This window comes from Harpegnathos saltator, unplaced genomic scaffold (genome assembly GCF_003227715.2).
Source record: "Harpegnathos saltator strain DR-91 unplaced genomic scaffold, Hsal_v8.6 scaffold599, whole genome shotgun sequence".
Classification (NCBI taxonomy): Eukaryota; Metazoa; Arthropoda; class Insecta; order Hymenoptera; family Formicidae; genus Harpegnathos; species Harpegnathos saltator.
This window is the reverse complement of record NW_020230425.1, coordinates 966,970-1,030,414: the sequence shown is the minus strand read 5'-3', so window position 1 is coordinate 1,030,414 and position 63,445 is coordinate 966,970. Positions and strand designations below refer to the sequence as shown.

Sequence of the window (63,445 nt, the reverse complement as noted above, 5' to 3'; positions counted from 1 at the left end):
AGCCATATTGAACAACTATCTCTAATAATTCGATTTGCTGACTTGTCAGATGACAATATAAGCATAAAGGAACATTTCCTAGAATTAATTCCTGTCGATGACTCTAGTGACGCAGGGCTTACGGAAATGATTCTAAATGTGCTAAATAAACACGGACTTAAAATGCACAATTGTAGAGGTCAGGGATATGATAACGGAACAAACATAAAAGGAAAAATATTGGTGTACAAAAAAAAATCTTAGATCTAAACCCCTTTGCTTTCTTTGTACCGTGTGGCTACCATAACTACAATCTCATATTGTATATGTTATAATTATAAAACATAATATCACATAATAAAAACATAATAAAACATAAATTATAGATATTTACCTTTCCACCCAAGCGTGGAAATAATACGTGAGATATCGTTTTAAGATATGACTTCTGCTTTAAAGTCTTCTGAAAGAGATGGACGAGATGAATCATCAGCTGCAACAAATGCACAAGTCAATAGCTGCGTTCAGAAAACACAACGGTTACACAACGGTTGAGTAATTCGTCAACGTTATTGATCTGAATGTAAGGATCTAACAGTAAGGACTAATAGTTACTGAGCGCTCAGTGAGCGCTTTGTTTTCTGAACGCAACCAATGGCTGCATTCAGCAGACTCAACAGTTGGACAACATTACTAGATTTTCCACTGAATCTCGCTTCTGATTGGTAAATACTTCTGGGTCTATGAAGAATCTAAAAGAATGCTCCAAGCACAGACAATAATCACTAAGCGCTCTCTGATCACTTTGTTCTACTGAACGCGGCCAATGAAACTTAGACTGCGTTCAGAAAACACAACGGTTACACAACGGTTGAGTAATTTGTCAACGTTATTGGTCTGAATGTAAGGATCTAACAGTAAGGACCAATAGTTACTAAGCGCTTAGTGAGCGCTTTGTTTTCTGAATGCAACCTTAGGCATAGTCGCCCCCCGCATTTCAGCATAACTCCCCTCGCCTATTTTACGGGCTTATGCTCTGTCCCTATATTTCTATGGGCCAGAGCACAGACTTCTGCATAACGCATAATACACAATGCATAAGAGAATCAACCAATTAGAGTTCTTCATTTCTGTCCTGAGGAGGGAAATGAAGAAACCTAATTGGTTTATTCTCTTATGCGTTATGTATTATGCGTTATGCAAAAGCCTGTGCTCTTGCTCATAAAGTTTATATTTAAAGTAAACTTTATATCTAAAAACATATTTAGGAACTAAAGACCGCGATTTTGGAATGATCTTATTGCCATAATTTTTGTCAAGTCACACGATGTTGAATTTTACTTCTTTCGTGATCAAGAGAAGCGATTCTTCAATGTGTAATATTTCTCTACGTATATATGTGTGCGTGTATTCATTTATTATTTTACTTTTGCATTTTTATCAATATTTCTGATTACCATTTTTCTAATGCTCCATGTTTGTTGACAATTTAGAAGACAGTTGACCGTTTAAGAATGGTGGTAAATGATAATATTTGAGGTATTATATTTCAACCTCTGTTGATCATTATTTTTTCATCTTTCAATTGTAGTATCTTTTGAAGAAAATTAGATACGATTATGTAGTTCAAAACGTGTGTTTTATGTACATAGTTGTCGTTTCTTACACATGAGTCGTTGCGAACGCAACACGGCCATCTCAGGCTTCTCTCCGCTAAGGCATGAGCGAGGTTAAGGACAATATTTATCGGCGAAGTTATCAAATTTAATCGGTACCCTTGGCTCATCTCTCAGGGGAGTAGCGATGAGGATCAATCGTCAGGGCATGATCAGCCGCGTCATGTAATGGTAACGTGCTGTTTTTAAGACTGCTCCTCGTACATGCGTGCGCGCGCGCGCGCGCGTTGTTTGACAGCTACATCGACAGCTACAACGACGACGACGACGACGACGACGACGACGACGACGCATTGACAACGGAGAACATGTTCGTGCACATCTGGTCCTTAATATGTTGGTACCTGAGGCCCTTCGTCAAGTGGTTCCTGCGTCAGACTACGCAGATGTGCGAGCTTCAAAGGATTTGTTATGGTCAGCCTTCCGGAGCACCGCGTGCTTTTGCCGTCGAGGAGTCTCTCAGGCGGTCGCGCGATGCAAATATCCGGACTTTAGTCACATATTTGAACGATATCGCCGATCAACGCGGGATTAGCACGAAAACGGAGCGCAAGATCCTCGAGGAGGCTATCAGAACTGTGCTGGTGACGAAGAGGATCAATCCAACCGCTCACCCGGACTTCGCCAAGTCGTTCGGCAAGTGCGTGGAGTTGATCTGGGGTTACCGTCAGCTGTGCGTGGAATGTGAGGAGCTAAGGAGGATGCCGTACAGTACGGACAATCCTGAACACGAGCAGTTGTTACTGAAGCTGTGGAATCTGCTGATGCCGTACGAACCGTTGGACGCGAGGGTGACGAAGCAGTGGCAGGAGATCGGCTTCCAAGGGGATGATCCGAAGACGGACTTTCGCGGGATGGGCATCCTCGGGCTCGAGAATCTCGTTTATTTTGCTCAAGAATACCCGAGTGCGGCCACGCACGTGCTGTCGCACTCTGCTCATCCGCGTTATGGCTATGCATTCGCCATCGTCGGCATAAACCTCACTAGCATGGCGCTCAAGCTGCTGAGGGACGGCAGTGCTAAAACCCACATATACAATTCCTCGAAAACGCTGCCGACAATCCGTGCCTTTCATCAGTTTTATTGTTACCTGTTCTATGAATTCGATGGCTTTTGGATTGAGTCGAAGCCTAGTAATATGATGGAGTTCTCGTCTATACAGGAGAAGTTCGAGAACAGCATCAGAATTGCATTAGCTAATCCATCGACTGTTTTTAGGATAAACGTGGCAGTTGACAATATTTAATACATTAATACAAATGCCTTTTACATGTAAGACAAGACCAAAATAACTGCGTACAGGATGAGTACAATGTTTGAGCTCTCATATACACATACACACACGAAAATTTATTTTTTATTATATATTTTTCACATTGTCGGCTTGATTGTGATATTAAGATGGCATTTGAATGGATAGCGAGTAGGTTTCTCTGTTGTAGAGATTTCTGCTTTTCCTTTAGCTATGTAATATAGTTATTAACATGTCGATGTTATATATCCTATAGCAATTGTATTAGAAAATTACAAGTTTTGTTTCTCGTTTTTATCTTAAGAGAATTCATATAAATTTCTATACAGATAAATCCTATTTGTGAAAATAGGATATGAAATTCGTTGCTTTGTGTTTAGTTCAATTATTTAATATTATATGTATTATATATTATATAATATTACAAATTATATGATATAAATACATATATAATATATTATAAAAAGTTAAAGATATATACATGGTACATATGTAGTTCATGCTCATGTGTATATGTATAATATATTTGTATTTATTCATGTAATTTCGTCAACTTTGAAATTTCTAAATGTCTTTGTTTGTGATTTTATGGACACTTTGTTCATTGTATGTCTCATACATTTTGTTATTTAATTCTTCGAAAGTGTATTTATATTCAGGGTATTTAGTGCAAAGAAAAAAAAACATTAAGCTAGAATATTAATATAACGTAATCACGCTGTTAGTTTTAACGAGATCGAGACGAAAATTTATTACGTGAATACATGTGCATATGGCACGGATAAATAACATAATAAATAACATAATAATTTGAATTAATTATGAAAGTGCAAACCGTTGTCGGATGTGAAACTACATGCTCATTTATCCGATAAAGAAAATTATATTATCGGATGTTAAGGAGGAATTAATGAATTCAGTTACTTAAAGTAGTCTGACAGCCTGAAATCGAAAATTTTTACATATCCAAAGTGTGTACAATTGAGCACATATTTTTGTAAAAAGATTATATATACTTTATTATACTCTATTGTTTAACATTACATATTACACAATGATTTTTTTTTATGATATAATTTATTTACAAGTTCATACGTTGCAATCATACAAAAATTACTTGGATTAGAAAGCTATAACTAATAATAATATCTGAAGCAATAGAAGTAACACACTATTACATATGCAATCGATGGAATGCATTGTGCACAATAGCTCAACAATAAAAATCTTTTTCTTTTCTCGGCGAAACAGACCTAGTAGCTTGTCTAATATTAATTAATTAATTAACTCCAATAATATCGCTTTTCCTTTTTTAAATTCCGATGTCGCTACACGAGTTTCCTATGCAACTACTCAAATACCCGATATATCTTGAGTAAAAAATATATCTATTTTATCATGCCGAGATTAATACAAATATTTGTGCATTAGATTGTTACACATAAAATGCGTCGGCGTTCCTCGCTCACTATTATTCGAGTAACTTCAAGTTACGAGAAAATGTTATATGCACTTAATCTTTAAGTTTCACTCGCCACACTTCGGTTGAAATAACTTTCTGATTATCTAAAATATAGGGCTTGAGAAGCTTGTTCCAAGAATAGAAATATAGATTTGTAAAAATATTATTATTATTATTAGCACATTAGCTGCCAATGTGTCACCAGTGAGTACATTTGGCATAAATATATATATGTATATATAACTCGGAGGCTAGTACATACGCCGGTGATACATAGATACAATCTACGTAAAGCAAGTATAAAATTACGTATTTAACGAATGAACATGATGCCGATTCGTGTAGCCTGTACAAGATACAATTTTTTGTATTTATACAACTAGATAAATTTTGTCTTTGAATTTGAATCAAGCAACCAACGTGTCAAATTGAGAATTTTCTTCGCAATTTTACATGCAATAATCTAACGTACAATCGAAAATATTATCTTTTACCACCGTTAGATAGTAACTGGAATATAGAGAAACGATCATGTATCTTTGGCAAATCAAATGCAGTAGATCTACTTCTCCTTTTTCTGCGCAGCCTCGGGCTTTTGCCTGCATTTTGATGCAACTGTAATAACAACTAATACTCCGATACAAATACTGCCTAGTTTAAGTACCCATGGATTATCAAGAAGAAAGTTTGCAATAATTTGTACAAGATTATCGCTGAAAAGGAGGAAAATAATAATAATACATTGATGCGTGTAATCGATATAAGCAAATGAGGATAAATCTTTAAACTTACAAGGGACTTTGAGGCACAGGGACTTTGTCTGCTTTCACATTTTTGTACCATTCTTTGGCAAATGACACAAGGGAATTGATATCATGCCTTCCTGTTTCGTATCGGTACATCTTGCCATGTCTGAAACTATATAAATACATGGCGAAAGGCATTAATATAATATGTATCAAGCCGTTAACTTTTATTTATATCTCACGTATGCATTTGTAATGTTAAGTATCGTGCATAAGATATTACACACGCCGATTTATATCTATGTATGCTTACAATATAAATTGTGGAGTATCATAAATATTAAATCTCCTGGCTGTGGAAGCTCCAGTTGTGGATTTATTGATAAGTGCTACATTTACTCTCTGCTTGAGCTTTGCAGCAACTGTTTCCCATCTTGCAATCATACGCAAGCATTGTACACAGTCTGTGCTGTAACTGATGTTGCGATGTCGTTAGTACTGCCGTTAATTATAAGAAGGTTAATCGATTGCTATAGATTGTATCTAAATATAAGACTTACAACATGACAAACCAATCGCCTGTTGTAGCGCCGCTACTCGCTTGAGTTAAATGCTCAAATGTATCATCTGTGAGTTCCTTCACTGCAGGTACTTTATTTTCCGTAAACATAGTCAATATATCGTCGTCATTCAAACGTCCTAGGGAAGAGAATGTAACATAAGAATCTATAGTACAATTATTATGCACATTTATATTGCACATATGAAAGTATAAAGTACATATTTAGCAATATATCATATTTATATAGGATGATAACGAACAAAATGTATCATCACAGAGTAATTAAATGATTAAAACATATTCTAATGTAATTCTTATTGCTGGCTGAATTTATATTGTACCGTCATATAACAAAGGAAGCCCGTGTCTGAAGAAAAGTAGAATTGGTTCTTTGTCGGTGCTATACAGTTGTAATAATTGACTATCGACTGCCTTTACAATCCATGCTGACAAGGAATCTACCAAGTCTTCGCGCAAGTGGATCAACTGATTTTCATAGTTTTCACATTCTGGACAATCTTTCTTTGCTGTGAATATAAGATTGTTATTATCAGTGACGGTAAAAGATATTCTTAAGGATATTCTCTGTTGTCTTAGTAATTAGTAGGAAGAAAAAAAGATTGGGAAGAAAATGAAAATTTATGTAACATTTTATGGCTCATATAATATTCATTGAGAGATCATTTTCAAGTTGCTTACACAAGTTACATTACAAAGTTCAATTTAAAACTGAAAAATATCTTGGAGATTGTAATTAAATGTTTTTTATTAATTTATGAAGATAGAAAAAAATAATATTAGTGTATAATCTTGTTATTTTCTCTTTATATATAGTAGTATTTTCATTGATAACTAATCAAGTTTTAGCATTTCTCTAAAGGAACATCAGACAAGATTCAGAGAACAAAACAAACTTACTAAATAAGACGACTACATATTTTTCGGTCTTTATGAGATTGAGAAGTTCTTCATCGTGCACCGTCTCGAGACTTGCAGCATACGCGCCGGAAGAAATACATACTGCGATTAAAAACGCTATTTGTAACATTATTAACTTGCTCGAGACAAATAACGATACACAGAGTTCATTCGCCGGCGAATTGGTACACGTCAAACTTGGTTCGTATATGACCATAAAATAAGCGAGAAGCACTGAGAAGGAATACGTGTCAGGTTTGTAACGTCATGCTGCGAGTAGTCGCCATTTTTCCAATGGCGGGTACAGTTTGAGATGTGCTATGGGATATTTTGATTAAAATCAAGCATATATTTTTTAATTGATTGATATAATTGTGTTTACTTTTAGATGCATTAATTGTGAATTTTGATGTGAATATTTAACAAGAACTGTGTCTAATAAAGTATTGATTCGTCGGCCACTTTTATACTTTGTAACAAAAACGCAACAAAAAGTAAAAGAAAACAGTAAGTTTTTATATGGAAATATGTTTTTATATTTAATATATGCCTTATAACATGTAATTTATAACCCATATAGTACAGAAAGGTGCAGCGATATTGTTATAACGTTACGATAATGATGCAATATATGAAGCGATGTTGCAGTAATGTTGCTGCAACTTTTGTGTATGGGAATATTTTCAATAGAGTTTTATAGTAGTTACGATTCATTGTATAGCAAATTTAATCTGAAAGATTTTATCGTAATTTATAATATTCTCAATAGTATTTTATAGTTTTATTTATCCCCTAGCGAATCTATTCTAAAAAATTCTAGTGTGAATAAGAGGTTCCATGTTTATCGCGTAAGCGTGGGCTTTAATTAATCACAATACTTGTCTCTTCCAACATCAGCAAAAAAGGAGCGACATAAACGCTTACAAGAACACATACTAAGAGAGAAACTCATACAGCACACAAAATTGAAAAACGTTGTTGCAACGTTGCTGTAATATTGCAACATTGCTGTAATATTGCAATATTGCTGCAACTTCTGTGCTATATAGGTAAGATATTTTCTTATGGAGAAAACTGTGGTCCAACTTTAAAAAAGACATATTTTGTGCTACATATGCATGTTTCTCTGTACATATCCGAAAGAACCAAATATGTCGCGTCAAGCGGTTGCTAAGTATACAGGGTGTCTCAGACTACTTGAACAATCTCTCGTGGAGATATAAAACGGGGTGCGCTCGTTCATTAGATTTTTGTTATTAATAACTCGATAATTATTGCGAATATCGCAAAACGGTGTGGAACTTTTATGATCGTCTTAATCTGTTCTATATCTTCACAAGTTCCTAGTGCTGAGTTATATGAGACAATCTTATACAATACAAAATTGGTACGTCGAATAACCAAACATGTTAGGTGATATGCTATACCAATAAACCAAAATAAAATATAGAACCGCGACCGTCAGTTGCTGGATCCGTCGCGCGGTAAGGGGAGATAGGAAGCATAGCTCCCGAAAATCGGCCGAAAGTTGTAAACTTTGCCGAGCTCTGCACTAAACGATCCAGAGTGCGGATCGATGTAAACGCCGATATCTCTATTTCGAGATGTCGTAGTGATTTGAAACAAAAACTGTTGTAAAAAAGGAATTACTACGATTCGATAGACACGAAATCGTTGTTCGGTGAATTCAAAATCAATTAGCACCACATTATGTAAATGCGAAAGACACCGAGCTTTATGTTTATGTTTTCGAAGTGAAAACTAATCTATGTTAAAAACCTATAAGATATCTAAATTTCGACTTTTAATGTAAAGTGTGTAATGTAAATTAAAGTTTATTTAAATTACAGTAAATTACAGTTTTATTTTAAATAAATATAGAGTACAATTTGAAAGGAAGGAAAAATAATGATAATGAGGAATTTATTCTATTTTGGTATATTTAAGAATTGATTTACCAATAAATTTTGAATGTTAATTTGTTTTATAAAATTATATAGAAAAAAATAATATACAAACCCTAATAGCACAGATGTCCAGAGGACGTCCAGAGTACGTCTTGAGGGCGTCCTGGGGACGTCAGGTCATCCTTAGGACGTCCCCAGGAGAACATGTGCTATCAGGGAAAATTATAGACAAAATGTGGATATATATAATATATTTTATCAAGATGCTGTCATATTTAAGTATTATAGAATTTATGCTTCATATGATATATTCAATGAGTGTAAGTCGTCCGTGTCCGATTTTTCATTAAAACTCAAGCAATAATTTGGCATGTAAGATTTTTTTTAATTAATAATGTAACCGACTCTGTTTTCTACAATCTTTTCTCAATGTTCTGGTAGCCTCGATCATAAAACGATGTCGGTTTTAACTTGAAGAAGGAAGAAAGGTGGTTTTTGATGGTTTCAAAAGAATTCTTTTCCTATTTAAATTATTTTACAATGATCGAAAACAAGTGATGGTCTGATGATGCGATATCAAAAGAATACGGTGGATACAATATGATATTCTATTTTAATTCCTTTAGTTTGTGCAGGATTTGTTTTGTAGTGTATAGCTTTGCGTTGCCGTGGTGAAAGACGATTCCCTTACGATTGATTAGAATTGAATGCTTCTCCTAGATTGCTGTCTTTAAATGGTCTAATTGTTAACAGCACTTGTCAGAATTAATTGTTTAGCCGACATGGAGCAGCTCGGAATAAATTATTCCTTTATAATCCTATGAAATAGAAAGCATCATCTTCTCAGGATGCAATTTGGCTTTTGCAAATGTGTTTTGCACTCATTTACTTGTTTCCAAGTTGGACATTAAGGTATAGAATCCATTTTTTATCACCAGTCACCGGTCGACCCAAAAACGAATCTTCATTCAGTTGGCCAAGCAAGGAAACAGCTGCAGAAACTCGATTCAATTTGTTCGCTTCAGTTAGCAAACGCGGCACATACATATTGAGCTTCAAAATGTACCCAATCTTTTTCAAATATCGAAATGCGGTCGATCTGTTCATGAGTCTTTCAGCAACCTCTCCTGTTGAAATTTGTGAATTATTTTGCATTCAATTGCGTGCAATGTCATTATCTATGCCAGAAGATCGACATAGATAATGACAGGATGTAGCTGGTCATCAAGGTGAAAATCACCATGTTTAAATTTCTCAAACTATTTTTTAACAGTTCGAATTGCTGGTGTACGGATTTAATGGATATCTTAAATGTTTTTTTACGACGGTTCCAATTTTTCGAAACTTATAAAGCATAACATGTCGCAAATGCACTTTTTTTCGCTCATTTAAAAAATTTGTTTTCATAACGTAACGTTCGATCAAAAAATAAGTTTTTCGCTCAAATGACTCAAATTGAATATGTTACTTTTCCAACGATATACGATACATATATATAACAATCACTGGCGCTATCATACAACTCTTCCAATAACATCTATTGGAATCGGAAACAAACTTTTGTACTCGTCCAATAACATGTACGTTTGAAAAATAAGTATACACACATAAAAATAGAATATTGCATATCTTCTTCTATATATTAGAGTATTATAAGAAATTCACATGTAGAATTTGTACGCAATCTTTTACAGATTAAAAAAATTAGTAAACTTAAAGATAGATGTTCAACATAACATGTTCAACATAACGACATATAACGTTTTTTATGCTGATGAATCAATAATTAATTGAACTTCTGATTGAAAAAAGCGGTGTACAATGATATATAGTCAATAGATTTTGATAACTATCTCGTTTGTGCAGAATTTCGTGAACTGCCGGGGGATGTAAAAATGTAAAAAAATTATTTTATCTCTAGTAGTAATATTTTTACTTTTTCCAATAGTGAAACAATAAGAGAAAAAATATGTACGAAATGTTTCTGGATAATATTAAAAGTTTTTCTGTATGGAATTTAACATTTTCGTATGGTAAATATTATATCAATAATTCATATATACACAATATATATATTTATACATACCTAAGTGATGTGTGTACGTATATATCTTGGAGGTAAAATATTTCGCTAATTAATTTTCCAAAATAAAAACACAAAGTTTAAGTTAGTTAGTTTGTTTAACTTTAAGCTAATTTTCCTCTAATAAAATCTAACATTCTGATATTAAAACATAAGAAACTAACAAATGAAATTATGAAAGAAGAAATGATACAATCAACTGAGGTTTTGTTGAAAGAAAACTTAGCCTTCAATGGGATAAAAGTCTTAATAGATACATAGAATAAAGTTGACCAATATTAAAATTATACTCTACCAAATCTAAAACAAACAAAAGTGGAACAGCGAGCGACTCGTTAATTACAACAATATAAAACACGTCAGTACAGAATATTCTGGAAATAACTAGAAACAATCGCCAATAATTATACAGACGCTGTTGCAACTTTTTCCCTTGTATATTAAGAAACATTTGAGAATACTCATCAAGTCGATGATCACGTCGATCTGAAACTTTTTACTATCCTTTATTTCAATATTCTACCTACACTGATCTTTATTCTCAATTCCTATAAACAATATATTAATTAACTGCAAATAGAATATGAAGGGCAAACAAATATTGTATAATTAATATGGGTGTAATTAGAGTTAATAGAAAATAAAAGAACACATTCATAAAATTAAAGAAACCAAATAACAATCAAAGAATAAATGTTCTTCTTTTAGAATCTGTTATTATCTTTTATTAAATAATAATCGAAAATTTCAATAGAATTTGATTTTTGTGACTTTTTCGAGCAATATTCTTTCTCGAATCAAAAATATGCATCGTTCATTGATAGGCGACGACGTTAGATAATTGTTGAGCGATGATTTTGTTCCTCTTGAAAAAGTCAATTGTTCTTTCGTAAGCTGTAATATTACGTTTCAAGCTGACAAGTGATGCACATATTGCGACGCGAAATATGTAAATATATCGTTGCGTTAGTTATAATTCCCATCGACTTGTAAAATATTTAATCAGCTTCTCGTCAGTATCGCGTTAATTTAACACGTGTTTTACAGATTAAATCGTATTTACGCGAGTATCGGTTTAAGTGAATAAATGAGTGAATATCCGGAGTTCCGCAACGAAACAATCGGAAGCAGAACTGAATCGAGAATTCGAAACGAAGAATGTAGGATGCCGGGCAGCGATACATTATATATATCTTCAAATTATTTATTATATGAGATATTTTCATTTTTAACGGACATTTGACGAAGTTTCGGAGAATAAAGAGATAAACGAGTTAACATTCATAATGTGTTATCATTTAAGAAGTAATTATAGCTTCATGAATCTCTGATTATTCGTTAACTTGTATTTATTTTATCTAACAAGAAATATTGATTCAAATGTTGTCCATAAATACAAATTTGTAATTAATTTTGCTTTTAATGCTATCAATCGAAGATTATGAATATAGAAGGTTTACTTGTACTTACAGGGTGTTTCAGAAATAAGTGGCTAAATTTTAAGATCATATTCTATTCCCTGTAAAGATGAAAGAGATCATATAAATATATCAGATCCAGAAACGTTTCTTTTTCAAGTTATAAACACTTTTTATCGAGCACATATACATTTGTTTAATCGCATTCCTCAAGAGTTTCTAAATAATAATTACAACAATAGATGAATTGGCAGAAAGGACCCATTGCTTGGCCTGTGCAGGATCTCCCTATTTGAATCCCTTGGATTTTTATTTATGGAAACATCTTAAGATTTTCGTTTATGAGACTCCTGTTACTATTGTGGAATCACTTCGAAATCGTATTATCGCTTCATGTGACAAAAATACAAAATACGAAAATATTCCAGGAATTTTTGAACGCTTTCGATAATCAATGAGACGTCTATGTGTCTAATGTTCTAATTAAAGTCTGTTGTAAATAAAAAGTATTCATAACTTAAAAAAAAATTTTTGAACCCATGTTCGTATGACCTTTTTCATCCTTAGTAAATAAAGTATGTTCTTAAAGTTTGGCCGTCTATTTCTGCAACACTATATATATTTCTCCAATCATCGATAATGATTTTATTATTTCATAGATGAGTTATTTTATGACGCAAAATCAGAGAATTATCTGAAAAGGAAGAGAAATTAGTGGACAACAAATACTTTTATTGAATATAGCATATATCCTATTTCACACATTATTATTAATAAAATAAATATGGTTAAATATCTGACAAAATGCAAATATTTAATAACATACAGCTGCGAATGCTAGTCGTGGAATTTAATGTTAATTTTACAGGTACTGATTAATGCGTTTAATAACGACTTTTGGATCGTAAGGAATCCCGTTTTGGATCTACCAACGCTTCTTGTGTTTATTCTTATTATTGTACCAGATCGAAACTTAAATCTCTATGACGTGTATAGCGCATACTTTTCTCTTCCTCCCTCTTGCATTTTCTAATTCCATGAAGATTTATAACAATCAGAATAAGATTTAAAATAATCAGAAAGAAATCAATAAAGAAATTATAAAAAAAGAAAATCTCATTATTTATTTATATCTTATATTTTATTTGCTTATATATATTTCTCATATTAATTATTGATACTTTGCGCTTAAATAAGATACTCAGTTAATACAATTCTTACTGCAAATAACAATAAAAATTAAACGCAGGGATGGAATATTAAAATAATTGTATATTAAATAGTTAAAAAAAAACAATACCTCTTAAATCTCAACATGAAAGAAAACGGCAACAAGTAACTTTTGAATAGCCTATATGGTGTTACATTTCAAGCTGCTCCACTGGTTCTTCAAGTTTGACGAAATTTGTAGAGTTAACGCAGAAACGAGGTTTCGATTCGAGTTATCGAGGGATGCTTCAGCGATTCACCCGACACTAACTAAAATCGTTGTTACGCTCCTGACGAGGGGCCGGGGGCGAGGGGGGGGGGCTGGTAGGAAGTCGAAGGTTGAAGGGTATAGCGATAGATAACAACGATGGGCACACAATCATGCATGTACGTGGCTGTTCACGTAGCGAAAATTGTGTGCTGGCATGTCGGCGAACGCCGGGACGTCGGCGACTACCGCAACCCCCGTTGTAGCCCTAACGAAGGCACGAGGGTAGGCAGTCGCGTGTTCCCGTCGTCACGATGCGGTCAGTCAGTCGCGCACCGTAAGAATGTAATCGGCTCACCGAATATTTCTCGCTCGCACGTCCGTCGCCGTTCTCACCGTGATGTCACGCGAAATACCGTAACGTCATCGTGAGTATATTTCGCAAGTCCCCATCCCTGCACCCCCGCACGAGCCCTATGACACCCGGTAACACTCCGCACATCCGCCTTTAACCGATGTAAGCGATCACCATCACGCTGTCGGAACGGACGAGGCGATTGTTCGCATCCCGCGATAATATTCCACCCCAACCACGTTACAGCCGGCGATCGTGCCATCCGTTCAGTTATTGACCGTAAGACGAGAAGTATTGATCGAGCGTTTTCTTCGAGCGACATGCACCGCGCTATCGAGTTGCTCTCAGGAGCCAATCCGCTGTAATCGATAGTCCACGCGATAGTCCTCCTGTCGTCTCTTCTGTCGTTCCGCCGCCGGTTAGCTGATTTCTTCGAGTCGACGTGGAATTTATACTTGATCGTTATTACGCGACTCGCTGATGAGAATTCTACGCCGGGACTCTCGGCCGCTCGTCCGGGATTGATTATTATTATCAGCTTAGCGGCCTCAATTCGAGCTCGAGCCATTCGAAGGGACGAAAGTAGCGTACCTCTCGGCGAGGAAGAAAAGGGGAAGGTGAGGAAGTCGCTCCATCCTCGATTTTAGCAACCCCGTCGTTCCTCCGCGTCGCGCACTTACCCGTTTTACGATTTCACCCTGCGTTTTCGTACGCGAGCAACAAGCGAATGGCAATCGAGAGAGACTCGAGCGAAATCTCATCGACTGCACCTCGCTATCGCCGCGATCTCGTCGAACTCGACCCACGCATTACGCGATGAATTATTGAAGGAAAATCATTCTCTTTTTCCTTCCCTTTTTTTTTTCGTAAACCACTGTCGAAAAGATCACCGCGTGCTGACGTTTCGTACGATAACGGATGAAACGGGCGTTTTCACTTACGACACGCCGATTAACGCGACGCGATAAGCGACGCGATAAGCCGCGAAGCTGTGTGACGGCGTGGTGCGGTTTGCGCGATGCAACCCGGGATAATATTAACGGCGGGCACAATACGCCGGAGGAGGTGTCGTATCGTCGCTATAATAGCGCTGTTTGCAGCGAGACAAGCCACCGTTTTTTTCGATCATATAATCTTGCCCTTCGTTTTGTTCTTTCTTGGTCTTTTTTCGTTGCAATTCTCTTCTCTCGTTTTCGCGCGATAATCTCGCATACAACCGACGGCACTCGGCAGTTCACATCTAGGACTCGGTTTTATGGTCAATTGCACCGTTGAGCACGTTCACAGCTTATTTATGGACAAGTGAGGAGCGCGCGTGGTAACGCGGGCTCGTTCGTAAACCTCGCCGCGCTCACCACGATCTGAATATACGGATCAGAAAATAGAGGGCGATCGTTCTGTTCAGCAGCGAACTGTGTGTGCTTATTCCGATTTCGCGTGTGCACTCGTCATCGTCGCCGTTACTATACTATTCCGTTTTATCTTGAAATGCCTTTTCTAAATATTGGACGCGTTACATTTCAAGATAATAATCATTGAGTAGAATAATATGACTTGTATTCGTAAAACAACAGAATAATATAGACAGTTGTAGTCATTTTTTATATCACCGGTAGACTGTTAGACCCGATTCACATTATCAGTTCGCTCACGATTATTGTAAAATATTCTTCCGCTATTTGTACTATATCGGTAACGCTCAAGTTTCGGTCTGATCTTGCTGTGTACGTTATAAACAACGGAAGAATATTTGATCGGGCTGAGAGCGTAGCCGGATCGTGGGCGGATCGATATTGTGGATCGGGCCTTAGAAGAAGGCAATCAATTGTTAACTTCACGGTCATTGTATATTATTCAATTTTAGCTTGAAATAACGCGTTTTATAAATATATGGCGTATAGCATTTCAAGATAATAATTATTAAAATAATATGTCCCGTACTTATAAAACAACGGAATAATATAGATGGTTGTAATCATTTTTTATATCACTGATATCACTGAAGATCTATTATATCTAATCTAAATCTAAAGATCTAGTATTATATCATATTATATTTTATTAATTATTATATTAATTATCATTAGTTTAAATTAAATGCCTGATAAAAGGATTATTTCATTTCATAGAATAAATAAAATATAATTTAAATTATATTTTCACTTATTTATATATAATAAAAATAATTTATTTCATGTAATTTCAAAAATGATGATTTTTACGTTAATACATAATTTATTTATTATTAAATGAATATTAATAATTATGTAATATTTGTCGTAATTTTATAATAAATATTTTTTAATTAACAATTATTAATTAATTTATTTCTCATATATTAATGAGTTATAATTATTTATAATATATTTATATATAAAATCTTATCAATTAGTAAATTATACTTAATAATTATTAAGTTATTATATTATTCTTCATTTATTTTTATATAAAAATGATTTGTACTTTTCTTATATCAGTGATACTTATATTAATAATGATTTATAATAATGATTTAAAATAAGTATCTTTATATTATTAAATATCTAATTATTAAATATATATTTATGTAAAATTTATCTATTTTATTATTAGATAAATAATTATTAAATTATATTAATGATTATTTAAAAGAAAAAGATTAGAAAATAAAGGAATTTCTCCCGATCTGATAGAATTTCTCCCAAAGAGGACGATCGATTGTTAATCTTATGCTCATTAACCCTTATGACTGCTTATAGTTATATATCTCTCCACTGGTTTAATAAAACATGAATGATATTATTGATAGTTTGCTATCGAGCGTTAAGTATTTTAGAAAGTGGGTTTTGTTGCGTAGAGTCATTTGTAATTTATCAGCCGGGAGCTATATAATGGCTGTGTACGGACTAAGTACCAGTTTCGGTATTGGTGTCATTCGATATTTCAAGCTCGAGGATAGAACTGGCCTTTCGTAAGAAATACAATGTAAATCAAGGCGCACGGTAGTCGTTTCGTCGTTTCGCTGCTAACGTACATGCAAATATGATACTCGACAAAATAACAGAATATACAGTAGAAGTCACGTCACGATTGTTTTCGGGCGACCGGTGGAAGTGATCTATATTAAACATGATTCGAATATAAATTATTTATATGGTCTCTATTTTTATTCTAATATAAACGTGTATTCTTATTAATCGCGCGTCGCGTTTTTATCTTCATTTTCTGCCTTCCAAATAAAATGGAAAACCTCGGAATATAAATCACTCACACAAACAAACACATACGCGAGCGCGAATACGCACAAATAGACGTGGTACTTTTTTCATGCGGGAGGTGCGAAGAGAGAGAGAGAGAGAGAGAGAGGGGGGGGGGGAGAAAGCGATGCGCTAAGAGCACTCAGGCTCTAAACGCGATATTCGCGCGATTCTCGTGATTCTCGTGAGCATCGACAATCTAATTCGCGATTGCATTTTTACGCGGGCGTGTAACTGCGCCTGAAACGCGACACGTGAAATTAAAGCATAACTTAAGCGTCGAACGCGAATCGGCCGACAGAGCCCCGGGGTTTTATAAAGGCGGAATGGAGCCGCCCGGCTCAGGCAGGGACCGAGAGTGAAGGGGCGAGGGTGAGCGCGAGCGACTCGTTTTTATATCGGGAAACGATATATAAAACCGGATGTCTCGATTACAGCGCGCGCGCATGGTGTGTCGTAGCATTGGCACTCCCATTACACCGTCGACTACATACGGTAAACCGGCGGGTATAACCGGCGGCGTGTGTCTCCCGAGGGAAGAGTAATATCCTGTTAAATCGATAACGAATGATGACAGAAGCACGTGGCTGGCGGCATGCCGCCGTTTGCCGTCTTGTCGTCCCGTATTGAGAGTCGCACTCGCCCCCGGCATTCCATATTGCCGCACTCTCGATCCAAATGCATCCGGTGCATCGTGTTCGGGAGTTTGATAGTCGTTTTGCGCCCGTGATTATGGTTATCATCATCATCATCGTCATCACCATCATCATCAGCATCATCATCATCATCATCATCATCATCATCATCAACATCATCATCAGCATAATCATTATCATCATCGTCGTCATTATCATTGTCATGTTTATCTCACCCTGATCTCACGACTTTCGATACGCTTGTTGTCTCTCTTTCTCTCTTTCTCCCTATCGCGTGCACTTTTTTCTCTTTCTTTTTCTTCCTTTTCTTCCACGTTATCAGAGCCTGCGGTGGGCACCGGCGCGCAAATGGCGCAGGGGATCCTCGAAACGGCATATGAGCCAGGCATCGAGGAGGAAGCGAGAAGAAAACGCGAGCGTCGGGTCGTTCAGGAGGGCACGGTGCTGTGGAGACGTCGGAAGGAGGAGCTGCAACGTCAGAAGCATCGTGAACAACGTGAAGTATGTGTAACATAAATAGGCGGTCCGGCTGTCCGCGTCGCTGCCACTTGCCCTTCGTTGTGGGTTGCTAGTCGTCCTTAACGTCATTGTCCTTGCTACCATTGTTGCTGATCGGATAAAGCTCGACTGTAGAGAGAGGGAGAGGGAGAGGGAGAGGGAGAGGGAGAGGGAGAGGGAGAGGGGGAGGGAGAGGGAGAAGGAGAGGGAGGGAGAGAGAGAGAGGGGGGATGGGCCTCGGAATACGGAGGGTCCGTCAGTCTTGGTGAAGCGAGATCGGTTTATCGAAGCAAAAGCGTCCCTTGATTTTCAGATTAATCTGCGGAGTACGAGTTTCTCGAATACATCGCGTTTGCTCGCTTCAAATGTTCAAGTGATTCTCGATCTCGTATAAGTATTCCAGTCTAATATTGCGTCAAGCTTCGAAAATAGTCGCGATTCACGGAATAAAAATATCCAGTCCATCCATTTCTCTCTCATATGACCAGAGTTGCACTCTCTCTTTGTAGGACAAGAGCGAATATTTAACTGCGTGTAGTAGCTATGCGAGTACGCGTGCGAGATACAGAATAAGAGTATTGAATGAGAATACGTATATATTTTTCTTCAACAGGAACAAAGTGCGTGCTCCGCACACATACGAGGGTTGTTTGATAAGTTTCAAGCCTGACAATGAAGCATTTATATTTTTGGGCAAAATGAGTTTTAATTTCAATATAGTTTTCTTTTAGCTTGATATATTTTATTCATCTCTTTTTTAGTCCCCTCATTCCGTCAACAAAGTAGGTTGGGTCAAGCCCTGCAAAATTCTCGTTGGCGGCAATCACTTTTTCATTGGTCGTGAACTTTTTTCTCCCAACCATTTCTTCAGTTCGGAAATAAAAAAAATCGCAGGCGGCTAGATCAAACGAATAGGAAAGGGGACCAATTCGTAGCATAATTCATGCAGTTTGGCCATGCCAAACGATTGCAGATGTGTGAGCTGGTGCGTTGTCCTGGTGAAAAAGCACCTTTTTCTTCTTCAAATGCCGTCGTTTTTTTTTGCAATTTCTTCTCTCAAACGTTCTAATAATGATGTATAATATATACCAGTAACAGTTTTTCCTTCCTGAAGATAATCAATGAATAATATGTCATGGCTATCTCAGAGAAAGTCGCCATAACTTTTCTGGCCGAGCGAAATTTCTTCGTTTTCTCGGAGCAGATTTCGCCAATAATCACGACGCAAAAAATCCTTTGAATCCCTTTTGAACCGGTCCAAATATTCCTTTGAAATATTATGTCGAAAGCGTTTTTGATCCACTGTTACCGAACGCTACCCATTGCGCAGACAGTTTTCTCATATCCAAATCTTCATGTAATATTTTGAACGCACGTTCAGAAGATATGCCTGCGGCATCTGCTATCTCTCTGATCTTTAGTCTTTGATTATCCAGTACTATTTGATGCGCTTTGTCGACTATTTCCTCTGTCGTTACAGTTTTTGGGCGATCCGGGCGCTCATCATCAAATATACTTATATAGCCATGTTTAAACTCGGCAACTTAAACTTTTACCGTTGAAAACAAAGGAATAGAACCATCGTGAGCAGAATCCAACTCGGTTTTAATTTCCGTTTTTTCCTTTTAGATTCAAGTATTTAATCATGGAACAATATATGATTTTTCCCATTGTTGTTGAAAAATATACCTTAGTTGGCTGGATCAGTGATCGGTCTTGTCTTAACTTTCAAGCCTCATAACTCGGAAAGTATAAGATGGTACAATGGAATTAAAATAAAAACGTTTCTGAATGACTTCCAATTGTACCAGATAGCAGCAGGTTGCTTTGTTTTCAAATGTGGTCTGTTCTTTCTAGCTACACTGCTAAACTGGTGCAGCTGAAAAGAACAGATCACTATACAGGTGTGGGCTCAACATGGAAAGCATGAAGAGGTAATGTTTGCGCTTCTTTCTTAATCTAAGGTTTTACTTATAAGTTTCTAACCAGTAACATCATCTTCACGCTCAAAACTTATTAAAGAAGCCATCTATAAAACATAAGACAAGAGCAGAGATTTAGCAAATATAGCAAATAATAAAAAAAGATAGTTAAAAATGAACTCGACACGAATATTTGAGATGAACTTAAATCAGTCGAGACAAATATGAAAGAGGATTCATCAATAGCATGCCTGAATTAGTTTCCGTGATCTTAAAATATATTGTGCTCTTTCAGATAGAAGAGACAGAAGATTTAAGAACACATGATCTTATCGATTATGAAGGCAAAGGAGATAATTTACATGATACTTATTGGTTTTTTATATAGTACTTTTTTAGATAGTAACTTCGTCAATCTGAGTTATCAAGCTCATAAATGTAACTATTTTTGCAACTATATTGTCGAATTCGGAACGGGGAATTACGTGCGCGCGAACGATAATAAAGCAACGAGTATCCCGTAAAAATGAATTTGCATAATTTCCGCTTAATTATTTCGCAAGAAACGCGCCGCGAAAGATAACACAATAATCTATCATGGTCTCTCGTTGCGCTTTATATACATATAAACTATACGCCTCGCGCTCGTTACGAGAACTCGCAGTAACGAAGTTGTCCGCTGTCCCTTTAAAAGCGCGTTGAGCTCGCATCAGCGAACTGATCATTCCCGGAAGTGATTGCGTAAGGTGAATCACGATCAGAAGAAAAAGTCGACGTCACCGTCGAATGATGAAAGAGCCGAACTTGCGCGAACTTTCGGAAACTTTCGGTGTACTTCAGCGCGAATATCAAATTTCGAAGTGATTTATTAAGATATTATACTCGAATTATAGCCACACGCTGTTCTCTAACAGAATTTCTTCCCATTAACTGTGTATTAGTTTTGTCTACTCTTGAGATTGTGTAAATTTAATTTCAATTTAATTAATCTGAACTTTTTAAGGGAGAACAGGGAGAAAGATTTTTTTTGCGTCGCTTTTCGCCGAATTTTCCGCGTGGTTCCCGCACATCACTTTTATCTCTGCATACAGCATTTACACTTTTATTATTTTTATGTTTTATATATCGCTATATAGCGATGCGACATGACGATGATGCTCGATCATCAGCAGCTTGTTTCTACATATTTGCGCTGCACATATGCTCGTTACATTCATTTCCATTCTCTGTGAAAATAACAATCTGCATGGAATATATTATAAAAACACACGCGTGAGGTATTCCGTTCCTCCAGTCTCTCTCTCTCTCTTTCTCTCTCTCTCTCTCTCTCTCTCTCTCTCTCTCTCTCTCTCTCTCTTCTGCTACCGATGTGCGTAACGCGTCTGCATGTATACTTCACTTGCCATCACGCTGTCCCAATCACTCAAAATACATGCCGAAATTATGAAAATTCAAGCACGTAATTACTGCTTCGCTGATTATTTCGTATCGCTAATTTGCGCGTCAGTCGTATTAAATCGTATTTACCGTATTGTATTTACTGCGCGCGTGCTTCAGAGTTTATCGTTACCGGTATGCTAATCAAAGGGCGATGACATGTACTCGTACCCCTTCTTCTCGTCATTCGACACTTTTCTAGTGCGCAAGACTCCCGTTTTATGGCAGATATAGTCAGACAGAGAATTGGATCGAACGCACGATTCGTTTTAACACTTCCACCGCCGAGTGTATTGGAATCGACTTTCTGTTTACGCCGATTGTTCCAACAGGATAACGTGCATGTAATCATTTCGAAAATTTTAATAAATAGAAATGTTCAAATCTGCTTATCCCAATGCACCTTCTCTGTTTTATATATGTTTCTTCGTTATTGTTAAATATAATTACAATGTAAGTAATTGCGTGCTACATGTATCTTAACATATGACGAATGACGAGATATCTCGCACTTCATATTGCGTTAGGGCGGATTCACACCTTGGCAGAAAAGCAGAAAGCAGAGCAGCAGAAGCCAAAAGAGAGACAAAAAGAAAAAGTGACAGACTGATAACATCTCTCTTGCAAGAGAGAAACAGACTCTCAGCGCGAATTCTGACTGGATGCTTTCTGCTTTCTGCTTCTTTGCCAAGGTATGAATCCGCCTTTAGAGGTCGCATACACACGCACACACGCATATACATATATATAGGGTGCCATCGAAAAAGGTGGCCAAATTCGGTACCGTATTCTACTCTTCTTAAGCATGAAAAAAGGTCCTGTGAACATAGGTTCCGGAAACTCTTCCTTTCTAAGATATAAACACTTTTTTGTTTATGATTGAGTATTGTAGGAATGTTTGAAACTTGGTTAACACGCGTGTTATTAATCAATCTCGACATCAATACCAGTTTTTATCTGGTTCTTATCAGATTTATCATCAATACAATTTTTATGCAACGTGTGGGCTGGAATTATGGGGGACTTGCTTATTGGACCAGTTTTTCTTCCATTTATACTCAACGGTAGAAATTATATACAATTTTTGGAAACTGAATTTTCGACACTATTACAAGATGTACCATTGGCAACACGCACTCGAATGTGGTTTATGCATGATGGAGCTCTAACCCATTTTAGTCGAACTGCTAGAGGAATATCTTAATAAAAATTGCACCAATCGGTGGATTGGTAAAAGAGGACCAATTGCCTGACCTGCACGTTCTCCTGATTTAATTTCTTTGGATTTTTATTTGTGGGGACATCTTAAAAGTTTAGTCTATGATACTAATACTATTGATAGTCTGGAAACACTGAAAAACCGAATTATTGCCGTATGTGACAAAATTCGGAATTCACCAGGAATTTTTGAAACGTCTTTGATAGGCTTTGCAACGTCGATATGATGCGTGTATTATCACAAAAGGAAATCATTTCCATCAATTTCTTGAAGTAAGCTTTAAACATTCCTGCAATACTCAATTATAAACAAAAAAGTATTTATATCTCGAAAAAGAAGAATTTCCAAACCTATTTTTATATGATCTTTTTTCATTCTTAGGAAGAGTAAAATACGGTACCGAAGTTTGGCCATTTTTTTCGGTGTCACCCTATATATCAATGAAGAGCGGATACAATGCAGTGGCAATAGTTAAAAGTTTTTTGACAACTTGTAATGTGAATTAATTTTCTAAACCGCTTAAATATGGATAGTGACGAAGCAATTAACGATTTTGCAGAAATATTTGCGGACAATTTATCGGAAATACAAAGTGATGATGAGAATATAGATATTTTTAAGTATGATTATGAGTAAGTTCACGAAGTAAGACTGAGGTTGTAATAACTGTAAAAGAACAAAATAGAATTTCAAACAAGTGGAGTTTTGCTAAAAATAAATGCTTAGCATGACAATGACTTTTAACTACTAACAAATCAAAAGTAATCTGAAAATACTTGAAGCAAAGAAATAATTGGCTACTGGGTATAGTCAGTGATAAAATGTCTAGTCCTCGATGTGTTAACGCATGCATCATATGACAGTCATCGATGACCGTCGTGACGGGGAACACGTCGAGAGAGAGAGAGAGAGAGAGAGAGAGAGAGCGCCGGCGACTGATTATTAATCTGCGATTAAGATGCACCAGTTCGGCAGCGGCGCGTAATTCGCGTGAAGTGTGACTGCGCCGTACTTTACACGTTCCTCTTCATTTTTCCTCACAGCTGCAGGAAATTCTGGCCAGTTACTCGCCGTGGGGAAAGCCAGGTGGCGGTGCACCCTGTGCGGCCACTTTAAGGAAGAAAAACGTACCTCTGGAGCCGCTCGAGCCGTCCGCACCACCAAGGCCGAGGTGTTACAGTTTCGGTCAGGTAAAACTTAGAAGGCTTGTGAACGAGGGGGGAGGGGGAGAGATATTGTTATCGCAGTCGTCATTTTTCCTCTCATCCGCGCCATCGGCGGCGGCGCGCTGCATTTAACTTTACCTCACCTCGCCTCACTTCGCTTCGCAGCGTCTCACTTTGCTTCCCGCTTAATAGCGAAACTTCGCCCCGATCGAGCGTGCGAAACGCGCGAGATATGCGTCGACCGCGCGCGAAAAGTTTTGCGCTTGCTTACGCACGTCGAGCTAACACGAAGCGGCGCGCGTAACGTCGTGAGATTTGTTATTATCATGTTTTTAAACGTATCCGACCGCCGTTGAGCGGACCGCCGTGTCCTATTGTCCGCCGTTTAGCGGACAGTTTTCTGAAAACAAATGACAGTTAAATGCTCCACGGCGAGGAAACTCGCGGTCGAAGTCGCGTCTCGTGTTGCGGCGGACGAATAATTTCGTTTCCCTATTCGTGGATGATTTCTTTTTTTTCTTTCTTCAGCGCCCGTAGTGAGTTATGATTGCTATCGCGAGAAGAGTGCGATATAATTGTGAAAAATCGCATCGTTATACGGTTACGTCGTGCCGCAATTCTCGCGGATAGCTGTTCGCGTATCCAAAGAATCGTGGGAAACGGATCTGTCGTGTCTCGCGGGAAAATTACATCGCAAAGATATCATATCGCGCGTCCGTTCCTCGCGCGACGATTTTATTGGATGAGTGCGAAAGTTCGCGCTCGAATCCAACAGATGTCATTAGGAGAGTTATATGGTAGCGCCATTGATTGTTACGTGTACGTATTGCACATTGTTGGAAAAATGACATATTCACTTGTCATTTGAGCAAAAGACTTGCATGTTTTATTTGAATTTACGCTGTGACAAGAAATGTTGTGACAAGAAATTTTGGAAATGAGCGAGGAAGAGATATTAGGTGTTCCGGTTAGTTTTGAGGTTTTAATATAGATGGCTATAGTTACAAATCTGCTAGAAATATTTTGAAAGTTGGTACGTGTGCAAAGGAACTGAAGCGGGATGTGTCATATCGCCACCATATTCTTCTAATATCGCACCATATCGCAGCTATTGTTATACGTGTCTCGATCATTGCAAAACAATTTAAATGGGAAAAAATTCTCATCTTTGGAAACGGTCAGGAATCAGCTTTCTTCCTTTTTCAACCCAAATTGTTTCATGATTGACGTATTCGTATGCTACCAGAACGTTGAGAGAAGATTATAGAAAACGACGGCGATTACATCATTGCTTAATAAACAGATTTTACATGCTAACTTACTGCTTCAGTTTTAATGAGCAGCCGGACACATGAACTTTTGCAGTCATCCAATACATTTATAATTCCTGCGTACTCTCGCTTGCACCTAGATCGTGAACGGTACGCGTGAGGTTCGCGAAACGAGTTATTAAATTCGTGCGTGGTGCGCGTGCATAAATATGCGAGACGGCGTATGCACGAGACACGGCAGTCGGGAAACAACGTCACGCGACGATGTGTGCCCTGGCTTCAATCTTCTTCAAACAACGTTACACAGCTCGTTGTGATACGACGTTGCGTTGGAACACGCGTTACAGTATCCGCTATCTGACATTAGCAGCCCTACACGAGTAATCGCGAAATAGCGGCAATAGCATCCGTTCTTTCTCCCTCGACTCGTTTTTGCGTTATTTTTTATTGATATTAGGTGCTTGCAAAAATTCGTGTACGACATTAAAGCCATTTTATTTTTAATAACAATGAGATGAGACATATAATACTTTAATCGGTATTGGTCGTTGCTGTCGATAACCTTTTGTCATCTTTCGGCCGATAGTTTGATCCCGCCCCAATAAATGCGACTCATATTTTGAGGCAATCCATTCATCGACCCACTTTCACACTTTCTCAGCTCTTTGGAACCGTGTGCCAGATAGACCGCGTCGCTGCATCGATTTGAATAGATGAAAATTAGATGGAGCGATGTCTAGGGAATATCGCTGGAGAATGCCACAGAGTGCCGTAGAGTTCCGATCTAACTCGAGCAACGTCTCTTTAGTCGCCATAGTGACACGCAACTTGGCGTTGTCGTAAAGCAAGATGACTTTGCATCGATTCACTGTTATGAGAGGGCGTTTTTCCTTTATGGCTTGGTTCAAATACCTTGATTGTTGACTGTAGCGACTTCCTGGGATTGTCTGCCTATATAGTAATATTAGGTGTTCCAATTAGTTTTGAGGGATTTTTTGTAAAAGAAACAGGTTTATTTTTGAGAGACGTTAAATTACATTTTATTCAAAATATTCTCCATCGCTAGCTATAACTTTTTCTCATTTTTCCGGCAACAAGTGAATTCCGCGATAAGAGAAATGTTCGTCCTTCGAAGCAATATATTCATCGAGCCATTTTTATATTTTTTCATATAATTTGAAGTGCTAGTCAGCAAGGCTGTGCTGCAAGTGGTAATTGGAAGGAGCACAGTCTAATGAATATGTGACGTATGGTAGGACTTCCCATTCGTTTTCTTCAAATCGAAACAATAAAGCAGTAAATGTCGAAAATGCTCTTTATCACGCTCCATTTTCAATTGTGCAGAAAGTATGATTATGTTCGCGAATACACATGCCATGCACATGTCAAATTATTTGTAAAAATACCCAAGCTTTAAAACGGCGTACCAACTTTCAGAATATTTCCAGTGGATTTGTAGCTATAGCCATCTATATTAAGCCCTCAAAACTAACCGGAACAGTTATAGCTCATAATAAAGCTGCTACTTTCTTCCCACCACATGTACAGGAAAACCTGATGACCGTAAAAATTGCATTTGGTTATGGATATCGATGATTGGTTGGGATCAATCCATGACTTTTGTATTTAGGATTGTCAAAGTAGATCCATTTTTTAATCACTCTTAACTATTCGCTGCAAGAATATTTTTTGTGCTTGGTATGCAATGAGAGACACGACGGTAAGTCGTTTTGCAATCGCGTTTGCAGAAAGCTCATAAAGAATTCATCTTCTTTTTTTCCGGATATTTCCCATTGCTTTCAAATGGCGGAATATTGTCGATTCATCAACTTCAGCTACCTTGCAAGCTCTGTTGACGTTTGGACCGAGTTGTTGTCGAACAATATTTCTATTTCGTTGTTCTTCATTTTGTTTGAACGACTTGAAAGGCTTGTCGTTGGCATCGTAATTACCATTTCTAAACCACTTTCCGTAAACTGCAGCGAAGACAATATTCTCTCCATAAGTCTCACAAGTCAGTCTTTCAATTGTTTTAGCGGTAGTTTCACCTTGATTAAAGTAGTAAAGCAAGACAGTGAAGATGAACTTTATCTGGCATTATCTTCAATTGCGTTAAATGCGACGTTTTACTCGGAACTATGAATCGTCAACCATAATTTCCGGTCGCGAATATAACCAACATTTAAAAATTGAAAAGCAACTCAAAGGGTAACAATTATCAAGTTGCTGCTGCAGTCATTTATCTGTGATCTTACGCACTTTTGCAAGCACTTAATATTAATAATTATTATTATAGATATCCCTGATTTTCATTCGGAATGGTATTTAATGACACATTAAATTCGCACATGCATCGTGTATTTTAATGATTTTCATCGGCGTGAGTTATTTTCATCATCGCGACTAACGTATAGTTAATTGTCTAATCTTCGCTAATTTCATTCTTTAATTCCTTGGGTCAGCCAAAACATTTGCGATTTGATTTTCAATGCCTCCTTCAACGTCAAATTGATCGCTTTCTGCCAACAGAGGTGTTGGAGAGCGTTATTGAAAGATCAACAAAGCATTATAGACATCGAGTTAGAAGTACTAATGACGATGATGACTTAACTAACCGATGAATAATTTGATAATCGCATCGTTACCTTGCGATTCTTTAAGAGAATAATGAAATTTTCAACGACGGATAAGAGGTAGAAGAAGGGATTAGCAATCTGTGTCATTTCCATCGATTGTACACGCTCGCTTTCACAGGACTCCGCTTAAGCATGTCTCTTGCGTGGAAGTTTGAAGGAAACTTGCTTTGCTGACGTCAATTAGATTTCCAGCAAACAATGACATTACTGCAATATAATAAAATGTAACGTGTAATATAGCGTGGACGTTGCAGCAACATACATGCAAGTTACAATTTCCCATCCACACAAAGTTGCAGTTATGTGACATAAACATAATGAACTACTAAAATGTTATATAACCGTTGTATTAGTTAAAGCAATATAAAGCAATATAAAGCAATATAAAGCAATATAACAGTTATATAATTTGCTAAATGGTTCTATAACTGCAATATATAATTAATAATGTAACTGTATTATATAACTATTTCAGTCGTAATGAAATTGTAATATAAACACGTTATGAAAATATTTTTTAACAAACGCGAAACTTTGAAATAACTAATTCCTAAATTAATTCTAAACAAAAAACTACGTGAAATTTAGTGATATATCAATATATAGTTTTGACCATATATTTAGTAATACGATTTTTTTTTATAGAAAGAAAGGTAGTACTATAACCCTCCACTCACATTTTGTACAATAATTTTGTCAATAATCAATATTTTAGATGAAAACTGAATGGTTACGTTTGTCACAGTTTTGTTTAATTGACTATAGACTCAAATTTATGTAATATTTATTACTTAGAATGTTGTTTAAAAAAATGTGGCAATACAGCATGATGGTTCGGCGAGAAAATGGGGCGGTAATGTAGCTTCCTACTAAAACTGATATAAAAAATTGATTTTGTTTAAAATAACGCAAAAGCATGTTTAGTCACAAAATTATATATTTATTCAAATTAAATTTTTAGAAGGAAAATAATAATGAATATAACTGCGAATTTTTAATGTGGATATTGACTTGCTTGTTAAGAAATACAATCTGCCAGAAAGACAGCAGTGTTCCATTCCAGAAAAAATAATTAAAACATATTTTTAAAAATATTAGAAAAACATTTGAAAAACATTTTTGCGACCTTTGTAGGTATTACGGCCACTCTCAATATCTCCGTTATTAAGTAGTAAATTTCAGTTATTACTTTAAAAACGTTAAAAATAATTATATGAGTTATTAATATAAAATAAATATTAAATAAACATTAAATAAATGTTAAATAAATATTTTTTTAAAACATTTTAAATAAAAAATTAATATAAAATATACATTAAATAAACGTTAAATAAATATTTTTTATATAATGAATGGAAGAAATGTAAAAAAAATGTAAAATAAATATTTGAAAAACGTTAAGAAAATTTTGTTTGTTAATTGGAGTGCAAACATAAGTGCAACAGTGAATTACAGATTAAAATCGACTTATTACCAATTACTTTGGTATAAAAATCTCGAAAAAGAGATCTCGAAAAAGAGAGACAGTATTTTTACCAGCTTTTTTATGGGGTCACATTAGCAAAATGTCATGCTATTTCATTTAACTTTGCATAACTTGAAAAATGTACGACCGAATAAAATGTCAAGTAACAAATATTCAATTGTACATATATTCTTATGATAATACGCTCAAATTTAAACATAATGAGGAAACATGTCTAATTAAATGCTAAAATGTATCTTGAAAAACATTTCGAAATTAAAAATGCGTTATAAAAAATCTTAGCTATTGTGCATTGATATATTAGCGTCACTGCACTAACGGCTATTAAACAAATGATTCCATAAGTAATAATTGGAATTCGCTACTTAATGGCGGAGATATTTATTGAGAATGGTCATAATACCTACAAGGGCCATAATATTACCTTCTCTTCTACTTATGAAATATAACGCCATAAATGTAATATTATAAAATACCAAATAATTTTACTTAGAATTCATGAATCAGTTGTTTCAGAAATTCGCGTTGGTGAATTATTATAAATTAAATGAAATGAAAAGTATTGTTACTGTACAAGTTCTGCTGTATTGTGATGATCGTTCTTGTATGCGTCATATTTTACGAGAAACAGACGCCGTTTAAAGGACGAACTGACATCTGTATAGTGTAAAATGTTACATAACATAAACGTAACGGGAATGCTACACTTGTTACATGACGTCTTATGTTCAAATCACATTGCTGTTATACTTTTATAACCGGTACATAATAAATTAACATATGACATATGAGTTTCATAATGTAGTTATATTGCAGTTATAATTGGAAATTATGCTATCTCAACATTAATAATGTGAAACAGCCGTTATATTGCGTGTTACTTCTGTGTTGTATGACAGAGAAAGTTATGTTCTGTGTTTGCTGAGTTCGCATTCCCGTGTGCTCGCACAATCGTATGACCGCGCGGAGTGCCGTGGATATATGAATTCTCGTTGCTGCGAGAGACGGTGTTCCACTGCAAAAAACCCCGTATGAAAAATGTACAAATTATGACACGTTGTTATCCTCGATCGCCGACTGTACGATCCGCTCGTCACAACACGGAAGAAGTTGCCTCCTATTATCGCATTGAATATTGCAAAGGTGAGGCGTGCGCGCGCGCGCGTATGGCGGATTTGATTTCTTCGGCGAAGAAATAAAGCGAAGGGATATTGAACAACAGGCCCGGTGTTGACTCGACATGGTCGCAATGGTGTCGTTCGCGCGATCCAATCAATGTTAAGGGTTACTTGCATCGATACGGCTTAGTCGATGTAGCTGGTCGGTGAGATTCGCGAGCCAGATACGGTGGATAAGATAGATTCTCTTTTCCTGTCCATGCATTTGCAGACATAGACTTCGATCTTAGGGAAGAAACCGTGAGAAGTCCCTGACGTGACTAATCCTGGGCTGACAGTCGATCTCAAGTCGCGAACGATTGTTCGCGAGAACTCTTTGTGAAAAATCGCGAGGAAAGTTATTGATGAGTGAAGGGGAATCGTTTGAATTGAATTAGGAACGCGATTGTAAGACCTTCGTGGCGCAATCTTTGTTACACGATTAATGGATTAACGCGAGTTTGAACCCTTTCGTCCCTGAATATAACTTTTTTCCCCCAAATTGAAAATAAGACAAGGTCAGCTGTTTATCAAAGTCAAATTGGAGATTTTCGGTGAAAGAAATGAAATGATTTGTTGAGGGTGGGTGTGGGAGGATGATACATATGTGTACCGATAGAACTTTTTTTTTAATTTAGTACTTTTACCTGCCAACAGATAAGAAATGACAAACAAAAACTTGTTTTTAAACTTTCCATTTCCTGTTGGCTTTTTCTTGCAAGAAAATACAGGTAAGTGTCCTATTTCGATAGATGAAATATATTGAAATTCAGACCAAAATAAGGGACACATATTTTTTTATACGTTCCCAATCGAATTCTTAAGGGATGAAACACCCCTTTAAAATAATCGGTATTTTTCTTTCGGAGCATGTATCATCAAAAATATAAGAAACAGAAAAAACTTTCCGAATGAAAATTTAATGATCTGGAGAGCACTTTATAACGGCATTTTTATTTTTTAATGTTAAAATTTCAAACATGCCCCTACCACGTACTAATTTTTTCAATTTTTCAAATCAGACATGTGTTCAGCAATGCAGTCCAGTTTCTTTTGGCTCAAAATTCTCCTCTCTTCATTTTAATGCTGAAATATAAATATGTTCATCAACAGAGCTGTTGGTAGACACGTGTATCGATAGAAAATCCAGCTGGCACACATATATCTGGCAATTTAAAATATTTATGATACCTATGCGTATCACTTGGGACGAAAGGGTTAAGAAAGGTCAGGATAAATATTTCAAACGGATCGACGTCAACCGGAGAACTTGGCGGTACCACAAGCCACCGCTTAGTAGACGCAACTTTTATTCTATGACTTCGGCGTTGTGTGTGTTCGATCAGAAAAGTGAGACGGCATTGGCAGCACCTCGTCGTCGACATTAATATCTCATCTGACCTCGCGCATGAAACCTCGCTGATATTGCAAACACGAAGTTTGTATTATAGTGTCATCGCGTGAATGCGATACGTGATAACGCGTGAAGTTTGACAAACTTCGTTTTATTTGGAAACCGGCAAGCCATTATGTCTCGCGAAATAGGTCGAGAGTCAATATTTCAAGAGATATTCTTCTAAAATTATTCACGAATGTTCCCAGAATTTACATGAGTGCTCTTTGTACCAGCCAATATCTGAGATCGTAGGACAGAAACGAATGAGCAAATTCGAAAATAACTGGACGAAAAATTCGAGGATCGAACGTCAATCAATTTTCTCTCCATTCATGTGTACTAATTTGTAAAGTCTTTTATTACATTTTTTTTCGGTACAAAATAGTCAGCTCAAAATACTAGTCATTCTGTGCCAGTTATATCCTGTTTCTAGATTTTGACAAAAATAAATTCTCACGTATTTGCTACGTATTTGTTACGTCATCTTTCTGATAAATATAAGTACAACAATGTTTTGCCGACATTTGAGGTAATATTGAAAGACGAGATATTTTTTTGTAATTCTAAATTTGTCCTTTGCTTCTCACCAAATCTATATTTGTTTCTTCAACATTAGAAGGATTTTCTTATATACAGGGTATATAAAAAGTACCGGAACCGGTACGAAATCTCTCGAAAACTGAGCAGTTTAGAAAAAAAATGTTTCAGACAAAAATTGTATGGTTTCAAGGGAGACATAAAATAACTATATCATTTTGTTTACAAATGGCGCTACTTTCGATATTCCCTGATCATTATTTTAATTTTAACAATTCTGAAACGTTTTTTTATTTGCCTAATATATTTTGAGATATTTAAGGAAAACTTGATAACTTTTTCAATATTTAACTCACGATATCTCGCTAACTATTTGTCGAAAGAAAAAGTGGTACTTTTTTACTCTATTTAGTTTCAAGAATATATTGTTACAATGTCGTTTATTCAGTCTTAAGAATTATTGTTACAGTAACGCCGTGACTTTTGTTAATTTGATGATTTTCAAATTTCCAAAAGTCGAAGTTAACAAAAGATAAGGCATTATTGTAACAATATATTTTTGGGACAAAATAGAATAAAAAAGTCTAGTACGATTTTTTCTTTCGACAAATAGTTACCGATATATCGTAAGCTAAATCTTGAAAAGTTACCAAATTTTCCTCAAATACCTCAAAACATATTAGGCAAATAAAGAAACGTTTCAGACAAAAGTAGGTAGAAAAATATGATATAATAAAAATTGATGTTTCTATTTAAGAAAAATAACAATCAGTGAATATCTCGAAAGTGACGGCATCTGTAAGCAAAATGATATAGTTGTCTTATGTCCTCCTTGAAACCATATAACTTTTGTCTGAAACATTTTTTTCTAAAATGCTTTTCGAATGGTTTTCGAGAGATTTCGTCGTCTCGGTACTTTTTATATATCCTATATCTAAATAGCAAGTACGAACAACACGTATACGAGAAATTTTCGTTATAGTTTAGTAAATAATATTGTATATTGTTTAGCCTCTATTGAAGAAAGATGCTTACAGCCGCGGAATGGTAGGATGAACAAAACATTTGAAGAAGGATGCCCCTCGACTCTCGCTATATCCAAATGAGTTGAGCTTTATTGTCGGACGCGGTATCGACACGTCATGCCAGCAAATACGGGAAATCTCGTAATGGACTTTCCTTGTATATCGGACACGAGGCATTTTTCTCGTGGCAATAATTTCGAGAGAGAAAGAGAGAGAGAGAAAAAGAGGAAGGGAGGAGAGAGCGAGAGGCGACTGTGCCGCCGGGCCCGAACACGTCGTATCCGCTCGAACTCGAGACGTATAGTCGATTTCTCCGATCACGTAGAACTAGAAATGCTACTCCCACTTCCACAAAGTCGATTCTCCAGTGCCTACGGGTCCACTGTGAAATTTCTGACGTTCCGTATATAGAGTTCTGAAAGAAAAGGTTTTAGCGTTACGATCGTATCCAATGTTACGCGTAAAAATAGTTTTTATATGTATTTAAATGCGAAACAAGGGCGCAATATCGGTCGGCCCTTTCTTTTTTATTTTATTTTATTTTATTTTATTTTATTTCTTCTTTAACAAGCCGAGCATTTCTATTACTGCGAAAGCGAAGAAGCTGATTTTATCTTATGTTACAAAAGGTTTTTTTTTTTAATATTATCGTCGCGTGTTTCAGCAGCACGGAAGCATGTCAGAAGATTTATATGAGGTCTGCTTCATTATACGTTTCGAAGTATTCTAATTAAGTAATGAAGACATCAAAGTTTTGCATAAAAGACACACTTGAGAAAGTCTTTACAGCGTCAAATATACCGCACTCGAAAATGCGCAGTAATTGTGATTGAACAACTCACGTTCCAAGAAAAGACAGCGAAGGACCGTCATAGAGAATATGTAGTTTATAGGTTGACTGAAAAAATCGGAGTTTTTCTTTCCTCGCTATTCTCTTCGTCCACACTTCCTTACCCAGCGTGTCATCCGCCATATTTGCTGTTTCATCAAGCAGCATTTTCTTTTGCTATTTCTCGCAAGATAATTACAAGGATGCCATGCTTATATGATTATGTATATGCACTATCTTGACTTTACGATGCATATCTTGTAACGTTATGACGAAAACCGATTATGTTAGACGGTTAGTTAAAGCGAGAGCCGGCTTACTCTAGACCTAATCCGATTAAACTAGACCGGCCCAAGCTGGGGCTAATCGAAACAGATAATGCGAAGTTGAGAGAAAATTATGAAATATTTCATCCTATCGTCGATTTCATATAAGTTCGACGAATCGCGGAACACGTACAGATCACGATCGATCTTATTTTTATCTATATCGTCGGATCGAATCGTTCACAAAACAAGAGACAGACAGACAGACAGACAAATAGACAGACAGATACACACACAACGTGACGTTCCGCATGATTCTTTTAGCTTTTAACAATTTAAAGTTTAACAATTAACGCTTCTAACAATTTAAAGAAAAGATTATAAAATTGTGAATATTCATGTTTTGTGCAAGCTACTATTTGCAATAAAAGGATAAAGAAAAATTTTATAAAAAAATTAATATCAGCTTAAAGTTTTTTTAAACAGCACCATACAATTTTTTTTTCCATAATATTGTAGAGAATAATATTGTAGGGAGCTGTAAGATAAACTTAATGAATTAGCAGAAACATTATTTTAATTAACATTAAGTTTAGTGCCAAATTTATAGCATTATTTTAGACCGTGGATACTTTTAAGTTCTGACTAGAAATATTAACAAAAACACTCTGAAAGTTATTTGAGAATTATTTTCGCATTGTAACTCGCATTTTATTTTTTTCATTGACATATAATATCCATCATTATGAGTGGACTTAAGATAAATTTAATGAACTACATACCTACAGTCAATACTAAAAATATATACATACATACATACAGGAATTTTCTCAGAAAATAGTTTATTTCTGTATGATAATAAGTAGTAAAATATAAATAATCACTTAGTAAAGTAGCAAAGTAATAAAAAAAAAATCAAGTAATAAAGTATATTAGGTTGGTGCAAAAATAATTTTTTGGTTTATTCATCTTAAGCACAGTTTTTATTATTTTAAGCTTGGCGCCGATTTTTCTAGTTACTATTATCTTTTTCAGAATTCTATCTTGTAGGAATAAACAAAGTCTAGATTGAAACGAATTCAAATTTGTATATGTTCCAAGCACGTGCCAGATGAAACTAAAGGATTTCAAATAAATGATGAAACAGACTTTATTTACACAGTTTAAAAAGTTATTTTAAATAACAAATACAAGCATTTTGTAACTCAAGAAGTGACAGAACTTTTTTATAGTTACTTAATATATACGCATACATGCACACGCAAAGTGAGAGGAGTTCTTACAAATTTGGCGATATCGCGTGTACAAACATGTGCAAACAGCGCGTCTTGCCGATCTCACTAACGCTCGCGGGTCGCGGTTTCCAGATTACGTGCCGCTTGTAGAAATTAGACTGCGCCGCTAATCGGATGCAGATTAGGTTCTAACGCGATCCGTAGAAGCTCTCGGTTGTATGATGACAGCACCCTCGAATGCACACCGGGGATACGCCGAGTCGACAACGAGCACGTGTTCTAAGTACGACTAGCGGCAACGATATCGCCTACGTACGTTCGTACGTACGTACGTACGTACGTACGTAGGTACGTAGGTACGTAGGTAAGAAACAAGCCTTGGAAACTGCTTAATATGCCACGGCACCGTGTGCTTAGCTGGTGCATCCTTCGCCGTGGGGTCGTCCCGGTCCTGGCGGAGTTCCTTGGAGGGATCCCAAGTTGCTGGGTGTGCGCTTCCTCGAATCCATGGTACGCATATCTATCTTGTCGCGTTAATCGTATACGCGAGAGACGGAGGCGGCAGAGGAGAAGAAGAAGGAAGAGGAGGAGGAGAAGGAGGAGGAGGAGGAGAAGGATACCCAAGCGGCCGCGGCGCCTCTTGCGTCCGCGACGCGCATCCCGCTAATTATGAAAGGGAATCCTTGATCGCCGAGACCGTTGAATACGCGAAGCGCGTTGCGCGCGGCTTCTTTGCGCGCCGCGATGTTTCAGAAACGCAGCGCTCAAAGTGTCGTGTACGCGCTCGGTATACGCGACGGCTCAATTATACAGCGACTGCGCGAAACGCTTAGAGGGAGTCGTTTGCTGAAGGTCGTTTCTAAGACTGTTTTTAAGAATATTTTTCGACAAAAGCACATGAGTAACTGACTTAGAATTTACATAGTCTATTTGTCTGTCGAAAAAATATAAAATAAATTCTTTTTATCAAACGTAGGTCAAATTTATTATTATTAAAAAAGAGGTAGCTGTCTTTTGGAGAGCTCTATATCAGCTGTCGACACGATTTTGGGTTTCCAATTTTTTTAGAACAGAAAAAGAAAAGATTTTTAAAGTATATGAAAATGCGTCAAATTGTTGTTAATTTTTGCCAAGAAAGCTAAATTTGGAGAAATAGAGACTTCGTAAAGAAAGAGAGAGGGAGAGAGAGAGAGAGAAAAGGTGTCAGAAATTTTAAACTTTTTTTTCAATTTTTAACATGTTGAAAAGAATAGATAAATAAATATATAATTTTGTTCCAGCTACGGACGAAAACTGCTAGTTTTCCAATTATTTGGTTCAACAGTTTTGGCGTAATCGTGTCGACAGTTTAAGAAAATGTAGTTTCAAGAAAACTACATTTAAAATTTTTTATATTTTCCATATATAACAAACTTCCTTTATTTTATAACTAATCTGCTATTTCAGCTGCATAAAATATATTTTCCTTTTTTTTTTTAAATTTTTCTGAAGTTAATTGCTTCTCGCAGCCTACTAACATGACCTTTTGTGTCTCAAAGCAGAGTCGCACGGTCACTGCGCTCTTTATCTTGTTGCAGTGCGAAAATTTCTACTCTTCTGCTAATTTTCATGTACATTAGTGATATTATTTTCAAAATGAGTACATATCTTTTTTTGAAGATATAAACAGCTAAAAACGTCGTCAAAAATTTTTATGTAAATTTTTTATACGAATCACCGCATTTGAACTTTCGTTATTGTTTTGAGTGTTTGCACCCAAACATCTCGTCAGAAGGTTGTTTCTTGAGAGATCCTCATATATTGGTTTAATAACTTAGAGAACTTTCTCATTTAAGGGCTGATAATCGTGCTTAAAATCTTCTAAGTGTCCTGCATCTCAGTCGCGCCGCGCATTAATTTGATGGACTCGGTGGACAATTTATATGCTGGGGCTTACTGTCGCTCAAGCTTTCATAATAACTGGTTTTCACTTCTCATTTGATTGGATTTCCGGGTCTGTGCCGCGCCTGTCTTGGATGTGTTTCCAACGTTTCGTGAACATTCCAGTTCACTTCTTCAGGGAGAGAATCGCCCAGAAATTGGAGGATCCTTATATCCTCGGTTTCACTTCTCATATCTACGACCGAGTTTGGATGCCGTCTATAATAGCCCATCCATAATATTTTGTAAGATCACAGATAGTTTTATCTATTGATTCTTCAACTCCTTTGCCTCCGATATTTTTATTGTTTTCCTTAGCATTTCTCAATCTCGTACCCATTCCTTTCACTGCGCGTCTCATGCATTCCTTTTGTTGACAGTAATATCGTAACCGTATTTTATAATCGTAATATGTTTTTTATGACCATAAAAATTAACGATTAGAAAGGTTATAAATATTTTAGAGTCTCCGTCACCTTGTATAAGTCGTATATATGTTATATTATGTTTCCCTCTAGACCTTGTGAGAACATTTTTATAATCGCATCAACCTCCATTTTATTGGAACTAACAGAATGACTAATAGTGCAGTTACTCATATGGTCTTTACGCCATTCTTTGTATTCTTTAGTATTCATTTTTCTTTTTTACTGAATGCAACTTTCACAAAAATAACTCGAGTTTACGACCATATCAATTTCCCAAAATATTTTATTATCAAAGATATCATTCTGAGAAAAAACTTAAACAAAAGATTTCCATTGATGGTGATGGGTCTAGTAGATAAAGGAAAGCAAAGGGGATCCTCGTGTGACAACATTGTAGGTAACGATCCTTCAGGCCATGTGCCTTTGCATCCAATCTCGCTCCTGCTTTATCAATTTTTTGTATCTGTAAAAATAAACTTTATAGAAATATTCTTAAATATACACATTTTATTTACTTATTTTTTTTTAAATATGAAGTGAAAAATGGTATAACATTTTTTAAGCGATTCTTTCTTAATTTTCAAAGCAGTAGCCTGAAAAATCTATGAATTTGTATGAGGCCTCATTTTGCGAAACGAAATGCTATACTCTTCCAATTCAAAGCCGATATTTGTAAGAGCCACGAGGGAAATATTGTACTAAACGTATTCTGTATATTTTATATGTATCCTCGACGGGAAACAGGGAATATATTTTTTTGTCGAAAAATATCCAATGTCAAATTTTATTGGCATTCCATGAGAAAACCATAAAACAAGAAATATTTTAAGGAGAATGTTTCAACAGGTAAAAATTTCATTTTGAGCTGTTTTTCTGGAATTCTGAAAATTTCATCTCGTCGCAAAGTTATGTCTCGTGCAACGTGAAGGAGTGTTGTGTCTGTTAAGATTGACCATTTTTTTGACATATTTCCGATAAGCTGTATTGTCGCATAATTTCTATTACAATCGTGTGTATATACATTATAAAATCATCGATCAAAATACAATATTTCATACTTTTAGCGTTTTGTTGAAAATACGATTTTAGCTTAGAACTCGTGCTGCCATTGCACTCACGTAAAACGATATTAGCGTTTTTCTGCACCTCTCGATTGATTAATCGATAATACACGATACGTGATGTGATAATGTGACGTGACGGGGATACGTTTCAGTGCTGACAATGCACAATATATTGGGAGGCGGTCTACGTTAGCGGCATATAATTCACCGCAATTAGCACATCGTCGCGCGACGTGCCGAACATGTTTATGACGCTCAAGTTGTGCTTCGAAAACTATCAATTCGAGTGTTACCTGTATTAACTCACCGTTTCGCGAGATTGTTCCGTTCTTAAGATTCAATACTTCTTTGCTTAGGGAAAAAGAAAAAAATATATAGGATGTTCTAGATTATCCGGACCACCCAATTTTTTTGTAAATGCGACATTTTAGGGAAAGATGCTTCAGACAAAAGTCGTATGGCTTCAAGGGAGACATGAAACAATTGTATCATTTTGTTTATAGATGGCGCCACTTTCGAGATATTCACTTATTATTTTTCTTAAATGAAGATCCCAATTTTTTATTATATCATCTCTTTCTACCAATTAATTTTAATAACTTTTGTCTAAAACGTTTTTTATTTTATTGAAGTATTGTATTTTGATCGATGATTTTATAATGTATACACACACGGTTGTAATAGGAATTACGCGACAATACAGCTTATCAGAAAAATACGTCAAAAAAATGGTCAATCTTAACAGACACAACACTCCTTCACGTTGCACGAGACATAACTTTGCGACGAGATGAAATTTTCAGGATTCCAGAAAAACAGCTCAAAATGGAATTTTTATCTGTTGAAACATTTTCCTTAAAATATTTCTTGTTTTATCGTTTTCTCATGGAATGCCAACATGTAACAGCAACATACAGGTCAGTATGATGGATTGCTTGCCCCTATTCGGATAATAATGCAGAAGTTTCCGAAAAAAGTCACTCGTTGACTTTGTTAATAATGATATTTGCCGTATTTCCAGTTATGACAAATGCAACTAACTCTGCACCGTATTCGTTATGACAGTTTATCGACCGTTTACCGACAGGAGTCGAGCCTCATTGAATTAGAAAAGATGTTTAATAAATGAAACTGAGAAATAAATATTACGGAATAAAGCAGAATAAACAAGAATAGTACTTAAAGAGATAAATAATACAACATATTTCCTGGTTTCGCATAATTTCTTAATTATTTTCTCATGTTGAAAAGTTTGATAGAAATTGAAGATTAGAAAGGACGAAGATACAAAAATATTTAAAGGTCTTACATACTGTATTGTATCTATGTTTCTACGAAAGATCGCTTCTGCAAAAGTATAAATGGACTAGAAATGCAGTTGCAATTATAATATTGGTTGCAATTTAATCGACATATAGTCGCAACTATCAAGCGACATATTTTCGGTACATTATAGTATATGTCTTGTATCTTTTATCGAAAATAGGGCCTGTTTTTCGAAATTTTTTGCAGCTTGATAGTTGCGGTCGATTAAATTGCAACCAATATGTATTTTGCGTTTGTAGTCTATACATACTTTTGCAGAAGCGATTTTTTCTAGAAACACAATATATAAGATTGAAATACAATATATAAGATTTTTAAATATTTCTGTATCGTTCTTCCTAATCTCCAATTTCTATCGAACTTTCTAACGTGACAAAACAATTAAGAAATTATGCGATACCAGGAAATATGTTGTATTATTTATCTCTTTAAATATTATTCTTACTTATTCTGCTTTATTCCGTAATATTTATTTCTCAGTTTCATTTTTTAAACATCTTTTCTAATTCAATGAGACTCGACTCCTGTCGGTAAACGGTCGATAAACTGTCATAACGAACACGGTGCAGAGTTAGTTGCATTTGTCATAACTGGAAATACGGCAAATATCATTAACAACAAAGTCAACGAGTGACTTTTTTCGGAAACTTCTGCATTATCATCCGAATAGGGGCAAGCAACCCATCATACTGACCTGTATGTTGCTGTTACACTCTGTACAATACACAGGAAGATTAGAAAGAAACGTGTTACTTGTAACGCCATTGCCGTTACAAGCTTCATTTCAGCAACGATTTAGTAAAAATATTTTTCTTTTTTTTTTCTGTTAATAACGATAAAACAGTAACGCGGCGGCTTCTATGGGTAACAGTAAGGAATATACGAGGGCTATTCAAATATAAACCGGATTTTTTTTTACAGATTTATTGGTAACAGATGAAATTACTAAAGCGATATATTATTTTTCTACATAGTTCCCTTCAACGGAAATGCATTTTCTCCACCGGATAGGTAGATCCTTGATCCCTTCATAAAAAAAAGAAGAAGGGCGCTCCAACAGCCAATTGCGCACGTACTGCTCAACCTCTTGTTCTCTGGGGTATAGTGGTGAACCCATGTTTCGTCACAGGTCACAATTCGTTTTAAAAATGCTTCTCTTTCTTCCTCGAAGCGATTCAAAAGCCGCTGACAGATGTCTTTCCGGACATTTCTCTGTGCCTCAGTGAGGAGACGTGGGACCCACTTCGCTGATACCTTATGGTATCCTTAAGGTATTCTGAGAGAATTGTATGAGCACTCCCAATACTTGTACCCACCTCCGATAAGATTTCAACAACAGTTAAGCGCCGATCATCTTTCACAAGTTCGCGTACGGTCCGAATGTTCTCAGTGACACTCGATCGCGGACGACGTTCGTAACTTTCGTTTTCCACAGCATTACGACCAGTGCGAAATTTTTTGGTCCAATCAAACACTTGTAACGCCATTGCCGTTACAAGCTTCATTTCAGCAACGACTTGGTAAAAATATTTTTCTTTTTTTTCTTGTTAATAACGATAAAACAGTAACGCGGCAGCTTCTGTGGATAACAGTAAGGAATATACGAGGGCCATTCAAATATAAACCGGATTTTTTTTTACAGATTTATTGGTAACAGATGAAATTACAAAAGCGATATATTGGGTTCTCGACAGGGTATCATCCCTCCAAACTGTGTTTGGAGTCTGGTAAAAATTTCAGTTGGTTTGACGCCTTCGTTAGCGAGAAATCGGATGATAGTGCGTTGCGCAACAGTCGTAGGTACTTCTTGTTTAGTTATGGTGCTACTGACGAGGGAACAGCAACTGAGGAATGTTGCGGGGGGTCGCTCCCCTCCACACATCTCTACCTAATTGCCTGGAGCACCTCGGTGCGCTTGCGGCTCTTTCTGAGTCCGGAGGTAAAAAATTCGGTTTATATTTGAATGACCCTCGTAATCGTTACTTTCATCGTTAATTTGCGTATGTAGAATATACGCGCACGAAACGCAGCCGCAGCGAGTCGTACAGAAAAGGTCTTCGGAACTTGGCGTAAAAAGCCAAAAGGGGAGCCGCAATGGCTCGTTGCTTCGCTGAATAATGCTGACGGTAATAATAAGTTATTTTCAAGGAGGTTACTCTCTCCAGCCCTGATAGTGCATCAAATGACGTTACGTTACGTTGAAGTCACGCCATCTTATAGAGCGTCGGTATCGCGCGTTGCAACGACGTGCATTACGCGCCGCTTTTTAGCGATTGCGAGACGCAAGATTGCGTCTTTCCTCGCTTCGTTTCCTGGTAAAATTTTCGTGATACGACGGCGGGAAGAGGGAGGGGGCGAAAGGGGCGGGGGGGAGAGCGCGCTTCGTTGCACCTCCGATAAGTGATTCTCCGCGTAATTGTGCGTTTAAGCAACAATCTCGCGTCGAGAAACCAATTGGAACGATAACGAAATTACGCTGTCACGGCGAATGGGAGTATCTCGCGTCAGCCTGTACTGGCAACTTTGCATCAAAACTTTCTACCGCTGCTCGAGTAACCGTGTTAAATTGACGAACATTGGCCCCGAGGGCTCGCAAACTATAGACGTCGTCGTAATTGAAGGGTTCCTCGCAAAGGGGATAAGTCCATTTTGATATGTCCCTCTCGGAGGGAGAGAGGAGAGGAGCTACTTTTAAAATCTTTTTACCGTATTAAGTGTCACGGGTGATGACAGGCGATGAATCGCCTCGTCGCAGTTTGCAGCTGTCGCGGCGTATTCGCATCGTGTTACGATACATGCGGGATATTTGAGAAGAAACGCTCGCATTTGGCGGATTATTCCGCCGCGAATCGACCCTTCAACGTGAAATCTCGTTCGTTCGTAACGCACCGAAACGCGTCCTCATCGGGGAAGGAACTCAGCTCGATGTTTCCCGATCAGTCGCGGCAAGTAGCCCATCGCCGAAATTAACTCGCGCAGTTTTCGTGCCTGTTGTGAGACTACGGAGGGCAATTGTTATTAGCGGATCGCGAGACTGCTGTGTTGTTACGTGAGACTCTTCAATTATCGCTTTCGTTCGGCCGTAATCCGCACCCATCGTTAAGTCACGCGGTGCACGCGCGCGCGCGCGCGCGTGTGTGTGTGTGTGTGTGTGTGTGTGCGCGCGTATCGGCGAATAATCTCTCTCGGCGCGGGGATGATCGAATTTTCACATTGTCAAATAACGAAGGCATCAATCCCGCGTGCGCGGGAAGTGCTCTCTTTGCGCGACGGAAGTGAATAATGCGGGCGAAGGGCGATGCGCGAGGCATGAAAATACGGACGAGCCGCGATATAAATTTATGCGAGTAAACCGTGCGCGATATCCGTCGTTCGATGCTCTCGTTAAAACGGCTGAGTTATCTACCGCTACTTAGCCCACGACGGCGAACTGTTTCTGCAATTTAATCCGGAAAGGCGAAACGCAAGTAAATCGCGCCCGGTTATTTTTTGCGCGCTGTAATTTACTACGTAAAGAGATACCGCGCTAAAGGAGATACATAAAATGGAGTCAGGGACGAAGCGGCGGAGGACGAGGACTGGCGCGGGGCTGGCGGGAGCGCGCGCGTTTTTGCTAAGAAATTAAATTGTGGCCAAATCTCATGTGGGGCTGCGCGCCGAATCGTGCGCGGTGCGCGCATAGAATTTTTTGCACGTCCGGTAAATGCAATAAATCGGCCGAGGGGGAGCAGTCACGTATTTATTTGTATACCGCATGACGAATGCGCGGCATAATTTGAATCCTCGAGCCTCGGCTCGGGTGAAGAGGAGAGTTTTTCGGATGAAATTCTCGGGGAAATTATTTTAGCGTCGCGCGTGTTTTTACGGCAGGGAGGAGAGAGAGAGAGAGAGAGAGAGAGATGCAAACGGAGACAAATTTAACGTCCGGTAATTCTTTTGACGAATTGATCGTGCGACGAGGTTCTCCATTGGATATCGACCGGCGCATGGAATATGCATGATGACCGATTCCGATCGTCGGTGCGTCGGCGATTATTTTACATGTAATTAGTATAAACAACATTTCAGATGCACGCTTTCGGAATTGCACACATGCCAATTTTGGCATATTAACGTTTCCGGCTGGATATAAGTCCATCAAATAGATTGGCATTCGATCTCGCGCGTATAATTCCCATAATCCCACGCTCATCGAAACGAGATTACTTGCAACCAATACATTGCTAGTATTAAGTGTACAAGTGAATAATCCAAACTTTTTTAAGCAGCTAAGAAATTAAGTTTCAAATAATCAAATTGTTCTACTTTCTTCGGTTATGTAGTGTTGACATATAGCTATTAAAAATTACATTTATGTATGGCGGAAGGCTCAACATAACCTAAAAAATTATTCAGTTCAGTACAGTCATAAATGGCAACAGATAAAGGGCATATCTGATACTGCATTCTTTACGAATTCCAATAAGGAAAAAAATGCTACAGGAGCATGCGAATTTATTTATTTTATGTTCCTCTCTCGGCGAAGGTGTTGTATAGTACGATGTGTGTGCATTTTGATTTAGACGGTTTAAAAGCGACGATTTCAGTCTGAGTGACAAAGATAGTCCTGAGGACTCTCGGAAATGAGATAACAATGATTTAGAGTAACTACTCGCTGGCAATTCAGCACAAATGCAAAAAGAGCTTGCAGAACAGTTAGGAGTAATGCAACAAACTATTTCCAAACGCCTACACAAGATGGGGAAGATTCAGAAAGAAGGGAAATGGGTTCTGCATGAACTCACTGAAACCAACAAAAATCAACGAGTAGCAAGGTGTCTTTCTCTTTTCAATAAGCAGCGTAAGAAAATCTTTCTTGTGGAAAATTGTTACGGACGATGAAAAGTGGATACTCTATGACAATCCGAAACGCAGAAAGTCACGGGTAAATCCCGGCGAACCATCAATATTGATCGCAAAGCCAAAACATTTCGGAGAGAAGATTCTACTCTGCATTGGTGGGATATGAAGGGCGTGATTTATGAGCTATTAAAACCGAAAGCTTAATTTAAAGCTATTAATGAGCTATTAAAACCGAATGAAACAATTATTGTAGACCGCTACCGCTACCAATTAATCCGTTTGAGTTAAGAATTAGAACGAAAACGCCCTATAACAAAGAAGAACATCCTGTGAAATTGTTACATGATAGCGCTTGGCCACACATTGGCCGCGTTCAGCAGAAAAAGCTGCTTACTAAGTGCTTAGTGATTATCGTTTCTGATTGGTTCATTCCCCTGGATTTGTTAAAGATCTAAAAGAATACCCTAATCATAGATAATAATCACTAAGAGCTTAGTAAGCAGTTTCTTCTGCTGAACGCGGCCATTGCTTCTACGACAAAAGACATCATAATGAGTCTTGGCTGGGACGTCTTGCAGCACCCTGCGTATTCCAGCAGACATCGCTTTTACCGATTGCCACTTGTTTCGGTCGATGCAACATGCCTTGTCCGACACGCACTTCAAATCAGTGGATGAGATCCAAAAATGGCTTGACGACTTTATCGTGTCCAAAGACACAACATCCTTCCGACATGGAATTCATTAACTACCTGAAAGATGGCTTAAAGTTATAGGAAACAACGGCGAATACTTTGATTGACAAATTTGTTTTACTTTCTTTCAAAATAAACCTTAAATTTAGCTGAAAAATTTGGATTATTCATTTGTACACCTAATAAATTTAGAATTCTCGCGCGCTCACACACGTAAGTTCAATTAAGTGTCTTAACGCACGATGAAATTCCGCGCACGCAGAAATTACGGCCGTGTATCATCCCCCTGGAAGAGATCGCGTAATTTAATCGAGCAGCTCATTGCTGCGATAAACCGAGCGTGTAGGCGCATGCGCGCGCACGATGACGTTCGTTCGAAATTGATATGGCACTTCGCGTGTCTTCCTGGAGATCGCTGTAGTTTTACGCGCCCCCTCGCGCTCATAACGCACGCGTAAAACTGAAGTCGCCCCCCTCGTGGAATTATACACGGCGATCGGAAGGTACGAGCTCGCTCGTGGAAGTTCGTGGAAGTCGTTAGAAATTTTTGTCGTAACGACGCCATTAAGATCGAGTGAACATCGTACGCCTCGACGGCTACGACGAATTCTGTAATGGCGGGTTTATATCGTGACACGGAACGCGCTCATGACCATTCACTCGATATACGATTGCCAGGCATTATTGATAAAACGCACTCGGCTGTACGGTAAAATTCGTCGGTCGTCTGCAAATATATGCTCGACCGGTCGCAATCGCAGCGAAAAATCTCGCCTCGAGACTCGCACCGACGATCGCTTCGCAACGATTATTACAGGCGGAAATGTCACACCGTGTATACCTGCGGTTGGTTTTTCGGTGTTCCCGACGCGTCTCTTGCGGCAGTATACGCGCTCTCTTAATTTTTCATTTGCCGCTTTGCCCTCTCTCAAACGCGGTGAACACACTTAACCGTAGCCGCGCTACCAGCTAATTGAACGATCCTCTAGACGCTCGCCTTCTTCTAAGCGCGTGCTGCTGGAAAATTTTAACTGAAATTTATTAGCGTATTTCGCTTCTCGGTCTAAGTTATCTTATTATACGCTAAAACACCTCTTCTTACACATACAGACGCTAATGTTTGCCAACAACTAGGTTAGACCAGACTTGTCTGTCGTACTTTGTGTGACTTTCGGTAAATATTAATACAATATTACTGGCGACCTCATCGATTTCAATGATCTTAACATATATTGCCAAGGACATGGTTCTGACTAACTGGCAAAGGGTTATAGCCATCGTCCATTGTTTATTAAAAAGTTCTCGGCAAAAGAAGTTTCTTAAATAGATTTATTGCATCCGGAATAGTATGTGTGTATATATTTTCCGGAATAGTATATAGTACATTAGAAAATGTTACAAAACCTAGCCTAACCTAACTTAACCCAATATACATATCTTTGCATATGGTTGGGCGTTGGTTATGGATTTTAAGGAGACCTTTTCAAGAATGCTTATAAGTTGGGTCAGGTTAGATTAGGTCTTTTAATATTTTTTAATGTATACACAGTGCCGGAAAAATGGATTCTGTTCATAAAACTTCTTTTGTTAATAACTTTTTAATAACGACAATAAACAATGTTAATAAACAATGCTTTTCTCGGGAAGAGAATGCAGCGGGAGGAGCTCTGTCGTTTCTCATATTACTAACATTTTTAATGTATACTGTAGCGGAAAAAATATGTATGAAACTTCTTTTGCTCATAATTTTGTAATAAATAATGAGCGACGTCTAACATTTTTTGCAAGTTAGTCAGAGTGCTTGAGAAGATACGTCGAGGTTATTGAAATCGGTAAGGTCGACAATAATAATACATTTACTTGACCTTCACAACGTATTCGTCTTGTCCAGTAGAATTATCCTTTTGGAAAGCAAAATTCTCCCATTAGATCACGAGTACATTCCGAAACTCATATAAAAAAATTACAAGTAACTTTTCTGCCCTCACGAATGTACATTTTTCCGTTCCTCTGTCCAATCGCCGTGTACCTGTCCACTGGCAAGGATTTGCAGCATGTAGAGTTATAGGACAGACTTTTTTCATTCTTATAATAAGTCCGCGGAATCCGACGTCGCGACCAGTCGGCCAACCAGAGAGAAAGAGAGAAAGAGAGAGAGGGAGGGAGGAAAGTAGAGGAAAAACGACGACGAATGAATATTCGACTCGGCGGCTCAAGTCGGATCAAACCGCGAGTGTACTACTGATTATAAAGTGAAGTCTCGCCTCGGCCGCGGACGTGGCGAATCCTTTTCGTGCGCTCCACTTCGATTTTGTCTTTTTCTCATAGTATATATTGTATATATGTTATGTGCCCAGTTACGTTGAGTCGAAATGACGGCGTCGCACCCGTCATATTTCGCGAGCATTTTGAAATGAGATCGTGAAAGCTTTTTGTGGAGCACGGACACTTAGGCAAGAGATTTTCCAAGAATGAAGATGAGAGGCTGGTGTAAAGCGAGTTACTTCGAATAGAGATATAATAACACGAAGGAGAGAACGTTGCGATATAGGTAAAAATTTCCCCATATGGTTGTAAAATATTATATTTCAAAGTGATTGAATGAATGAATAAATAAATGAATGCAATAAAAGTCGACCGACAAGTAATCGTTGTAGTATTGTACGATTCAAAGAAGTAAATACGTACGTTTTCGAAACAAGTCGCTCAGAGAACGACGCAATTGTAGAATTTTCCAGCAAGACGTAATTTCGAAAATAACGCCGATCGATGGCAAAACTCGATTCGATTAGCTCAAAGGGAGAGGAACGTGTAAAGACAACGGGACAAAGTTTCCGCCCCGCCGAGTCCCCGATTGAGAAAGAACTTTGACGCATTTCAGGGTTGGACGAACAACTCGGTGATCGATAGACTGTACAAAAAGAACACGGACCCTACGGCTGTTGCGGACGTGAATAAATTCTACGATGACAGGGCAACGCCAGGTAAATAGCAGAGGTTGCTAGTTGCTGCTCGCAAACGTGTACGACGTTGAATCCCGTTTCCGTGAACGGTCTTTCGCTCTCTCTTCCCCTCTCTCTCTCTCTCTCTCTCTCTCTCTCCGCAGGCATCGCATCGGAAACACAACCGCTGCAGGATCCGAGGAATCTCTACAAGGAGGAGATTCAGGTATACGAGCTAACGGGTGGTGTCGAATTGGTGCCTTTGTTAACCAGCCAGCGCTATCAGTCGCAGCCGCAGACCACGCGCTATCGCGTCACGGACGCCACTCGTCCGGGATACACGATAGAATCGTAAGTACGAGCTCGTGCGCGGAAGTGACGGCGATGGCGGCAGGGTATGTTCGAATATTGGCTCGCTCGTGCAAAATGAATGGGCGCTCGATGAGCGTGACGTTAGCGCGATATAACGCGCTCGTTAGAAAAGCATTTGTTGTCCCGCGGCTGACGATCAAGATTTATACCGGCTTTGTGAGCTCGTGAATATATCAAAAGCCCCGGATTCTCGTGCCCGTTTCGTCCCACCCTGCATTTCGATAATATCAATCGCCGGCGATAGCGGAAGAAGCCGTGCATTTGCGGGATTGGGAAATTCATTTTGTAAAAGTATCTAGTTACAGTTACAGTTTTTTTTTTTCGCTGAAAAAGTAACTAGTTACAGTTACAAGTTACTGTTACAAGTTACTGACCTTCAAAAATAACATGTTACGGTTATAGTTATTTAGAAAGTAACGAGTTACTTTTCAGTCACTTTTTTACAATAATCGTGCTATTATTTTAAATTTCGTAGTTATGTAAATTCCTTAAATAATAAAAGTAGTTTATTGATTATTATATATATTCCTCATGTTGTATATAATTTTTATAAATTAAATTCATTAATTTAAATAAGCAATTCTTATAAGCAAGAATAAGCAATACTTATTCTTTAACCCTTTGAGGCATAGTGGTAAGTATACTTACCACTTGTTTATTCTCACATTTTCATGAAATATTTTATATTTGAGGGATCCTAGTCGGGTTTTTTGCATTTTTTAGCTTCTTATATGATATGGGAACATACATGAAAGGCTGAAAAGTGTTTTGCATAAGTTGTCCATTATAAATAAACAAAGTGTGAAAAATACACATTTTTACAGAAAGAAAACATTTTCCACGAACTATGAGTGAATTTTTTGCTCAAAATCAAGATTTGGGGGTTTTTTGAGTCGCTGATTACGAGTCTGAGGTCCACATTCTAAAATTCATTTTCCAAGATGGCAGATTCCAGATGGCGGATCATAGAATGTACATAAAATTAGCTAAAATTGTACTTTGGTTAGCTTTCAAGGTCGCTGATTACGAATCCGAGATCCAAAACTCATTGTCACAGAAATCATCGCGATTTTTCATATTTATAGGCGTCATGTTGAATCTACCGTCTTGAATTTTGGAAATCTGATAACGGAATCATCATCAGCAACCTCAAAAACCGTCGTGTATAAATTTTCATGTGATTCGGATTTTCTGAAAAATACGTGCTTCAAAGGGTTAAGACTATTAATAGGCAAAGAAATGACCAGTTATTCTCGTTTCCAAGTTTTTGCTGTAACTCTAATATTTCTGCATATGCTGGCCATGGCATTTTACAATCTTTCTGCGAAGATTGAGATATTTTATCTATTGCTTAAATTTTTTATATAACTGAAATCACGTAGCGCACTTCACGCTGAACATAAGTTATGTTAACAAATAAGAACTAGCGACACGGAAATGTCCAATAGGCATACCATTTTTTTGAGGGAATACAGATTGCGTTCGAAGAGGAGACTATTAGCGTTATGTTATTTTATCTTTATTTTACATCTAATAAACGATGAAGATAGATGACGCAATAGTGCGTTTTCCAAATGCAGTCAGAATAACTGTATGCTTATTGGATATTAAGCATCGTATGTCGCGTTATTGTGCTGGTCTGCCAGAAACTTAAGTTTGAAATATATAAAGTAACTATTAAATTATTAATTATTAGTCATCAAACAAATGTAGTTAAACAAACTAAGTTAAATTACAGTTATAGGTGGAAAAAAAGGAACGAAGTTAAGTTATAGTTACCAAAAAAAAAATTGTAACTGTAATTTCGTTACAAGTAACGAGTTACTTTCCAACCCTGTCTATTTCTCTGTGGGTGTCAGTAAATTACGATTAGTATTGACGTGGAAAGAACTCCGGATTTTTCACGCCACGTTTCTTCATACATCTTTCATTTTGTTCCGCGTTCAAATACAATTTTGAACGTTTAAAAAGAATCTGTCCCTTGATATTAATGTATTACAATTATTTATGACAATAATTCGATATATAAGTGATATACGCGTTGCTAGCGGATTATTTCAGCGTGCCCTAACTGTGTCCGCCATATTACGTGAACCTGCAAATGTTGAGGATAACACGTGTCAGGACGATGGAATAATCGATAAACGGCGTGTCGAGTATAAATGCATAACTGGTACTCACATATAATCACGTGCGTTTACTCATTACTATAATTGATATTAAAAGCATTTATTGCTCGCTCAATAATTTCCTCGATGAAAACGTATTATTGATTACTCGTTTAATCAAGAGAGAATTTCCGTTTCATGCCCTCTTGAAAGGAGGGAAAACGCACACATACATGCGCGTGCGTGCATCAAACTATCGCAAACTGCAATTAGTTTTCTTACACCCCTGCAAAAATTGTACACCCTGTATATTACCGTGTACACGTTATACATATTGTGTAACGTCGCCTTATATCGGTCTTCTACTTCATATGTACGTCAGTATACATTTTTATTTGCGCAACATCTTCTTTGTTATTTCTTCATCTTTTTATTTTCTCTCTTTCTGATACTCGAGTTTTTTTTCTGTTTTTCTCGTGGCTCTTTCATTTATTTTATTCCTTTGGAGTTTCGTCGATCTAACGTAAGGGTCTAGCAGCTTCGCGTAAAAAAAAAAAAAAAAAAGAAGAAAGAAAAAGAAGAAAAAATGGCAGACGCGAGACGAGTGTATAATGAAAAGTACGCAATGACGGCGTATATGCAACGCGCGTTTGCGTATTGTCACATAGCGAGTGCGAGGAACGTTCATGATTCTGTAATGTTGTTGTGTTTGTGTACGTGCGGGTGTTTTTTCGCGCTCGCGGCTCGTAAGTATGATATAAACACGACAAGAGACGTGATGCCAACCGTAGAATTGGTTAGCCGGTGATACGACACTCGAGGGATCTAACTACATTATAGGTAATCAACCAATTGACCCGAATGCACTCGACCTCGTCCGTTTCACCTGTCCGTTCCTGCTCAATCTCACCCTTACTTTCCCCCTCGCGCGCTCACGTGCAAACGGTGTTTTAAATATTTGTCGGTATGATTTTTACTTTCCTGTAGAATTCGCGCGAAAATACACGTACTTTTTGCACCCGCGTTTCCATCACGATGAGTTTAAAAAAATAGATGCATATAGATAGATCAAATCAATTTCTCTCCGGGATAGAGTACTCTCTCTCTCTCTCTCTCTCTCTCTCTTTCACGGGCTAATAAGAGATAGAAAGAAAAAGGACACTTACGCTTATTTGAGGAGCTCTTTGCCTTAATTGGGAAATTGATTCGATATCCCGTGAAATTTATAATAGCGAATCGAATTAACGAACGTAATTAACGATGGAAATAGAAATGAATTTTCTAAAACGATCTCACGTCTGAGTCCGCAAAGTACATACAATGCGTCGCATTGCAATTATCAGCAGGGCTTTAAAAGCGGATTCGTGTGGAAGTGACCGTGACTGTAGCTGAGTTTCAAGATCGCGCTTTCGTCGTGAAAGCTAGTCCTCTGCATCGTCCGTCCGACGTACGCAATTAGGGCTCGGACACGCAAAAAAAACTGAAGCAGTAAGGAAATTGGCTAGTCGAAATTGATTATTCTTCCTACGACCCAAAAACATTCAACTGTGATTGGTTAATTTCTTTACTGCTTACGTCTTATACTGCTTGAGTTTCTCTGTGTGTTCCTTTAACTAGTTCACTGGTACGACGGAAATCAATGTTTTGTTTTCATCAGTATTGTTTTCAAAACTGATAAGAACAAATAATATCGTATTTTATATAAAAATTTAACTATAAAGGTTTTGGGTTTTTTTGGGGTTTTTGGTGACAAAGTTAGGGTCGAAATTTCAAAATTCAAAATAATGAATCCAATATGGCAACATCAAGTGGTTAAATTTCAATACGTATTAAATTCGGTATATTTTTTGGTCGCAGATAATGATTGTCATAAGTCCGAGATTTCTACCGGAGCCATTCGACAAAGTAATTTCCTTCAACATATTTTATCCGCTAATAATGCAGGTAAGAGTATTCATGATGGAATACCTTTAGTCGCCAGAAGCCGCCATATTAGATCCGCTAATTTAGACTTTGCAATTTCGATTAAATTCGTCATTAGCAATCTAAAAAATATGAATATCGAATATGACCTTATTTATAATGGAATAACAAAATTAGTCAGTTGGAGCCGCCATATTGGATCTAACATTTTATATTTTGAAATTTCGATCCCGGGTCCGTCACTAGCAATCGGAATAACTCTCGATAAGATTTTACATAAAATGAAGCGGGGATATCAATTTTAATAAATATTCTTCAAAAACTGATAAAATTGTATTGTATTAAAATTGTATTGTATTTATTGTATTTAAGCTCCGTCATATTGGATCCGTCATTATGAATTTTTCATATTTGATTCCGAATTTATATTCAGCGACTCAAAAAAACATAGATGTATCAAGTTTAATGCAAATCCATGCAAATTGGTAGAGCTATTTATGACGTTCATATATGAGTCATTACATGAACTGGTTAAGGTCCGTCTACAAAGGGAGTAATAATATATGTATAAGATGTAAGCAGTAAGAAATTAACCAATCACAGTCGATTGTTATAAGAATAATTATAAGAATTCTTATAAAAATAGTCGACTGTGGTTGGTCACTTTTTCTCTTACTATTTACGTCTTTTACTGCACATTCTTACTCTTGTTGTAAACGAATCTTTAATCTAATATTGGGCGGACGTAACTTTTCCCCGGCGTTGCGTCCAATAGGATACCTGCGATTTATCGCTCGATAACCCTGTATGTAAACGGCCGTAACGGAGGATACGAATAGAAGCGGCGGCAGTCTGACACGTAACAAGACACTTTGATAACGTTTAATAGAATAGTATATGAAAGTTGTGTGTAGGGCGGAGGGGCGTGCACCCGTGTGCACGTCGCGTTGTTCATAACGTGGTCGGCTGAACATGTGCTGTAGCGGCCATAGTAATTAATCACTCTCGATTATCTGTCGCCACGCTGGTGATGACCCCACGGGAGAAAACACGTGTGTTGGTAACCGCCATATAATCCCGGAACATTATTCATCCCGAAAAATAAGCCTTTCTTCGCGATTTTATTTATTTATTTGTTTTTCTCTCCGTTCTTCTCTTTCACTCCTTCCCTCCCTCTTTCTCACTCATCTTCTTTTTGTACATCGATGAAACGGTGAATTCATCGAAGACTGCGAGCGAGTGTAATTTAATTTTACAGTAGTTTAGTTTTAGCGACAAGTTTAGTTATAGAGTAGTTATAGTTACAAGGTAAATAGATTCTTTGAAGCCCTACAACTTTTGTCTGAAACATTTTTCTCTAAAATGTCGCGTTTACGAAAAAATCAGGTGACCCGGATGGTCTGAAACACCCGGTATACAGGATCCGGGATATTTTGGAAAAAAAAAATTGTGAAGATTAATCAGGTCAAACTGAGAACAAAAGTCAAGTACCATTTTGCAAAAATTGCAATAAGTATTAAGTTATTAATGATTGAAATTGACCACACTTAGAAGTTTTTTTAATGAATAACTTGAAAATTTGCATACTTATTTGCAAAATGGATTTTTCTCTTGAATGATCTAATCTACAATCATATGACGGCTACTATGCCTAGCGATAGATATGAATATATTTAACTTTGAACCTTGAATCTTGAACCTCTTGCTAGAGAGAGAAAGAGAGAGAAGGGGAAGGCAATGAGGGGGAGGACAGATCGCTTACTCATCCATTAATTTTAATCACTTCTGCAACATTCACAATACGCACTACGAGTCAGTCGGTAAATGCGCTAAGACGATATCTTCCATGCTAGTTTTTAGATTTTCGCGGCCATTGATACAATTAGAATGTGTTTCTTTCGGATGGATACCGCGTCGTAATTCAGCTTTGTGCCGACGTTTCGCAAACATTGCAGCTTGCGTCATCAGGGCTAGGAGCTCCGATACTGAATCTTCCTGGTTTGTATTTGTCCTTATATATTCTTTCATTCTTCTAAGTGAGAGTTGGGGGAAATGGGGAACGGGGTGGGGGAAATATTTCGATCAATCATATTAATGGACCAACTGATCAATTAAAAAACTGGGAGGGCAGCGTGTCAAATAGGGTTTACCTGAAGACCTTTATCTCGGTTAACATTGTTGGGATGTTTTAGAATTTCCAGACCTTCTCGATGTTTTCTGGCGTAATAATTTTGTGAGGAGGCCAGAATGGTTGTTTTGTTATATTGCACGGTGTCCAGTCTCCATTCAATGTTCAGCCAAGGCAGATTGAGAAAAGTAACTGTACTTGGTACATTGATGGTGTTCTTTGATCCGTGTACTAATCCTTCCTCCTCCCTGTTTCTCCTATATATATTTTTCTACAAGAACAAGGGATCTTATACACACCTGGTGTATCCAAGTGTGGTTTCTGGTCTTTCGGGTTGGGTAATTGTGAGATCTTTTTTAGTGGCTTGAAAATTACTCTGATGTTATGTTTGTTTAGAGTCTTGCCAATACGTTCTGTTATACTTTGAAGATATGGAAGGACAACTCGTTTTGTTCTTTTCTCCTTCTTCCTCTGGTGACTTCATTTTTTTTTCTTTCTTCCTCTGGCTTCTGGGTGTTGTGTGGATCCGAAATTTTGTTCTTCAGTTTATAAGTTATTCGGTTGATGTCTTTGCTCCTATATCCGTCGTCGGTTAAGGCCTGATTGAGGTGTCCTAATTCTTCATCTAGGAAAGCTGTTTCAGAAATTGTTAGGGCCCTGTAGATTAGAGGACTGATGACAGATTTCTTTTGTGCGGGATGGTGATGAGAAGTTGCGTGTAGATATCGGTCAGTATGTGTGGGTTTTCGGTAAACTCGGTGACTTAGTGTGCCATCTTCGTTCCTTCGAACCAATACATTTAGAAAGAGAATTTGTTTATTTTGTTCCACCTCCATTGTAAACGGAATATTGGGATGCTGTGAATTTAGGAAATCGAGAAATTGGGGAATCGTTTTCTCGCCATGGCTCCAAGTTACAAACGTATCATCGATATATCGAAACCATACCGAAGGTTTAAGAGGTGCGTTCTTCCGGACTTCATTCTCGAAGTGTTCCATAAAGATATTGGCAATGATCGGCGGCATTGGAGATCCCATTGCCTCTCCTGATGTTTGTTCGAAGAATTCCCCTTGGAGTTGGAAATAAGTATACGTTAGACAATGTTCTATTAGTAGGAAGAGGTTGGCAGGAAGTTTATCGGATTTCCTAATGATATTTAATGTGTCTTGAATTGGAAATCCAAGGTTTCCCCGGTTTTATAATTAACCAGCTGGTCAATAATGATTGGTCGAAACATTCCCCCCACCCTGTTCCCCATTTCCTCCAATTCCCACTTAGAAGAATGAAAGAGTATATAAGAACAAATACAAACCAAGAAGACTCAATACCGGAGTTCCTAGTCCTGATGATGCAAGCTGCAATGTTTGCGAAACGTCGGCACAAAGCTGAATCACTCCATTCGGCAGAAACATACTCTGACGATATCTTCCATTTTCGGCCAATAGTCTAGTCAGATTTGTTTACTAGTCATCCCTACGCGCGATTCCTTCGACGCTCATAATTTATATTCTAAATTTACCTTTTGCGTTTGCGACGACGGCGATATCAAAGAATTCATTTTGGGGATGGAAGTGGAATCCGACGCGATATACTCGCGGTTATCTCAGATTGCGCTTCATCCCCTTGAACATTTACTCTCGCTATTCCGCGCGCTCTGCCGTGCGTGACGCACGTGGCCCCGTCATTTCCGCGGGGCCGTTGCACGCCTATCAGAGAAAGGATATGAAAGTTGAGTGACATATGAGCGCCTCTCCCTTTCTTTTATAGGTTTCGCGCCCTCGGCGTCGACAATCAGGGATACATCGCGGAGCTCGCCGAGCAGATACGACGTAAACGGAACAGGGCGTTGGTAAGTGCAGTATGATCGATGACGATTGCATAACGTCGGACGGTAATTTGAAACCGGGATTAATTGTACCGATCTCTCGCCAATTTCGCCGTCGTTTAGTTGCCTGTTATTGAATCGAATTGACTATGCGGCCGCGGACGTGGACGATGAAATCGAACTTCCGCATTGACCATGCGAAAGAGGAAGAGAAAGAGAGGGAAGGTGAGAGAGGGAGAAAGAAAGGGCAAATTCGTTATGTAGTTAAAGAGCGCGAAGAGAAATCCCGTCGAAACAAAGTCATCGTGCGACTGTTATTTTATTTCTCACAAGGAAAATTAGGTAATTCGGAAATTCAAAAAATTCTGAAACATTTCGTACAAGTAAAGCAGTTCATTCGTAACACAAAATTATTTTTTATTTATGCTATATTATAGTTTGAAAGGGTGAAATCATTCCTTGAAAAAATGTAATATTTCTTAGCGGAATAATCACCGAACGGTGAAAAATATTGAAGAAGGGTTCAAACAAAAGTTGCATCTCTTTTTTATGTTTATAAAGCTGCTGGATAAGTATCGAAAAATTTATGTTTTCTGAATGACTCCCATTCAACTTTAAAAATTAAGTTTTTGTATTGTAAATTTAGGCAAAGATACTTCTCCATAACTTTTTTTTATATATCATAATCAATTTATTTGTTCTATTTAAAAAAAACTTATCGAGTTTTTCAATTCCGCTTTAGCAGTTTTAATTATTAAAATAGTTTTATATAGCGATATATTTGAATTATTATTGATGTAAATTTTAAACAACTTCTTAGACATACAAGGTGTAACATCAACATATAAGTCAGATGATGGATTTCCTATCCTCATTCGGACGATAATGCAGAGGTCGCCGAAAAAATCATTCGCTGATCTCGTCGATAATGATATTTGCAATGCTCCCAGTTATGATGAGTGCAACTAATTTGCACTGCAATCGTTTATGATAGCAGCCGAGCCTTATTAAGTAAAAAAGAAAATATTTAAAAAAGCGAAACTGAGAAATAAACATTACAAATTTAAGCAGAGTAAATAAAAGTAGCAGTTAAGGGGATAAATAATGCAACATATTTTCTTCTTTCGCGTAATTCCTTAATTTTTTCCTTACATTGAAAAGTTTAGTTGGAATTGGAGATTAGAGAAAATGGTACAGGAATATTTAGAAGTCTTGTATACTGTCTTTCAATGTTTTTGGAATAGATCGCTTCTATAAAATGTGAATCGGTCGGAAACGCAACATAAATTATTGGCCGCAACTTAATCGATAATAACTATTAAGCGACATATTTTCGATACGTAATCTTGTATTTTAACATCTCTTTTATCAAAAATAGCATTTGTTTTTCGAAGTGTTTGTAGTTTATAAGCAAATCAGAAGACTCATAAACCATCTTTTTCCGATAAAAAGACTTCAGAATATGAACATTCTATACTCTAATAAAGAGTTTTCAATGAGGCTTGGATCCATAAATTATTTTGATACAAAATTAGTTGCACTCATCATAACTGGGAGCATTGCAAATATTATTATCGACGAGATCAACGAGTGACTTTTTCGGCAACCCCTGTATTATCGTCCAAATAGGAGCAGGCAACCCGTCGTACTGACCTATATATTGATGTTACACCCTATATATGAGTTATAATAACAGCAACATACATACATTATATTTGAGGTATTATTTTACTAGACAAACTGCACGATAAATAGATATAGCGTGGAATTCTACTTTAACATATTAAATGACGCAGAGTCATATTGATGCGTCAATCACCTTTTTTTCGAATTGAAACCTCGAATTTTTCGATTTACATAATATATTTATGTTAAAAAAAATAGTTTTGTGTTACAAATAAATTACTTTACCTGCTCGCAATGTTTCGGATTCTTCTGAATTTCCGGGTTGCCTAACCTCTCTTGTCAGCACGGCGGGGAAAAAAAAACTGGAGAAGTTACTTCTCAATTTGACAATACATGATTCTCGTTTCGCGCTCGTTTGCTCGATCACGCTTAAGGTACCGCGCTACTTTTGATACGGAATATTTTTCTTCCATTCGGCTTTATCTAACGTTAGGGGAGAAGGAGGGAGAAAAGAGAGAAAAAATCGTCTCGTATTTTGCTATCGTTTCAGGAGGAACGACGGATCGAACAGGAGAGTTGTCGCAGACACTTCGATACTTGGAAAAAGCTATGGGGTAGACCGGGCCATGGCGCCCCCATAGATCACGTGCAACGGAACAATCTCTACAACATCCTCCACCGCCCGGCTATCTATTGAATTTTCCCCGTAAAGCATTTCGCTCGTGAGGAAGCGTACGAGCAAAGGGGACCTCGTTTCTGTAATGCTTTTTATTTTACGGAACGAATAAAGAGAAAGAGGACTATTAGATGTCGATGATGCGACGTGCGGCGATCGATAGGATCGTCCTCGGAAGGTCGAGCTTAGCGCACAAAATGTTTCCCTCTCTGAATTTTTTATTTCTTTCTTTTTTTTTACTTGTTTCAGGGCAGTCGCGCGTAATAACAATATTATTGTCGTTTGCTCGCTTATTTTTAAAATGATTTAAAGTGTGCAGGCGTTGCGATGTTTGAATAAAATAGGGAGATACAAATCGATGCGATTCGTTCGTTTTAGTGAGATATACTGATAAACGAAAAAATATAAATTATACCGCCTTAAAATATAACGCGCTTATCGGTGATATATTATGAAACGCGAGATAACGTTTTTAAACGTTGAACGAAAAAATGCAATGGCGCTTGGGGGTTAAGCATTTTTACGTAATTAGAAGCGTGTACTTTTACGTTTTCCAATATTGATGATGATCGGTAAATAATTAAATATGCTACTTGACGTGCGAATACGGATAAAATTAAAGCTCGTAAACAAAAGGAAAAGTAGTGAAAAATCGTAGGGGGTATAGTGAAAAATTAGGGCAAAAATGTGCTAGCGTTGGCATTCTTCTCTTTCTTATAAACCGACTTGACATGCAAAAGCGACGAGTATATTGGATAACCTATTAAATTTTATGAAAGCCTTCCGAAAAAGAGGGAGTGGGAGAGATAGAGGAAGATAGCGGAAGGGAAACTTGATAAACCAGGACCATGAGTGACGCCACGATTGACCAGACCTCAAAGAAGCAATCTCGTGAGAACCTAGTTGCTGCATGGGTCGATATGTTTTAAATTTCATGAACGTCAAGGAATGATTATTTGAATATATGTATGGATAAAGGTAACGCGCGCAGCACTGTCAAGAGGAACGTTCCTCAACGGTTATCGCGTTGTTAAAATTTAAGCACGCTGTTGCTCCACTCACCTTACTTCGTCTGTCCGGATGAGATTCGCGCGCGATTTGCAAGATATTGATTTTAGTGAGTTTCCCCGAGAGAAATTGCGCTCACTTACTTGTGCGTTTTGGTATATTTCTGGAGGGCTCTGTGCAATTAATCTTACAGCGGGCGTACGATTTGCATTTTTACAAACAGTATCTACAAGATATGTGTATGTGTGTGTGTGTGTGTGTGTGTGTGTGTCTATGATATATACAAGGTGTTCAAAGAAAGAGGTTCAGGACTTTAAGGATAGATAGCAGTCACAAAATGGAGGGAAACGTCCTAATAAACATGGGTTGAAAAATTAATATTGTCGGAGTTATGAACAATTATTTATATTTCAATTAAAGCAAGTGACTTACTCGCTTCTGATGCTTAGAAAGTTTACCGATCTTCTGCATATCCTCCTCCTATTTCTACATCGTCATACCATAGAATTGCGAACTCCTTCAAAAATTTCCGGCTTTGTTCTAACTATTCGACAGGCATTTTGTATTCTCCAATATAATTCGTCTATGTCATTTATCGATAAAGAGTGTACCATGTTCTTAAGAAATCCCTATAGAAAAAGTAGGATATTTAAGTCAGGAGAGCGAAAGGGTCATGAGACTGGGTCACTCTGTCTAATCGATTTTTCACCAGACGAATAATCTTAGAGTATGCAAAATGCCTATTATCAAGTAGTTAAAACAAAGCCGGAAATTTTTGAGTCCGCAATCTTGTGGTACAAAAATGTGAAGTATGCGTAAAAATACAAGGAGGACATGTAGAAAGTCTTCTATAAACTTTGTGAGCACCAGAAGCGAGTAAGTCATTGGTTTTAATTAAAGTAAGTAATTGTTCACAACTTCGACGATATTAATTTTCCGACTGATGTTTATTAGAACTTCTTTCCTCCATTTTGCCGAGTACCACCTATCCTTAAAATCTCGAATCTTTTTTTTTTAACATTCTGTACATACACATATATGTATACATATAAATAGAGAGCGCTCTTGGCAGAGTTAACGACGGACATGTCATCGAACATGAAGAGAGGTTATCCGAAGAGAGATTATCCGTCGAGTTAGCCGAAATAAATTTCCCTCGCCATCGGCAGGAAGCGACTGATTCTCTCTCTCTCTCTCTCTCTCTCTCTCTCTCTCTTCCATCAAGTGAAATCTATGTTCCCCAATTTGGGCGCAAATAGTTCCGCGACTCACGGGGATCGCTCGTACGCTCATGAATTATAAATTGCCAGGCCGCGCGACGTTCGCACGTTCGCGTTCTCGTGCCCGCATTCGCTTCTATCAACCGATTTGCGTAATACGTTAATTAGACATTAAACGCTCGGTAACCAGGCACTAACCCGGAAGGGTAACAGCACTATCTTTAATGGATGTGGGTTATTTAATTTGCTCGGCTGTTTGGCGGCACGGCGCGGCGCGGCGCGGCGCGGCGCGGCGGCGGTTTGTACGCGGAAAGGCGCACCTTCATCCTGTTTCCGTCTGGAGAGCGCAGTTTCAGCCCTCCATCCTTCCTCGCTCGCCCCGGCGGCCCCGTTCGCCCTCTTCGTCACCACCACCTAGCCGAGCCCACCACCTAGCCGGAAGGTGGAGAGAGCGATCCACGAAATCTCTCCTGCCTTCGTCGTGTGCATCCCCCGAGCACTCGTCTACCTCCGCGTCCGGCCCGCCATCCCACCCCGTTCTAGCCCCTTCCTAGCTAGCTACCAGCTACCAGCGCGCTTTTGCTATTGTCTGACTATTGTGCCGCTGTTACCGCGGTGTGTCGGTCCGTTTGTATAAGGGTGATTCATTTTCTGGGAAATATCAGTTCCTGCGCCGCATGAATTTCGACTCACGCGAGCGCGTAAAACCGCGCGCGTTGTGCGCGCTTTCCCCTTCTCCCCCTCCCCTTCTCACTCTCTCTCACTCTCTCTCTTTCTCTCTCTCTCTCTCTCTCTCTCTCTTTTGGCCTCTCGTTCATCTCGCGTCCCCTCGTCACGCCGTTCGTCGTCGGGCGCGAATTAAGCCTCCCGCGGACTCTAGGCAAGCATAAATGCATATTCACTCGGCGGAGACGCTATTTCGTTCGGACTCGGTGCTTTATCTTCGAGCAAACATATTTTCACGGGAGTAATTTTGCAAATTGAAATCGCGCCCGCGCGGTTGGTGCTTCGCCCGGCGACCCGCGACTTAGCATTTTTCCTCCCTTGGTGCCCCTTGGGCCGCTTCTCGATGGCGCGGCCTCGGGAATTCGTTTCGATGAATCGAACTGCGCGGCGCCGAAAATTTGACCGCACTCGACTCGGCGTGACGAGCACGCACGCGCACATGCACGCGATATTTTCCCTCACATTTAACATATAAATATAAATAACCGGCGGGGCAGAGGCATGCTCTCTCATAAACGCGTTCCTCTGACTCTCGCGGAACCCAGGGGAGATTCGCCTGCTGCAGCTCGGCGATAAAACGGCCCGCCTCCTCCATCTCCATTTTCCCTGCCCTGTTCCTGTTTGTTTGCGTCTCGTTCGCGCACGCCGACGCTCCGTTGGCGGAGTGCATTGTTACGAAATTGGGTCATCCGCTTACTGCAATGAGATACGCGGCTCGTCCCGGTGTCTCGCGCCATGAAAATTGGTCGCGTAGAGCGGCTCTCTTCTCCCTTCCCTCCTCCTCTTCCGTCGGGGAAAGAAGGTCGTTCGAGTTACGAGGGAAGTGGTGGCAGAGGGGGCAGAGAGAGAGAGAGAGAGAGAGAGAGGGA

General features: G+C 37.9%; 3 protein-coding genes across 3 annotated transcripts; 2 read left to right on the top strand and 1 right to left on the bottom strand.

Moving 5' to 3' along the window:
- The first annotated feature begins 1,443 nt into the window (after positions 1-1,443).
- Positions 1,444-3,269, top strand: LOC105184627 (ELMO domain-containing protein 2). The gene is made up of 2 exons (XM_011143519.3): positions 1,444-1,518; positions 1,632-3,269. Exon 2 carries the CDS (start codon positions 1,964-1,966, stop codon positions 2,900-2,902), a length of 939 nt encoding a protein of 312 aa, XP_011141821.1. The 5' UTR covers positions 1,444-1,518; positions 1,632-1,963; the 3' UTR covers positions 2,903-3,269.
- Positions 3,270-4,863: 1,594 nt separating this feature from the next.
- Positions 4,864-6,848, bottom strand: LOC105184628 (protein disulfide-isomerase A5). The gene is made up of 6 exons (XM_011143520.3): positions 6,597-6,848; positions 6,020-6,205; positions 5,677-5,815; positions 5,430-5,591; positions 5,163-5,288; positions 4,864-5,083 (listed from the first exon to the last, which is right to left on the bottom strand). The coding sequence occupies exons 1-6, from the start codon at positions 6,811-6,813 to the stop codon at positions 4,933-4,935; spliced, it is 981 nt and encodes a 326-aa protein (XP_011141822.1). The 5' UTR covers positions 6,814-6,848; the 3' UTR covers positions 4,864-4,932.
- A 6,800-nt stretch (positions 6,849-13,648) lies between these two features.
- On the top strand, positions 13,649-59,876 carry LOC105184629 (uncharacterized). Its single transcript, XM_025304240.1, has 7 exons — positions 13,649-13,849; positions 17,991-18,169; positions 23,788-23,934; positions 48,904-49,006; positions 49,129-49,315; positions 57,263-57,344; positions 59,497-59,876. Exons 2-7 carry the CDS (start codon positions 18,017-18,019, stop codon positions 59,641-59,643), a joined length of 819 nt encoding a protein of 272 aa, XP_025160025.1. The 5' UTR covers positions 13,649-13,849; positions 17,991-18,016; the 3' UTR covers positions 59,644-59,876.
- The last annotated feature ends 3,569 nt before the right edge of the window (positions 59,877-63,445 follow it).

Bases quoted from the DNA above. Each gene is read 5' to 3' on its own strand.
- LOC105184627 (XM_011143519.3), top strand. From the start codon at position 1,964: ATGTTCGTGCACATCTGGTCCTTAATATGTTGGTACCTGAGGCCCTTC.
- LOC105184628 (XM_011143520.3), bottom strand. From the start codon at position 6,813: ATGGTCATATACGAACCAAGTTTGACGTGTACCAATTCGCCGGCGAAT. The intron at 6,206-6,596 runs GTAAGTTTGTTT...TTATATTCACAG, and splicing joins ATATGTAGTCGTCTTATTTA to CAAAGAAAGATTGTCCAGAA. The intron at 5,592-5,676 runs GTAAGTCTTATA...TCGCAACATCAG, and splicing joins GGCGATTGGTTTGTCATGTT to TTACAGCACAGACTGTGTAC.
- LOC105184629 (XM_025304240.1), top strand. From the start codon at position 18,017: ATGGCGCAGGGGATCCTCGAAACGGCATATGAGCCAGGCATCGAGGAG. The intron at 18,170-23,787 runs GTATGTGTAACA...TTTTCCTCACAG, and splicing joins AGCATCGTGAACAACGTGAA to CTGCAGGAAATTCTGGCCAG. The intron at 49,007-49,128 runs GTAAATAGCAGA...CTCTCTCCGCAG, and splicing joins CGATGACAGGGCAACGCCAG to GCATCGCATCGGAAACACAA.